Here is a 60,948-nt window from a genome sequence, read left to right on the forward strand (position 1 = left end):
AAGCTGTTTACCATCTGAATAAGTGGACTTGAAATTACAGGTGGAACCCACGTCCCCCGTCTCTTTCCTCCACCCCAGGCCACACTTTTTGGGAGTATAGGGTAACAATGGAGTTACGTTTATAGTAATAAATCATATTTCTCTACATCTCTTCCACTCTCCTGTCCCATCTCATTTCCTCCAACTATTCTTGGAAAGCCTAGGGCAGAAAGTTCATGTGTTCACCAATACAGAATTCTGGGCTTGCTCCTGCCAGCCACCACTTCAGCCCCCATCATTGAGGTCTCTGGCCAGGTCTCAACCACACTCAGCAGGGCCAGGGTGGTACTCCCTCTGGTTCCCACTAGGGGGCACTGCTTCCCATTGCTCCACTGCCTGCCTTGGCTCTTGGAGGTAATGGGGCCCACAAGAGCCGCGCCCAAGCCCCTCCCTGTCGCTACCACAGCTGCCACCATCCTTCATGCTCCCTGCATTGACCCCTCAAGTCTCACTGCGATGCCCACAGCTGCTCTGCTAGAAGGAAATGCTCTTTCTGTACCTTTTGGGCTGTCCCCCAAGCATGGCCTAAAGCAGTGCTAACTTGTGTACCAGACACACAGAGATGTGTGAGAGAAGCTCTTCAGCATTGACTTGTAGCTTCTTCTCTCGGACTCTGACGAGAGCCCCTGGGAGGTGGACTGTGCTATATTCAAACCACTCCTGCCTGAGACCATTAGGACATGGTTGTTGGGCTGGATTTGTGTGCCTGGATCTCTGTCCTTAGGACCAGTTCTCTCCCAGGAGGATCTAATGGCCCCTCAAGCAAACAGGCTCTGGCCAGGCCCACCCACCTGTCCCTCCCCTGTGCAAGTGAATCCAAGTAGTGAAAAGAGATTACTCTTCACTCAGGACCCTTGCTCAGATCACCCGCTTCCAGCCCCGGGTTTACCATCGCTCAGTCCCGAAACATACAGGAGGTTTTGGGAAACCGGGTTGGTTGACTTCCGCAAAGCAAGCCCAGCAGGTTGTCCCCACTTGAGGCAGATTTCCCAGAATGAGAGGTCACGGCTGCACCCTGCTCCCCACTCCAAACACACCACAGACGGGGCGGGAAGTCCAGGCCAGCCACACCCTCACGCCCGGGGACAGCCTGCTCCAGCCAGCATCTCTCTGTGCCCGCCGCTGATCTTCCAGGCCCAAAGTAAGCCAGGACATCTGTTTGCTCCAGCCTGGGGTGGCCCCTTCTTAATAATTGCTAAGGTACTCAGAGCAGGAGTCAAGAAAAATGCAGCGGTTGTGAGTCTTTGCAATTCTGGAGTCCCTGTGATATGCCTGAGTTGTGAAGGTATTTACATAAAACTCATGATTTCTTCTCGGGCAGTTTTGCTTTTCTGAAAGACTAGTTGCCACTGGCCCCTTTGACAGCAGCAAACACGAGGATATTGTGGGCTCTGACAAAACAGATTTCCTCCCAGAAACAGTTGCAGAAGGCGGACAGTGAGGCCAAAACAAATACAAATGGTAGCAAAAAAAAAAAAAAAACCCACCAATTCCAATGTTCCCTTTCCCCCGACCCCTGAGCTTCAACCTCAGCTCCTACTGGGAACGCCTGCTGCCAAAAATGTCAGCGCAATGAAGTTCTGCTTAGCCTCACCCCTGGCTTCTCTCTCACCTGGGAAAATAGTAATAACCTGACAAATGCCGAATACCCTCAAGATACATTTAATGCTCTGTTCATGTCGCTGCACTTCTAGGACAAATGGAGAGAATATAACCGAGATGTTGACAGTGAGCAATGAATACTACTGACCAAGCAAGCGCTGTTCTCAGCAAAACCTGATTTCGTCTGGGCAGAGTGAAGGAAAATTCAAGGGCACAGAGGAAATGGCAGAAGCCTGGCAAGGCCCTAGACTTTGTACACGTTTCTAGTGTTCATCAGAGCCCTAATATGAGGCAGGCCCTGTGAAGGTCTTACTTAGTTCCCTCCTTAATCCACACAACAGGTGCCCCTGAAGTGTGTATCGTCATCTCTGCTTACAGCCCGGGAACCTGAGGCTCCTCAGTGACTTGCCACAGCTTCCACAATGGCAACGAGAAACTCCCTAAGAGATTCTAACCAAGTCTTTCAATTGTGACTGCATTAGTCAAAACTCAGTTGCAAGAGACGGAAACCCAATTCAAACTAACTGAAGGGGGGGAAAAAAAGGAATTTACAGACGATCTAACTAACTTCAGGCATGGCTAGATCCATCGACTAAAAAATGTCACAAAGACTGACTCTGTCTCTCTTCACTGATCTTTCTATCTCAGCTTGCCACTGTTTCATTTTGTGTATGTCAACTCTATTCTCTTCTCCTACAGGGTTTCCCCCATAAAATCAGGAAGATTATCTTAAATGGTTCCAGCCAGCAATATCATTTATCTCAGGATCCCAGAGGAAGAGAGAGCTTTCCCTTTCAGAATCCATGTGTAATCTCTCGGGATGACGCTGGCTCTGTTCAGGTCACATCCACCCTGCTTTATCCTTTAACCAATCAACAAGTAGAGAGGTTAAGTCCCATGATTGACAGCCAACCGAGGCCACATACGGAGGGAAGTGGCTCTTTGAAAGGAAGGTTGCTGGATGAAAGACCCAGGTGTCCATCAGAAACAGAATTTAATAGAAATAGTTGGAACTAATTGAGATGTAATCCCTTATGAACTTGAGTCTACCAGTTTTCATGGTGCTAATTTCCTTTTGTTTTACATGCTTTCCGTTATCCGTGATAAGACTTGTGAAAATGGGATCAGAATGGCAAATGAGGAAGCAGCAACAAGGTTTGTATGCGTTTTTAAATTAATTTAAGAGCCAGTGATTAGCGGTTTTCTTTCTAGAACAAAAAAGTATGTTGTTAAAATACAGTTGCTGGAATCTTTTAAAAATTGTTTTTAAAAGAATGCAACGTCACCTTGTGGTGTTCTTGCCAAAAATTTTAACTCAAATTTAATCATGAAAAAAGAATCAGACAAATGCAAAAAACTGGCCTGGACTCTCCAAAAATGTCAATTTCATAAAAGACCAAGAAAAAGGCCAAGGAACCACTCCAGATTAGGGAGACTCAATAGTTATCACAACTAAATATAGTGTGTGATCTTTGATTAGATCCCAGATTTTAAAAAAATTATAAGTGGCATTATCAGGAAAATTTAGGAAATTCAATACTAAGATCTATATATTAGATAGTGATATCATACCAATGTTACATTTTCTGAGTGTGATTGTGGTTATACAGAAGAATGTCCTTGTTCTTAGGAGCCATGCTGAAGTATTTAGGGATGAAGAATCAGGACGATGCAACGAATTTTCAAATAGTTGAGGAAAAAAAATGAACACATAGCTCTGGAGAGACAGAGAAAGAAAATGCGGCCAAACGTTAAGAAGTGGTGAAACTAGGTGAAAGGTATATAGTTGTTCATTATATATTGTACTGTTTTTGTAACTTTTCTCTAGGTTTCAAATTTTTCCAAATAAAATATTGATGGGAAGGGAAAAAATTAAGATACAGACTCACAACAATCTAAAATTTAACTCCACCACCCATGATACAGAATGAGAAGCCCAGAAAAACTCAGTCGTGGAAATACCGCTTCATTATTGCCAGGTACATTAAAGGAGGAGAGTTTTAACAGCCAGAGTTGCAAGATCCAATTGTTCAAGTCTGGGCGCTGCGGTTGGCGCCACCTGGCGGCAGTTGTCTGCTTCAGCTTAACTAACGATGGTGGTTGTTCTGGGTCCCATCAGAAGTGATTCCGGGAATCTCCGGGTAGTAGCGCCCATTTCTTTGACTTGTTCCAGGAGTTTGGCCAGGAGTATTCTGGGAACCGTGAGACTCACTCTTTCTTTTCCTACTTCCTAAGCAGGGTTGCATGTCGTGGGCAAGGATCGAGATGAGGGCCATCTGGGTCCAGTCCACATGGGAAGTGCTGGCATCCAGAGGCTGCCTGGCTGTGACAGTGGGCAGCAGGCTTAGCTGCTCTCTGCCTGCAACGAAGTCCCTGGCTACGCGGAACCTAGTGTCCATTGGTTCAGTGGGGAAGTATCTGCAAGAGTTTGATGCAGTTCCGAGTGTCAAATCATGGCTCACAAGGGGACGTCATACAGCCAGTCACATGAAAGGTAACACCAGCAATTTCTAAAAATCAACAAACAATTTAGACATTATTTGATGTATCATTTTCACTACAACTTATATCATTCAAAGCAGTTTTATTAGAAAGTAAAAGGGAGTGTATTTTTAAAATTTTATTTACAAATGAATTTAGATGACAATATTGTTTTAAAATATTTTTAATATCACCTGTGCACACATGTATGTTTTGAATACCAACCTATACATGTAGATATACATGGATATATATACAAATACACACACATACATATACATACATAGATGCATAGCAGATATTCTAGCTTGTTTTCTGAATGGAAAATTGGTCATGTAGTAACACTTTTATATGCCCTATCCCCACTGCTTCATGCTCTTTTTTTTAATGCTATTAAAATATTATACATGGTATGATTTATTTAATGGTACTGTTTTCTAATGATTTACATATTACCTATTTTAAGAAAAGATTTCATGTGGTTTATGATGCTTAATCATATATAAAACAAGACAATGAAAAAATATATGTAAGATTGAAAACCCATTAAGAGAATAGATGAGCATGAGGTTAGCTAAATAGTCAGTCACGAGTTTAGTTTTGAATTTCTTGGGGAATAAAAAGGAAACAAGATGGGCTATTGTTTCTGGATCCTCACCAGGGTCTGGTCTGGCTGGAAGGACTCCCAGGTGAACAGGACAAATGGAGACAAAGAGTGGCTCAGTGGCAGCAGCTGGTGACACCAAAACAAGAGGAGTGGCATCGTGAAGACATGGGTGAGAGGCCACAGTCTATAAGCAACAAGAGTACTCTGAATGGGCTGACCAGGCCAAGGGGCCCAAAGCAGGAACTAGACCACCAAGGAGACAAGGAAAGAGCACCCCTGAGCAACAGCTGTTGACCACAGCTGGAACTGCAGGGCTGGCCATGGAGAGACAGGGAGAGCAGTATTTCGACCAGAGATGCAGAGCACATAGATATATCTCTTTGCCTCCTAAAAGAAACCTATGTTCATCTTTCATATAACGGGCATTGAGTCACATGGTGACTCTCGATTTTGTAAATGATACAGAAAGTTCTTCTCATGAATGCTTCTCCTAACACTCCTTTACAAAAGATAGTACCCATGACTTTAAAAAGGCCAGATAGGAGCTAAGTACATTTTGTGAAAATAGCATTTCTACGTACCACTGAGAAGCTATTAGAAAATATAATGAGAAAGAAATTCCAGTTGCAGTAGCAAGAAAAAGATAAAGTACTTGGGAGTAATTTTTATAAGAAATTTGTATGAGCTCTATAAAGAAAATCCAAAATTTTACTGAGAGAGTTAAAATACTTGACTATGGAAAGGCATACTGTACCAGAAAACTGAATAGCATAAGATGTCAATTCTTCACAAACTCATTTATAGATTAAGGACATCCAAACAAAACACCAACAGGATAGTTTTTATGGGGAAAAAAAGGAAAATATTTTAAAGTTCATGTGAAGCAATAAACAGAGGCACTTATGGAACGTTGAAAAAGCAGTAGCAATGTTGTTGGTGGGTAGACCAACGGTGGTGAAGAATCCTACGTGGGAGAAGATTCTAAAGCAACATTTGAAATAGTGTGGCAATCTTTCAAGACCAGACAGATCACTGGACTACAATAAACATAAAATATGTAGATCCCATTATATATAAGAATTTAATATACAATTTTTCACAAAGGCATCACTGAACAATGTAGAAGAGAAGAATAATTCAATTAATGGTGTTAGGACACTTGGTTAGCAATTTGGCAGAAAAATAGTTATTTAGATTATGTATCTATCTACCTGTCTATATCTATATATCCAAACAAAAGACAAATAGACTAAAAATATATATATACAACAAGGACAAAGGCAGGGGTTAATATTTTTTACCTTTATGTAATACCATGTATGCAAATTAGCAAGAAGCCCACTAAGACTGCTGGGGATAAAAATAGCAAAAGAACATGAATAGAAGAAATCGTTCAGCCTCAGTTGTAATCAAAGAAACGAGAATGGAAACAACAATGAACCAGCATGTTCCATTTATTAAGTTAAAAAAAATTACTACCCAGAGTTGAGGAAGGAGGAGAAGTGCTGTAAAAGGTATGTTTTCATCCCTCACTGGCCTTGGAAACCAAGAAAACATGTTTGAAAAGGAGTTGGCCATATTTATCAAGAATTACAAAAACATTCATTAACATTGACCTGTAATCCTAATAAAGTAAGGTATTCTGACAAGTAAAAATATTTTTAGACTAGTTGCACTAAAGGATTCTTATTTTGTTTGCAGCCTCTAGCACATTCTTTAAAGTTGATGTGCAAACTTTTTAGATATCTAGAAAAAAATTCTTGCTGCCAGAACTGCTGTTCCATACAATGCGACATCTCTGTTCTCCATATGAATGCATTTGCGGGTATCGTAAGCCTGGGGGTAAGTTAGAGTAACTAGTAAATCTCAGGGTGGCTTGGAGTTCTTTCTTCCCTCAGTAATGTGACCAGTCTTTCATCTAGCAAGTAGTTATTGATCACAATCTGTATGCACACCATGGGGAGAGGTACATAGATTAATGAGATCCAACTTGTGCTCCCAGGAAGTTTAGAGCCTGGTAGAAGGGCTTATACGTCATGTTTAAGGAGCATCCAAAGTAGAAAAGCAAAAATCACGATTAGAAGTACCAAATGCTTTGTAACACTTCTATTTTGAAATATCTACTGTATACACACACATCGTCTTCAATGCAAATTTCTAGAATGATATGCAGTGCTAGTCTTGTGTTACCTCATTAGTAAATGAAAAAGCACCAGAAACTCAGTAGAGATCCTTTGTAAATAGGCATTCTGAGGTGAACATCCTCATCAGAGGCTCAGACGTAGCGAGCAAAAGATGATCCATTGACCACGCATGCTGACAGTTCCAGGACAGAAGCAGGAGAGGTGGGAAGATCCAGGGAGATACCAAGCGGCTCCTTTCCCTCTGAAATTCACTATGTGGTATCTCTCCTGACCTGAGATGCATTTGGTGTTCTAACATTTGAACTAACAATCTACAAGAACCAGGATCTGCAAATGCACATTCACAGGCTCGCCAGCCCTAGTCCAAAGTGGACAGTCTTCTTTCTCATCGTAAATTCATCTTTATTCCCAATTCAAAGTTTGCTAAACTTCTTTCTCCAGTAAGGAATCACATTCTGCTTTTACCCATGTACTTATGTATGTTTTTATGTTTAAGAAGGAGTCTAGCATATAGTAAGCACCAAGAAAAAAAAAAACGTTGAGTAAGATTAATCTGGGTAGGCTGCATTGAGGAGGTGAATCTTAAGATGCTTTTTAAGGAAAGAAGCTCGTGTATGAGGCTATTTTATAAAAATTGGTTTTCCCCAAAATTTTCATTTCTGATGCTATTTCTTAGAGCCACTGCATATTTGGTATACATTGATTTTATTTTTGCTCCTAGAGACTTTAGCAGTGAACAGAGGTTAATTTGTTACCTGGTCCATTGATTTTTCTCCTAAGAGAATGGGTTTCATTTTCAGCATTTCCATAAATGGGTTCTTTAAGCTAACTTCTGTTGATTTCTAAAATTATTTTCTCAGTCACACAATATTCCTGTGGTTATTGTAGTATTTTGCCATGATTGTTTGATCTCACACTTCATTCTTATTTCCAAACTCCCTAGAGTGTTGCGGATATGTAGGCAGTCTCCAAGGGACCTCCAGTGAATAGTCACCCTACTCTTTGTCAGTGCTCAGAGTAAGTTCCAAAATAAAATAATGAGTAAAGATAGACACCAAAATATCAACACTTTTCATAAGAGAGGTTAGGTGGGAGGACAAAGTCTAGGGTGTTAACCAAATGGGACTGCTGATAGGATTAGGCAAATTGAAGCACCAAACTCCAAGCAGAAATGAACTAGAAATGTTCCCTCACTCTCACCCACCCCCCTGCACACCTCTTACCTCCTGGAACTGCAGAGCAGAGTAGAAGTTTGCTCTGAGCAGGCAGGCTCCCTCCCAAAAGGAATAACGGGATAATTCTTCCTAAATTCACTGATCAGGTAAGTTACTACCTTCCAGGGGTGGAGTGAGCAAAGGGAGAGAGGCCAGGTGTTAAACCGGCTGAGCGCCCTTCATCAGGAGATGAGAAAAAGGGTTCCCCACTAATAAAGTACATATTGAGAAGCAATAACACGAAATGGAAAGAGCAAGGAAATGGAAATCAAAATATTTGGCATTAGTGCTGATTGTGCCGTATCTTCTAGCCATGAGGACTTAAGAAAATAATAACATCTCCCTGAGCTTCAGTTTTCTCATCTGTAAAATGGAGATAATATCTGTTCTTATCCTCCAAAGTTTTTCCAAGATGACAAAAAATAATGCAACATAAGAAACTGTTAAGCGTGAGGGTATGATATGAGCAGATTAAAACTTGCACAAAATCCTAATGAAAATCATAGGAACAAAAGTCTGATGATCTCTTAGTGAATGGTTTCTTTCTCTCAGCTTTTGAGCAGAGTGTGGCTGTTTTTAGACCTGTTTCTTAAAATGCTCCTGAGTTCCTTCACCTTCCTTTTGTGCATTTCTTATTGTGACTCTAAGGTGGCAAGAGATTCCCCAGGGACCTCCTTGACATTTCTGACCCAGGCCCCACGTTTCACTCCCTGTGCGGTGTTAGCACTCTGCTCTCCTACAGCAACAGGACAGATAGAAGCTCTGAACGGGTTTGACTAACGAAGCAAACGGGTAGCTCCTAGGAGGCCTGTTATACCTGATCCCTCACAGTAGCTTGATTCTTCCTAATTGGTGAGCTGGAAATCTGAGGCAAAGCTGTTCCTCCTCCAAGGTCCCTGTCTCCATGAGTAGGAGCAGCAGCTTCTCAGTTGCTAGGCCAGAAATCTGGGCTTCCTTGCTGGTTCCTCCAGCACCCTCCACGTCCCACATGAAAATAAGAATTGTCATTTATTGATACTTTCTGTGCATTGACCTTAGACGCTCTTCCAAATGCTTTATGTGTCTTGTCTCTTTTAATCCTCAATACAATCTCATGAGATAGGCCCTATTTTTATCCCCAATTTACAGGTGGGAAGTTAAGGCCCAGAGAGGTCAAATAACTTATGCAAGTCCCACAACTGGTGAGTGGTTTTACTGGCATTTGAACTTCCACATTCTATACATTGCCAAGTCTTGTATAATTATCTCCTGCTTTTCAAATCTTTTCTCATCTCTTCACTCCTACCCTCTTTGTCTGGTTGAGGCCTTCATCATCTCTCCTCCAGATTGTTGCAGCTTATAACTGAAATGCCCTTCCCTCTTTCCTTACCTTCTGCCTACCTCTTCAAATACATCTTCTCTAGCTCTGCTCTCCCCACATCTTCCACTCATCTCGAGTTCCCAGAATGTAATTTGTTGTTTCGAGTCTACGCATATTTGAGCATGATTTTCCACACAAACTCCTACTCAATCTGCAAGACCCAGTTCAAGTGTCTTCTCTACAAAGGCTTCCCAGCCATCCCAGGCACGGTTGATCAGTCCCTTCTTTAAGTTTTATAAGAGTTTGTATGTTCAAGTGTTTACCTGTTTGTCTTCCCAAATTGACACAATCTCCATGATGACACAGTCGATTGACAATATTAATAGTAATAATGGAAGCTCCCATTTATTAGACACCCACCATGAACCAGATTCTCTGCTAGGCACTTTATAATCTTCATCTCTACTCTTTACAACTACCTAGCATGGTATATACTATGATCCCCATTTTACAGATGAGAAAACTAAGACTTACTGGTCTTTGTACAACTACACTTAGTACACTTCTGGGGAGAGGCATTCACTAATTGTTTGTTAGATTCAAAAAATAAATGAATGACTTCATAATCCCCAATTATTTATCTTTGGAAAAACATTGCACTTAAATATGGATAATCCTAACAGAGCTAGAACCTCGGGTTCACATAGAAATGTCCTAGAGCTGTAATCTATCTGTGAATTTTTTTTCAAAGTGTCCTATTTAACTCTATCCAAACACATTTGATATGTTTTCCTGCTTTATCTTTTCTCTCAGTCTTTGATTTTTAAAAATCAAATAAATTGATTTCCAATCACAATAAAGAATTAGAGCACATAGAACTTTTTATTTCCAGCCCAGATACATCAAAATGATAGCTTATATATTTTTAAATTTAAAAATTGATAGTCACAATTTAAAAAAAAGTCTCTATGGAAAAAGGAAGAGTCGTCAATAGTAAAGAGTGACGGCTGGGTCCACAAGCTTACCAACACCTGAGGTAATCCAAACTCATGAAAGATATCCAACAGACCAAACAAATAGGAACATTTACACTCAAAGAAATAGAAACTCCCAGAGGGAAGGGTGTGGGAGGGTACTGCCAGGCTCTAGTTCTGACACCTGCTGTGCTTCTTGGACCTTAGTTCCTCCAAATATAAAATGGGGGAGGATCTCCAAGGGCCCTTCTGTGAAGACCTTGTAGGGACTGTAGGCTGAGGCCCTTCCAAAGGTCCAGAGGATCCTATTTTGATAGCCAGTGGGGATTTTGGAGGACTGCCTCAGGAGAACAAAGAGAATGATAATGGTGATGTCCCTCTTTACAACAGATGTTTCTGATACATATGAAAGTCTCCTGTAAAGTAAACCCTATTGAAAATGTTCTGGGGACCCCAAATGGATTGTCCACATTGCTTTCAGGATAAAGTCCAATGTCTTGGTCTGGCTTTCAAGGCCCTTCATAACCTTGCCCCAACTCACTTTTTCCATCATGATCTTCCACCTCTCCTCTCAGACTCTGGCAAGTAGATGGCTCCAATATGCCATGTGATGTTACTCCTGTGCTCAGGCCATTCCCTCGGCCTGGAGTGCCCTTCTGCATGAATGCTTGTGGAACCTGGCTGCTCCTTTGCAAGGCTTGGCTCCCCTGGTTGGAAGGAATCTCTCCTGCCTTGGTGTCCCTGTTATCCTTGTGCATCACAGTCAGCCTCCTACTTCTAGATGGTTAGCCGCTCGAGGTCAGGGGTATGTGTGAATCTATTTGATCTCTTGCACACGGTTTGGCAAATATTTCCCAAATTGATGTTTCAAGGATTTGAAAAACTAAAGGTTTCTCTACAGCCCATAGTTACTTTCTAATTGATGGAATTGGCAAAATCCAACTTTTTTTTCCTTGAACTTTCTTAAAGTGGGACTAATTCCAAAGGAGATTTTTCTTTCTGTCTGTAGCCTTCATTGGGTCATTTTCTATGCTGACTATGAATTGAAAACTGTTTCTTGGTGGCCTTCCTTTGCTTCAGTGTCACAATTAACTATAGGAATGGGAGGGGAGAGGGACAAAACACCAGCTCTCTCTGCCAGGTACTGTCTTAGATTCTTAACATTATTTTACTGTACAACTCAATGTTCTCCTCATTTTGCAGGTGAAAAGTGAGATTTGAGAGCATAAGACACTTAAAATAAGTGGCAGAGCTAGGCTCTGAACCCAAGTGGGATTCTAAACCAGCTGTTCTTACTGACTCTTTCAAAGAGGTTGGATATCTCCCTTTGTAGGCCAAAGACCCAGAGAGCCTGCCGTAGACAACTCTAAAGGAAGAGTTATTAGTTCTTAAAACATCTATGTGGTAAGTTGGTCTGGCACTTAAAAATTTATTGCATTGTTTACTTCTTGCCACAGATCTGGAGGTTGGTGATAGTATCTTCATTCTACAGATGAGGGGACAGATTTAGAGGAGTTCAATGATGTTTAGGGTCTGCAAGGCTCCAATTTACATGGTTTGGCCACTGGACCTCATTATGCTCCCAGAATGATACTGTGGGAGCTGGGGCTAGGACCTAGACCAGTGTTTCCATGTGGGAATTCCTTCCCAGCATTTCTCAGGAAATGTATGTTTTTTGAATCCCGAATCCCCAGAAAAATCAGTTGAAGAAATGAGAAAAAGTATTATAATTATCCATGAATACGAAAGCTTAACCGCATAGAGATGTCACTGGTTTGAAGGGCTCCACCTTAATCAAATAAAAAACAAGAGCAAGAAACACTAACATGCAGAGTTGAAGGTTAAGAGAACCAGGACAGAAGCATGCAGGAAAGAAATGGTTATCATCTACTCAGTCTTGCTTGTGATCACTGCCATGTCATGTGTGTGTGTCGGTAGCCCTGTCTGCTGCAAACCGTGAGTTATTCTTGCAAATAAAGTAAGTTTATAACATAGTATACTTTATACAGATCTTATGAGTGGTATTGCAAGAAATAAGCTTTGGAAGGAAAATAAATTCTTAGTTTGGAAAAAAAAAACAAGAAATAAAAATATAGCAGTTCCCAAAAGGACTTTTAATTATGTTTAAAATATTGAAAGAGATAAAGAATGGAAGTTTTATTTTTTTTATTTTTTATTTTTTTTGTGAGGAAGATCAGCCCTGAGCTAACATCCATGCCAATCCTCCTCTTTTTCCTGAAGAAGACTGGCCCTGGGCTAACATCTGTGCCTATCTTCCTCCACTTTATATGGGATGCCGCTACAGTGTGGCTCGACAAGCAGTGCCTCGGTGTGCACCCAGGGTCTGAACCTGGGCCACCAGCAGTGGAGCGCACACACTTAACCGCTACACCATGGGGCCATCCCCAAGAATGGAAGTTTTATAATCAAGAACAAAGAATTATGAAAAACTACTAATAAAAAAATTCTGGAAAATAAAAAAGTAGTCATTGACATAAAAAAAGTATAAATAGTTGACTGGATTTGGTTAAAGAATAAGTGATTAAAAGTAAGGACATTATCCAAAATATAGCACAGAGAGATGAAGTGACAGAAAATATGAAAATGAAGTTAAGAGACGTGAAAGACAGGTTGTAATGCTCTGACATAAGTCTTCAGAATAGAAAGGTATATCAAAGGTATATAAAAAGATGTATCAAGCAGGACAACTTTTTAAAAAATTTCCACTCTTAAATATAGTCATGCACCATATAATGACATTTCAGTCAATGACGGGCCACATATATGATGGTGGTCCCATAAGATTAGCATCATATAGCCTAGGTGTATAGTAGGCTATACCATCTAGGTTTGTGTAAGTACACTCTATGTTGTTTACACAACAACAAAATTGCCTATAAACACATTTCTCAGAATGAATTCTCATCATTAAGTGACACATTACTGTACTTTGTAGAGGGAGAACTGCCGAACATCAAGAAAGAGAAAATTCTTAAAAGCCACCAGAGAGAAACTACAAAGAATGACTATCAGAGTGATGAGAAATGTCTAATCAGCAAAAATAGATGCCAGAATAAATGGAGTTATATCTCCAAAGTGCCAGGAAAAGCAATTCTCAAACTAGAATTCTATACCCAACTAAAATAACACTTAACTTACTTGAATTTTGTATTGCTTATTCCCAAAGATAAGAATAATAAAAAAAAAAAAAAAAAGGAGGCAGAATGAAACAGATATTTTCAGGCAAAGACTAACTAGTTTATTATCCAAAGATCTTCCCTGACAAAATTACTAAAGGAAGAAGAAAAATAAATCCGTGAGGAAGGTGATGGGGCAATTATTGATTGTAAAATAGAAATAACTACTTGCTGCAAAAATAAAAATAATAATATATTTTTTCTTATTTAGAAATAAGATGGATCTAAAATTCTAATTAATAACATGAAAGATGGTGATGGGTACATTAAGAGGGAAGATAAACATGCTAAGTTCCTTGTTTTCTTTGAGTGTAGTATTTTGTATGTGTGTTAAAATTTTTAACATAACCATTAAAAGAATAGAAATAGAATGTTTGCAAACTGGTAAGAAGAAGAAAGGGGAAAGAGAACAGAAGGCAGAGAAGGAGAACAAAGAAACAAAGGAGAGAGTATGAAAATAGAAACTCAGAGTAAAATAGCAGAGATAGTCCAAATGCATCAGTCCAGTCATGCGTCACTTAATGACAGGGATACATTCTGAGAAATTCGTCATCAGGCAATTTCATCGTTGTGTGACATCATAGAGTGTACTTACACAAACCTACATGGTATAGCCTACTACACACCTAGGCTACATGGTACTCATCTTATGGGACCACCATTGTATATGCGATCTGTCATTGACTGAAACATCATTACGCAGTGCATGACTGTAATCACAATAAATGTTGATGGATTAAATTCACATAATAAAGAGACATCTAGATTGAATGAAACAGGCAAAATAATATATTTGCATGTGACACACCTAAGTAGAATCATTCCATTTCCTCTGAGATGAGCATGTATATGAGTGCATGTGTTTTGCAGTGGGAAGGGGATGATAATTCAATCTAAATGCTCTTTGGAAAAGATTTTGGTGGTACTTGAAAGTTTTGTGGGCCCAGTAGCACAATTTTAACTTTTGCATACATTCTTTTACAAGGTATAGTTCAATTAGTGAAGATTTTTTCATTGAAAGTTCTTCATCTGAGCAGTGCAGAATACTGAATATAATGCAGGTCATAGTGAATATTCAAAAGGGTGATATCTATGAGAGTGATTAAGAGACACCCCAAAATATCAGCTGGTTTATTCACTGTATGAGAAAGAGGTGAACATTATCATTTTATTCTAAACACAGCCATTAAAATCCCAAAGAGGGAAAATTTCACATATCACTGATTATTCATTTGACAATTTTAACCAGATCTTCATTCTTTCCTGGGGCCTGTATAAATCAATTGTAACAAACTGTGCAATTATCATTCTTGCTTGTGGCAGATTTAAATTCCATTTTGGAAAAGAGCCAAAAACTCTCCTTTGCCTCCTAAGCTCCAAAGCCAGAAAGCAGCTGAAAGATGGTCACTGCTTTGTTCTTGAATGGAGCTAATTACAGAGTTGTCTGCAGCAGGATGGGCGGTCCACAGGCAGTGTGTAAATAGGGACAATTAGAGCTCATTTCAAGCAGACATTACTTCTAAAAAAAGAAACGGAACTTCAGATTTTAATTACTCTCATAGGAATTGTTACATTAAACAGAACCTGACCATTTTTTCTCACAATTCAGTTCAACGACCATGACAATTCTCTGTCATAAGAATGTTCTAATTTTAACATTTCTACAGATGGTTTGGTAAGACTGTGAAGTTTATTCCTCCCTTCTTTCCTCACTAGATTTATTTTAATCCTACATCACAGTCAGTTTAAAATAATTGGCACAGTATTGAAATATGTATGTATTTTGTTCCTATATCTTCTTAGAATCATTATTTTTCAACTAGTCAACCATTTATTAAACCCTACATATATTTTCCAAGCATGCACTTAACGCTTTGGAAACATTTTCTTGCTTGATCTTCATAGCTACCTTGTGAGTGTTATTCTCATTTTATGGTTGAGGAAATTGAGGTGTGGTTACGTGCAAAAGGTCACACAGCTGGTAAGTGGTGGGACTCTGATTTAAATCTAGCTACTTCTGGAGCCCTTTCCTGCCAGCAGAATTGAGAAAGCAGTACAAACAATGCCTGTCCACCGGGAACTTGGCTAGGGGGACATGAGACACTATCAGGTAGTTTAGGAACCACCATAGGAATTTTGAGCATGCATGCGTGTGTGTGTGTGTGTGTGTGTGTGTGTGTGTGTCTTTCTGGGAGAGGGAGCCCTACAGTCTTTATGTTTCCAGTTATCCATGTGCAAGGGTATGGGGGCCAGGACTGGGAGGGGATGGTGGTGACAGTGGATGGAGAACAGACCCAAAGAAACGTCTCAGATGAGGCAGCCTGTGCACCTGGCAGTTTTTAGGGTATGGTCCAAGATCAAATGATTGACCTTTCTCTGAGATCTGTTAAGCTTATGGGGAGATGACTGCTTTGAGATGCTCTTTCTTGCTCTGATTTATTTTTATTCTGTGTCCATGTTCTGGAACTGACTACGTTGCATTATCTCATTGATTTTCTTCTCTCTAAGAGTATTATCCACATTACACAAGTCAGTGACTCATTATATATTGTTTTAGACTCTTTTTTTCCTGAGTGACACACCTCTGCTCAGATGAAATCACCTGTCCTCCTTGAATGACTCATTTGGCGGGAACAACAAAACCATGTGCCAAAATGTTCTCCAACCCACAAAACCCTCTATGGAAAAGAAAAATTGTATCATTTCATTGTTGTTCATTGCAAATTAATCAGTATTTCTTTTTTCTCTTTCATAACCAGACCCTGTTTAGCCACACCTAGAATTCTGTGTAGCGTATAAGCTTGAGGTTTTAAAATAAAATGGGATACAAGAAGGGATGTGCAGGTGCTAAAGAAAAATTAGATGCAGGGGAGTTGTTTTTACAATTTAATTGTAATCTCAGTCTCTCACTCTCTTTCGTTTTTTCCTAGACGGACAGTATCACAGGTCAGGTGCCTGGAGAAACAGACTGGGAGATGGATATTTGCCTGCATCATGTTTACTGGGGACTGCTCTCAGGTGCACACCTATCAGGGAAGGGAAGGGTGCAGGATTGGGCAGAAGTAGTAGTTGAGCTGTCATGCTATCACAACAGACATCTCAGCTGATCCCACAGGGAGCTCTAGAGCCTGGATGGCCCTTCAGAAGGGTCCCAAACTGAGGAAAAAGGGATGTGCCTTTATACCCATGTATCAACCAGGTGTTGACTGCAGGCTTCCCCCATAGACGAAGTGGATTTCTTCAAGGGCAACTAGGAATTGGGGACGTTCAGAACTCAATCGAGAGTAAGGTGACAAACCCACTGACACTCTAGGCAGCTGGAGGAGTGAGTGCTTCAGTCCTGAAAGCTAGGGGTGAATCTGGGTGGCACACCACACCATACACTATAGGAGGTTTTTTTTTTTTTTGGTTTTGTTTCTTAATCATGAAATACTTCAGACATACAAATGGAGAATAATAAAACAAACACCCACATACCCACAATCCAGTTAATAAATAGAACGGTACAAATTCAGCTGAATTATACCCAGTATACATTTACCCAATCCCATTTCCTTCCCTCCCTCGAGAGGTAACCACCATCCTAAGCTTGATGTTTCTCTTTTTCGGGTAAGGTGGTTTGCCTGGAACTGGGGGCTTTCCCAGGATGTGGAACCTCCAGTGGTGAAATAGTGAAAGGTCTAGGCAAACAGGATGGTTGGTCACCCTATCAGGCATATTTTATACTTTTACTACATGTATATCAATTCACAAATAGTATTTTGTATTATATTCTACGTTTAAATTTTATGTAAATGGAATCATGCTGCATTATCATTCTACAACTTGCTTTTTTTAATCTCAATATAATATTTGTGAGATTGAGTCATGTGGATAATTATAGCTCAAGTTCATTCATTTTCACAGCTCCAGAAGATTCCACTGTTAGGATACAATCACAATTTATTTATCCATTCTGCTGTTGATGGATCATTTTGGTTGTTTCTACCTGTTCATTTCAAACTGTGCTACAATTAGCATTTTTGTGTCTGTCTCCATGCACATGTCTGAGAGTTTTTCTGTGTAGAAGTAGAATTGCTGGACTGTCATATACACACATCTTCACTTTTATTAGATAACTGGAAAATTGCCCTCCAATGTGATTGTACTAATTTTTCTCCCCACTAGACATGTTTGAGGGTTGCTGTTGCTCCACAACTTTACCAAAGTTTGGGGTTATCAGAGTTTGAAAATATTGAAATCTAAGGGATGTGAAATTCTTGTTTTCTTTTTAACGAGAATCTATTGTTTGTACTGTTCCCTGCTGATTTGGGGGTGTGTTAAAATGAAAATATTCACGAGATTTTGATTCTGTAGGATAATGATTTTGTTCTCACTGTGAACTCCTTGAGGATGGACTCCAGGTCTAATTATTTTTGAATACCCAGAAGCCACACAATGATTGTCACATAGCAATCACTCAGTACATGCTTGTTGACATAATGAATGATCAAATTTATTGTGTTCTATTTATTGCTAATGTTTTCTTTCTTAAATATTTATGGAGGACTGAATAGTCATTCATTCATCCAACAAATGTTTATCACATCCCCACCATGTTCCAAGCACTGTTCTGAGTGTGGGAATGTAGCAGTGAACAAATAGACAAAACTCCCTGCCCTCATGAAGCTTATATTCTGGTGTCATGTGCTTAGCTCCAAGCTAAGCAGATGAAGATATAGCAGATCAGTTAGGCGTGAAGTGGTCAGAGAAGGCTGCATGAAGAAGATGAAGCTTAAGGTAACCTTGGAGGATGGTAACCTTGAGATAACTAGAGGGAAGATGCAAGGGCACTGAAATGGAAGCGAATGGAAGTTTTGTACAACAGTGAAAAGAGGAGTGTCGAGGTGAGTAGAGGAGTTTAAAGTTGGAACCATGGAGTAGACCCAACAAAGGGCCTTGGAAGGAAGTTCAAAAACTCATATTTGTGGAGTCAAAAACACTGACTCAGGGGCCTGCCCGGTGGTGCAAGCAGGTAAGTGCACGCACTCCACTTCAGTGGCCTGGGGATCGCCGGTTTGGATCCCAGGCGCGCACCGACGCACAGCTTGGCAAGCCATGCTGTGGCGGCGTCCCATATACAGCAGAGGAAGATGGGCACAGATGTTAGCCCAGGGCCAGTCTTCCTCAGCAAAAAAAGAGGAGGATTGGCAGATGTTAGCACAGGGCTGATCTTCCTCACACACAAAAAAAAACAACACTGACTCAAAGTTTTGAAGCAAGAAGCAACATGGCAAAAGAGCTGTTTAAGGAAGATAGGTCTGGTTGTCCCCTACAGAATGTGTTTAGTGTGAAAAGTCTGGAGTCTGGGGGTTGAATAGAGGCTGCTGCAAAAAGCCAGAAGCCTGGGGGCCTCCGAGACTCTTCTCTCTTGCCCTCAGTCTCTCTCCCTCTCTCTCTCATAACCACACATACATACACACACACACACATGCACGCACACACACCCCTACATCCGGGGAGTGGCCAAGTTGCATCAATCCTGTCTCTTTAGTAGCTCCTGGAGTCGCAATGCTGGTAGATGGTTTTCCTAAAAGGCAAACCCAATCATGTCATTCCTCTGTTTCACATCCATCAACAGCTTCCATAGCCTCAGAATAAAATCTGAGCTCCAAAGCGTGGTTCACAAGGCCCCACATGACCTAGCTCTGTCCACCCTGTGCCCTCAGAACCTAGCATTCCAAACTGTCAATGATATTTCACATTTCCGTACCTCAGTATTCTGCCACTCCTTCTACTCAAAACATGTTTCCCTAGACATCTGGAACCTCTTGTTCTTTCAAGTCCCAGCTATCACATTAGCTTCTTAGAGAAGCCTTCCCTGGACGCTTGGAAAGATCACCACTCATTCCCAATGAACACCTTCATATACTCATCACATAACTGTGGTTGCAGTTATGCTTATAAGTTTATGTTCCCTGTGAAAGAGTGAGGTTTTTGACAGCACAATCTGTGTCAAACTATGGGCATAGACATTACTTCCATTAGACTGCAAGCTCCATGAGGAGTCGACCCATATCTATTTTGCTCACCATTACCCAAAGCTGAGTACATGTAGGCAATAAATCTTTGTTGAATTCATGGACGATAGCAAGTACTTAATAAGCATTGAATGAATGAATGAATGAATGAATGAAAGAGCTACAAGTGTTGAGTCATGGTAGGGAAGTTGAACTAAATTTTCCAACCACCTAGGGATTCATATTTCTTGACTCACTGCCTGTTGATTAAAAATTGTAAAGCTAGCCATCGGTGGGAACCGTTTATATAATATAGAGTGTCCCCTTGTGACATGCCTAGTGGTGTATGGCTCACAGTCAGACATTTAGTTGGTGCATCTGTGTTGCTGAAGATGGTGATGGTATCACTTATTATTAAATGGCAAGTATCTTCAGTTTGTGATTAAACAAATAGAAGTATCATGGGGCTTTATAAGTAAGCCCCATGAAAGATGCAGAATCTCTCAGTTTAGGGCCCTCATCCAGAGGCATTTTCCTTCTTAGCTGACACTTCTTATTTTGTGCACATTCCATCAATAACATTTGCAAGTGAAGTCAAGCCGTTTAACTTCAAATAAAGCCAGCCAGAGCATATGACCTTGAGATTTAAAACCATAAAGTGAGTACAAAGTGAACACCCATTTTATGTACTTTCTGGACACCACAGATCTCTTTTCAGACCAAAAGTCATTACATGAGGTGCTCTCCTGCACCTTCAAAAGAAAAGGGAAACATCAGAATAGCCCAACAGATGATTCGTGTTGGCATACTCTAAAACCCCAGCACAGTGCCCAGTTCATAGTAGCGCCTCACTTGAATGGATGAATGAATGAATGTTCATTTCTAATTTCTGTTATCAGTATCAAAAATGGCTATGATAAAAAAATTAGGAAAAAGCAACTCTTTACTATATTTATAATTTTTATCCTTGAGAATTATTTCACTTTGTATCTTGATTTTGTTTGAAGAGAATCAAGGCATTTCCTTCCTGTTTCTGACATTTTTATAGCTATAAATAAATTACTTTTTTCCTTCGGTAACTTCCCTTTTGCTTCCTGAACAAAGGCCAAATTCTTGAGCCAGGCCTTCAGGCTTTACCCAGCGTGAATCCTATTCCCCTCTATTCCTCTGCCAGCCCCTTACACTGCAGCTCTATTTCCATACATGTCCCAGAATTTCCCCCCTGTGCCTTTGCTCACACAGATGCTCCACCTAGTGTGCTCTTTTGTGTCAGTGCTGCTTGGGGTAACAGGATTCAGAGCTTCAGCTATGGTTCAAGATAGGTTCCACCGCTTACTGTTGTATGACTTTGAGTGAGTTACTTGTGCTGGTGATTTGCCTGTTTGCTCACAGACCCACCCCTTTCTCTTCCCCTGCTCTGCTCTGAGCCCTACAGGCTGCATTTCTCAGACTCCAGTGTCAGCCAATGGAAGGCACTAGTGAGCCACTGGAGGACAGGAAAAGGGAGAAGCTGGAGTATTTCTTCTCCTCTCTCGCTGCCTTGGGCAGCATCTCTGGCAGCAGCTGCGTCCCCTTCTTGGCTCCAGCTCCTGCCAGACAGGCCTGCTGTGGTTTCAGCTTCCTGGGATGGAAAGAGAGGGAAGGAGTCCCAAGGATCTCAGTGTGAGCCCTGCATTCAGCTATGCCTCAAGCAGTAGGATGTACCCTCTGCAATTCCCATTTATGTGAGCCAGTACATTCTCTTTTAAAATCTAAGCCATTTTGGCCTTGGGTTTTCCACCATTAACAGCAAATAATCTTTATTGATTTAATCCCTCAAGTAAGAAGTAACTTTGCATTGATCAAGTAGGTAAGAGAAAAACTGTTCTTAAATCACTATAATGCAGGGTAGAAAATGCTACTTGCTGTAGGAGAGATGTGGAAGTTCAGAAGAGGGAGGATGACTTCCACCATGACCTGTGGGAGGATAAATCAAGGGATTTGGCCTTTATCTGGGTTGGAATGGGAAGACAAGGAAGGTTTTTGAGCAGTGATGTGTCAGGGTTCAAGTTGAGCTATAGGCAGATTACTATGGACACAATGTGGGCCTCTAAGGCCACTGCACAACTCCAGGGGGCGCCAGTCACCTAGAATACAGCGTGAATGGTGCTCCCTGGAGTTGTACAATGTGCAGCCTTGAGCCATGGAGAGAAACTGAAAGTGTGGTCAAAGAGCTATTGAGAGGCTGTTGTCTTCCAGGAGAGAGGTGAGAAGGCCATGAACTTGGGCAGTAACAGAGGGAGGGGTTGGATTTGAGACACATTCTAAAATAATTTGAAAGTTTCAGTGTGGGGAGAGGAAAGGATGTCAACAGAAATAGGGGAGTCAGGAGGAAAAGTAGATTTGGTGGAGATGGAAATCTCCAAATAAGAGATTTTGAGATAATAATGGGAGAAGGCTGATGGCTGCTGACAATGGAACTGGGGCTCAGGGAAATAGGGCTGAAAATAAAGATCTGGAAATCACTCACACAGAAATGGTACTGGAAACCACAGTTTAGAAGAAATTGCCAAGAGACAAAGTATTTGTTAGAAGAGTGCCAAGGAATGGTCCTTAGGGAGTAGCTACATGGAAAGGGCAGAGAAAGAACACAAGTCAGAAAACAGGAGTGAAGAGTGAGAGATCAGAGACTCATGTGAAAAATCAGAATCATGTCAGGAGGACCAAGGGAAGAGTTTCAAAAAGGAGGCGCTGGCCATTCCCACACCCTTCCCCCGCCACAGTAATCACTGAAGCATTTGTCAAGATGGAGCCTCCAACAGCCCAGGTCCCTGAGCAACTGCGATGAGCAGAGCCCCAGATGACCCTGATGGACATCTAGCATGAGCGAGCAGTAACCTTCATTGCCATAAGCCACGAGAGCTAAAGCACTTGTTTCTGCAGCAAAGCCCTGCCCATCCTGACCAACACATGGTGGCCACTTGGGAATGAGGGAGTGGGGAGAAAAAGAAGAGAGAAAGCATAATCAGAGACTTGAGCATGTTTGTAGGATTAAGGGGAAAAGAGAGAAGTTGAAGATGTAAGAGAGGGTGTATTTGGTTAGTCTTGGCTCCGGGGGAGGCCAATGGCTGTGTTACTCCTGTGCACACCAGCATACCACAGACCAGGTACACTGCACATGTGGCCAACACACCTATGAGACATTTCTGACAGGCAACACCAGCACATTTTTCTGCCCAGTGAATCACTTCTGGAGAAAGCTAAAGAGCTCGTGATCAAGTATTTGAGATGATTTAGTGTCAGACCTTCTTTAACAAGCAGAGGGATGGAAGAAACATCTTCTCAGTGCCTGAGTTGTCTCATCTATAAAATGGGGATAATAATAGAATCTACTTCATAGAGTTGCAAAAAATAAATGAGTTACTATATGTAAAGCACTTAGAACAGACTCTGGCACAAAGTGAGTGCTATTTAAGGGTGATCTCAGAACCCTTTCAGGTTTTAGGAAGAAGCTCTAAATATGGTGGCGAAATCTGCTAATAGCACTTTTTTTTTCTGAAATCATTTCAACAACAAAGAAGAATTGTAAGGAATAGCAAAGTTCTGCCATCCCAGGAGGCAAACAGGCATGGCAAGCAATGAATATATTTAACATCTCTACTAGCTTTGAAGCTACTGTTATTAAATAAAAATCAATCTTAATTTATCTTATACAGTTGTGACATTTCATCTAATAGAAATGTCTTAGGAGGAAAAAACAATCAAAGACTCAGGACAGGTAAAAGCCCTTGAACACTTTCAAGAAGTTGTTGAAAGTCATATTGGGACAGAATTTCAGAGTAGGAATGATTGTGGCTGATAAAATTAACTCTGGGCATCTCAGACTGTGTCTACAAAATACCAAAACCACCAACAGGAAAAGTCAACCAATCCGTTGTTTTATTTACATGATTCCCAAGCACTGGTTTGACTGATAGTTTTAATGAATTGATTAAATCAATAGCTTTGTTTTGACACTGTAGTGTAAGGGTTGGATTGGCTTCTCTAGAAATTGGGAAGTGAGGGGCTAGAACATTTTATCTCCCACTCAGAAAAGGGCTTTGGAAGATCCCAGAGTGGGCCAATTCAGGGAAGGCTGGTGGGTCTCTAGGATCCAGGGATGAAACAAACCTTGCTAATTTGGGCATAATTGATACTCATCCTCAGTAGCATCCGTGTATTTGAGCATTTTCAGCCATCAAAAGTGTATATTTGGATTTGGGAGGATCCAGGGGACACATCTCTGTCATGTTGGCCTCAATGACCTTGAAAGAAAAGGTCAACGCTGGAAATTGATGTTCCTTGATGCAAGAGACCTCCCTAGGTAGCTCAGACCAAATTCAACCAAATTCTAGACTTGTTTTCTAAGAGTACTAAACAAATGAGTCATGCTCAGCCTTTTAAGGAGAACTGCTTGGCTGCAGCTTCTGCTAAGACAAATGAACCAAGCTACTCCTACATCAAGGTAGCCATGCTCTAAACCATTCGACCTATATGTTCACCACGCTAATTGATCAAGGAGGATGGGTATATGATCTAAAGGCAGCCACTTCATTGGTATATGACCCAAGGGCAGCCATTCAATCCATAGTGACCTAGGCAATGGCCTGGAACAAAAAACTCTGCCCAAAAAAGAACAGTGGTAATTAAGCCAATCAGATTCTCTCTTGAGGCTTTGAACTGGTAGTTCAAATTGTACCAGGTAGTTTTTGTTTTTTTTGTTTTTTTTTCCAGAAAAGATGCAAGAAAACACACAAAGAGGAGCAGAAACTTGGAGGCTGGCAAGATTCTGTTCACGGCAGAGTACAGAATGAAGGGGTGGGAGCTTGGGCTGCAGAAGGGATATGAGATTACTTATCTCTAGAGCTCCCCAGGCTTCTCAATGAGTCTGGTTCCAATTTCTGTGAGGCTCACTGGCAGATATTTCTGGGTTGCTGCCAGATCCTATTGTCCTTTTGGTTCTCTGTATCCATGAAACAACCCAGTACTAGAGAACCAAAGTGAATCTGTTTCCTTCAAGCAAAAGAGCTGACCTAACACACCAGGTCTTCCCAGGATGCCTACGAGTCCCTCGGGGCCACAGGCCAGCCAGGAAAATGCTACAAAGGCCCAGAAGGTGTTGTTCTATGATTTGTAGCAATGCATTTTACAGGACAAGTTTCCTGTCTCATCTGCTGGGGCAGCAGGACAAGGAAGTGAGATGTGAAATCACAGGGAGCATCTGCCCTAAGCTGTGCTCCTCTGACATAACTGAGGTGGCTGGAGGGAGACCAGCCTTCCGACAGGCAGCTGGTTTGAGAGCCCATCTCTGTTCTGTGACACACTTGTTAAGACCGAGATGGAGTTTAGTGGAGGGGCCAGGGGAATCAATTCCCAGTGTCACAGGAAATATTCTAGAGTTAGAGAATCATCCTTGTATTCGGGATGTGTGTTTCTTGATTTTAAGTAATGGCTTAGAGAAAGCTCAGATTCCTTTCCGTTTCCAATCTCTCACTTAGGACTCGATTCTCACTACTCTATACTCTCAGTAACAACTGGTGGTAAATGACTCTTGTTCTTGAGATACAAATTCCAGTTTTTCATTTTCTTTTATGGGCTCCTGATCTGAAGCAATATGAGAAAAGACAAGCTGTTCTCATCAAGGTATTTTATCCCATGGGTAAATCACAAAGAAAGAACTGAGTGGGCTACAGTCAAAAAGAACATCACACTTTTTTAAAAACCACTTGAATGAAGATTGTATTGTCCTAGAGAGCAGTGACCGGTCTTATCACCATATGGGTAGCACACAGCTTCGTGTCTGGCACAGAGCAGGCACCCAGAAAAACTGTGTGCTAGGTGAGCAAATGAATGAATTGGTGTTGCACTGCATTGTGGTCGATTGCTTTAGAACCAGTCACGAATACAGGTAATACAAGAAACCTGCTAGGCTGGACCCAAAACATTTAGGACCCACTGAAGGGGCCAGCAACTGGGATGATTCACATAGCTCCTGGGACAACTACCTCTACCATTCTGATGTCACTCTGCTGCTCAAAGGTTGGTTTTAATTCTGCAGCTAAAAGGCTTTATCAACAAATTCCCGTGACTGAGTTTCCTCATCTGTTCAGTATTCATTAGGACCACTGCTAATCTAAGTCTGTATGTTATGCTCTGAGTATCCTCTCACAACCCTGAAAATAAATATTTTAAAACAAAAACTTGGATAGTAAGTCGGGAAGTTTCTAACATTTTTTTTTCTGTAAAAGTACAGTATTCTCTGTTGTGTTAATGTAACGAAAGAAACCCATAACTTCAAGGCCTCTCTTATTACTGCCCTCCTCTCCTCTCCTCTCCATTCCTCTCCAAAAATAAGTGGATCATGTACGCAGGCTTTTTCAAACTCTACCATGACATTTTCTCAGGAAAAAATCCTTTCACAGTAGGTGGATCAACAATATTATACTAGAGGTTCACTTTACACATCCTGGTGCTTATTTCCATCAGTAAAAGGATATTTCTTCCCTCCTTCCTTTCTTCCACACACATTTAGGTATTAAGTGCAGGAGATGTAATTGTGAACAAGTGAGACACAGAGTTCCCACCCTAGGTTTGGTGAAGGATTTAGATAAGTAGGTGGGAAATTAGCGTTAGGTGCCATGCAATGACAGGAGAAAGGTAAGTCGGGAAGAAAGTACACTGGAGGCATCCAACCTGAGTTTGGAGGGTCTGGAAGTTTCTGAGTAGGTGATGTTTAATCGTGCGCCGGGTGAAGGTTGGGATGGAGAAAGGAGTGGGTAAGTCAAAAGAATAGCGCCTCGCATCTCTTGCTAGAATATCCTCTGAAGACTCCGAATTATTCTCCCTTCTTAGCTTGCCCTTTGAGTGCCACTGATTTCAAAGGCTGAAATTCTCAGCAATGTTGTTTTTTCTTTTTAACCTGTAAGAAGACCTGGGACTTCATGAACCTCAAAAACTATTTTTGCTGATACTTAAGGTAAATGGAACTTACTGCAAATTGCTGTTTAAAGGTGCTTGCCTTCATTTTACCTCAGTGCTTGGAATTAAAATTTAAAATGTTACGTTCCACTCCTCTTCCAGTATACACCGCAGTTTGGCGTCTTCTTCCACAGCTATTTATTGGGTTCCTGAGCACCTGGCATGGTGCAAAAAATTATTGGAGAGATCTACATGACACAACTTTGTATCATATTTTCAGGGCTGTGAGAGAAATTTAAATCTATTTATTCCTTTTGGAAGAAGCACATGAAACCTTCTACTCAGAGGACAATCACCTATTTTTAAATGTTTTCTAAAACAGAGGTTCTAGGGCCACCTACAGTAGTATCTTTTACCAGTATCTATTTCCATTGCACCATCAGGAAATTAATTTTAATTGCTAATATAAGTATTTTGTGCTAGATTTAGCTGATTTTTCTCTCATCCATTTATCCAGCAAATATTTGCAGAGTACTCCTACTTCCTCACCGTGTCCTGAGGATTGAATGCAATAACTCATTACTCCAAGAATAACTTGAACATAGTTAATTGCTTTATAAATATTAAACTAAAAACATAAGAATACAGTAATCTCTAAATATATTCAAGCTTAGAATATTTAAAATAAAGGGTAATTCAAAAACAATTAAATCAGGAAAATTTTCCTCAGAATAAACAGCAGGATATTCCAGTGGATTTTTTAAAAGATGGGACTTAAGTCCTATTTTCTTTATTACATTAAGAACAGATCGAGTTTGTGGAAAACTATGAAGAGGTAAAAATATTTATCCTTTAAATAAAATTCAATTAATCAATACTAGTAGGTATTTTTATATTTACTGTCAATTTTCTTGAGCCTGAGTTTCCTCATCTACAAGGAGAGTTCATGTATTTATTTATTAACAAATATTTACTGAACGTCTACTGTATGCCAGGCATTGGTTTAGGCTTTGGGAACAGTGGTAAACAAAACAGATGCAATTCCTGTCCTTATGGCGGTTACTTCTAATGAAGATAACAACACTGTCTCATGGAATTGTTCAGAAAATTGGATGTTAATCTAATTGTTTCGTGAGTTGCAAAGCGCTATATAAACCCAAGGTTCTTGAATGTGATGACTGTCTTATTCCTCTATCTCCCATAACTCAGGTTTTAGTAAATGGTGATAGGAGTAGATACAAAAGTGTTTCAACACTGCTACATTTGACCACCAGGGGTCTTCAACTGTCATACCCACCATTAATCCACTCTATTTATTATATTTGTTCATTCCAATATGATAATTTGTGAAATAATTTACCAAAAGTAATTTAAGAAAATTGGTCATATTAAATAAAATTTATTGTATGAAACCCTAAAAGACTAGCCACAAGGGGTTAATTATAATAGGTAACACATACCATGTGCCCATGTAACATGTAATAAGTATTGTGCTGTGCCTGGTTGAATGCAGAAAATTAAGAAATATTATATATTAATGTCTTATCACTGCAGTCTCTCAAAACAAACCACTTCATCACCATACACACTTCTTTTAAGATAATCATCTACATCATTTTTAATAGCTGTATGGTATTGTTTTATGGTTATATCAATGTTAATGATGTGCTTTGATCAACATCCTTATAGCTCAATCTTTGCATGTATTATTTCTTCAAGATCAAATCTTGTATTTTTCTACAAGATCAAAATAGTATATTTATATGAAAACAGCTTAAATTTAATAAAATACGTCTTTGTATTTTCAGATTTACTGGCAAATGTTTCACTAGTATTTTCCTAATATTCCCCAAAATTTCATAAAATGAATTAAAAGGGTGAAAATTTTACATTCAAAAATAGGAAAATATGAGAACTTTGTCTAAATGGTGTTTTTCTGTTTCCGTTTTGGAAACATCACAGGAAATATATATTGAATTAACTGCTTTTTATAATTGCTCTGATCATGAATATAGGAAAAAAATGAGTACTTCAAGAATATTCTCACTGTGTCAAAGTGTGAAATTAAAACAGAATTACAGGAATTGGAAATTCCTGCTATCAGCAGCCTTCTGTGAACACAATACTTGTGTGATCTATAGAATTCTGTTTTAATAACTGATAAATTATTTCTATTATCTCAGAGATTATTAAATATGAGTCTAGCCTTACTCAGACAAACTTCTAGCAGATACAGCAACTTGGGGAAATACTGTTACTTAATGGCAAAACTTTATCTCCAGGGAGCAGTGAAATAAATTTCACAAGTATAAAAAGGGCATTTTTCATAGCAATAAAATTAAAACTACTCAAATTATGAATGCTTCATATATGCAATGTCTCACATGAACCAAGTGATCAGAATGTATTTAGAACACACAAAAAAGCAAATTGAGAGCTTGGTATACACATTTAAATTTTAATACTTGAGAAAACATAAGTTAAAAACTGATACAAACGCTGCCGGCACAAGAAAAGAATATACACAAATTTGGATTCAAATGGAGCCAGTATTCAAACCTGGATGTAAGAATGTATCTAATAACCTGTTATTGAAGGCTTTTAAAGAAGGAATAATTTTTTTTATTTATTTTATTTTATTTTTTGCTAAGGAAGAGTTGCCCCGAGCTGACATCTGTTGCCAATCTTCCTCTGTTTTTGCTTGAGGAAGATTAGCCCTGAGCTAACATCTGTGCCAATCTTCCTCTATTTTGTATGTGGGTACTGCCACAGCATGGCTGACAAGTGGTGTAGGTCCATGCCCGGGATCCGAACCTGGGCCGCTGAAGCGGAGCACGCCAAACTTAACAGTTATGCCACGGGGTCGGCCCAGGAATAGATGTTTAAATCAGATAGACTGCAGAATAAACAGTATTTTTTTCTCAAAAAAATTTCCCTCATCCATTAAGAACTGTAAACTCAGTGTGGAGAGGAAAGTTAGAGGTCATCTAATTTATCAAGGCATTTTGAAGACATAAGCCTTAAACACCTACTGTAAGCCCAAACAATGTAAAAATAAGCATTTCATTTTCCACTGAAGATTAATTTGATATATTAGGCACATTAACAAATTATAGCAAAGAAAAATAAAAGCTCATGACATTCTTTTTGAAAGTACATGTTATTTCTTCTTCCCGGTACTTCAGTAACTTAAGCTTAATATTCATTTTATTAAATATTAAACAGAAAAAAATCTTTAAAAATCTTGCACTGTTAAGAAAAAATGGAAAACTTCTTTCCAATTTCAACAATGTATTTTAAAAATTGTGAACACAATTGGAAACACTAGCCCTTTAAGAGTATTTCAAAATATATTTGAAGAAAGTGTCTCCCAGCCATGGTTATTTTTAAAAACCTTTATTTTGGAAGGGTAAGCCATACGTAAATAAAAATTCATTCAACATGAATACAATTGGAGAAATTCCCTACTAATGAAGAATGGGGCAATTTATAATTTAACTTCCAATTTTTTAAAAAAATAATTCTTGGAATATGTGCCACATCCCCATGGGATACTTTTTTTCCTGATTACTTACTCTCAACACAAAAGTTACTGTTTACATATTGTAAAATCTACTTGGACTCATAGGTTGGCTATAATATCATTTACTTTTTTTTTTTAAGCTCTAGAAGTTACTGATACAGAAGTATTGTTTGGTCATACAAGGGAATAAATTCCTTCTTGAAGGTAAAATTCTTCCTCTTTGAAAATATTTCTGATCACTAAATACATAAAGCTTCTAGAACTTCTAGAACATTGACTTCATTTTCCAGAGATGTAAATATTCTCTCTTTCAATGCCCAGATCAACACTAGAGCTACACCAAATACTTGGTGTCTCTCTCTCTTTTTTTTTTTTTCTTGGTGAGGAAGATCGGCCCTGAGCTAACATCTGCCAATCCTCCTCTTTTTTTTTTTTTGGCTGAGGAAGACAGGCCCTGGGCTAACATCCATGTCCATCTTCTGCTACTTTATATGGGACGCCGCCACAGCATGGCTTGACAAGCGGTGCGTCGGTGTGCGCCCGGGATCCGAACCAGCGAACTCCGGACCACTGCAGCGGAGCGCGTGCACTTAACCACTTGTGCCACCAGGCCGGCCCCAGTGACTGTCTCTTTTAAGAAGAGAAGCATCAAGTATTCCAAAAACTAGCCTGCATATATCTTTGATTTTAACTGTATTCCTCAGACAAAGTATCACTCAGTTTTATACAAAGTTTTCTGGCTTTATAATCTATAGAACATTAGTAGTCAGCTTAAGACGCTTATCCTGTGATTGCACATTTGTAAAAACCACTCTGTATTTTTCTTTAGAAAACACATTTTAGTTTAAAATAGGGAAACATGAACCTCAGTATTGAATATAATAACCTGTGATAACTAATAATACTGTAAAGTTATTAAACACATCCCTAAAACTTCTGAAAGCACATTAATGTTTTTTTAAATAGTCACAATCCCCTAAAAAACAAATTATTTACAAATATCATCTTAGGTCAATGGAGTCTATGCAGTCATTACACGATCTGGATATGTTCCTTGGAGAATTGTCTACAGAACAGAAAACGCTGCATATATACTGCCCACTTGCCACTGGAAAACTGAAGGCAGCATGAATTTATTAAAGAAAATTAACATAATTGGAAGAATCTAATTAAAACTGGTATTGTGCTATCTAAAAAAAAATAATCACATGATAGAACTTTTAGGGCCAGCCCTGTGGCTTAGCGGTTAAGTGCGCGCCCTCCGATGCTGGTGCCCCGGGTTCGGATCCCGGGCGCGGACCGCTTCTCCGGCCATGCTGAGGCCGCGTCCCACATACAGCAACTAGAAGGATGTGCAACTATGACATACAACTATCTGCTGGGGCTTTGGGGGGGAAAAATAAATAAATAAAATCTTTAAAAAAAAAAAGTCTCATAAAAAAAAGAACTTTTATATAGCATCACTCTGAGATTCTTTAACATAATCTTAAGATTGTTAAAACATAATTCTGATGTCAAAACATTATTTTAATGTAAAAGTTCATATCTGCACTCATAGGAAATTACTTTATTAAAAAATACTTTTAATATGCTAAACGCTACTAAATCAGTTTCCCCTTTCACATTGCACAACATCCATCTAAAATATAAGGTGTACATTCTTATAAATAAATAAAAAATCTTGTTTCTTACCAAATTTCAGTTTATATTTCAATACTTTAATTTGTTTTACCAAAAATTTTGGTAACAAAATATTACCAATGTTAATGTAAGCCAGTTAAAACATCAGTTTCTTCTGATTTGGAAAGCTTAAAAAAGAATTTAAGTCATAGGAATTCTACCAGGCCCAGAGCAACAGCAAGCTGATCAGCAGCAGCCACTGGTACTTAGTACTGTCCCATCAGGCAATCCTGATCAGGAAATTAAATTAGGTGCCTTTTGTAGGAGAAGCGCCAAACCGTTCCTTTTTCGTTAAAATTAAGAGCACCGCTGTTGCTATCAGCAAGTATATAACCTCCACATTTAATACATATTCAAAAATATAGCAACTCTAGCTATAACTCTAGTAGTGTTATTTGACCCTACATTTCCCTTTAAGGGCAGACATTAACAAATATGTTACGGATTGAAAATCATATAAATGTCTATTATTAATAAGAAACTTGTGGTGATTTTACAAATGTCTGCCTCAAAAGGGTACCTTCTGATGAATTCAGATATGTGAATTCCGAGCCCTCGCCTCACCCCAACCTCTACCCCCATCCCCAACCTCTACCCCCATCTTATTGTACTTAATGTCTGAATCTATTTGGACAAACACGAAGAGAAGAAACTTTGAAGATGTGAAGCTAACACATTCATTCTCTTCCTTCCCTCTGTTTTCTTAAAATGACACATCTGTATTTATTTTCTAGGTTTCTTACTTCCAGTCATAACAAAATAATGGTCATCATCTTCCTTTTTCTTTGCAGTAGGTTTTTTATCTCCACTAACTGCTTCCTTACCAGATGAGGGTGGTTTCCTGGTTGAAGCTGGGGCTTTGCCACTTTTCGGAGGCCCTTTAGCTGAATGCTGGCTCTTAGTGGCAGTCTGTGCTGACTTTGGTACAGTCTGTGTTTTGGGAGAAGACTGGGGAAGACTTACAATAGACAGTGGGGTACGGCCAGGGGACTTTGAGGGGCTGGGTCCTGTCTTCTGGAATATACTTTTATTCTGAGGCTGTTTTTTGGCAACTGAAACCATATTTTTATCTTTCGATGCCTGTGCTGCTTTTGAAGGAGCAACTGAGGACACAGAAAGTGGCTGGTTGAAATTTAAGGCTGACTTAAGTTTCTGTGCTGGCATTGCCCCTGCTTGCGGGGTTCCATCAGATGGCTGAGACTGTGTTCCTAGACCTGTGGTTATGGTTTTAGAACTGGATTTTGTCATTTTTGCAGGGGACTGGAAAGAAGGTGAAGGTTTAGGCCTTACATGTATATTTGCTTTAGGTAGCTTCTTTGATGATGAGTTTAAATGTGTAGCTGGGTGAGATACTGCATTATCTCTGGAAGACATATGATTGTGTTTCAAATGCTTTGGTTCAGTTTTTTCAGAACATTTATTTGGCAAAAGTCTAGACTCAGGGACATCTCTTGACTTCTGGGCTGGAATAAACTTGGCCTTAGGAGTATTTGGTGATGAGATACATTTTCTCAATGACTCAGATACACAAGGTGCAGTTCTTGATAAAGCTGGTGAAGAAGTGCCTTTATCTACTGGATTTAAAGAAGATGATGCATTGTTTGAAGGAGTCTGTGGTTTCTTTGTTACGCCTTTTGAAGATTTGAGTTTGAGGTGAGAAGACGCTGCTGGAGAATTTGGCAATTTAGAACAGACTGATGCGGAGCCCAGATTACCTCCTTTTAGGGAAGATGCTGGCAGCAACACACCTGGTAGACATACCTGCTTTTCTTTGCTCCTTGGAATACCAACTGGTGTGCCAGGTTTTGATTTTTGTTTCTGTATCATGCTAACTGCTGACAAAGGATTCATTTCAGGAGGCTGAGGTGTTCTGGCAGACGAATTAGGTACATTTTCATTAGAAACTCCTTTTTGAAATGCTAGAATTTTTTGTTCTAGTGTAGCAAACTGTAATATTCGACAGGGGTCATATTTAAGCAAAAATCCTTGAAGAGTATCCCAGCCTCCACCAACACGGACCATGACATGTTTTCCATGAAGCATCTTTTCCCCAAAAGAAAGTAAAAAATAAAGCTTTAAAACTGTAAGACTCACAGTTACAATTCATTAGCAGTCACAATTTGTGATGTCTATGATTTATTAAATTCAACACATTTTTAATTGGCCAACAGCTTCATTATAAATTGACAGTCTCTTTCTTATATTATTAAAATAATAAATTTAATTCATATTGAATCATGCAACAATACAGAGTCCTCCAATTTGTAAGGAAGATAGTTACACATATCTTGCATCCTAAAAATCCAAATTACTAATATACAAAATTGCAAGGGCAATATTGTTCAATAAAGAATTGAATATTGCTATTGTAGTAACTTTGTATGGTGACAGATGATAACTAGACTTATTGTGGTGACCATTTCATAATATATATAAATATTGAATCACTATAATGTACACCTGAAAATAATAGGATATTGTATGTCAATTATACTTCAACAACAACAACAACAAAAGATGAGCATCATCTCACTTATATGTGGAATCTAAAAAAGTCATACTCATAGTAACGGAAAATAGAATGGTGGTTACCAGAGGCTGGAGGGTGGGTGAAAGAGGGAGAGATATGGATCAAAGTATACAAACTTTCAGTTAAAAGATGAATACATTTTGTATGGTCTGGAGATCTAATGTACAGCATGGTGATTATAGTTAATAATAATGTACTGTATGCTTCAAATTTGCTAAGAGAAGAGATCTCAAGTGTTCTTAGCACACACACACACAAAAATGGTAATTATGTGAGGTGATGGATATGTTAACTAGCTTGATTATGCTAATCATTTCATGATGTATAAACATGTCAAAACACCAAGTACACCTTAGATATATACAATTTTTATTTGTAAATTATAACTCTGTAAAGCTGGAATAAAATTTTTAAAAACTTGTCAAACTTTACACATTAAAAAAAACTTTTTTTAAAGAATTGAATATTGAAGGAAGAAAAGAGAGAGGTGAGAGGGAAGGAGAGGAAAAGAAGGAGAAACGAAGACTTTCAGAAAAAGAAAGCATAATAATAAAGAAAAAAATAATTACAGAAGAAAGACAAAAACAACTAAAACTTGTACTTTACAATTTAATACATTACTTTTGTATGTATTATATCAATTTAATCTTTCAAAAGGTTTGACATAATTTATTACTAGTTCTTCTTTGCAGATGGGAAAATCGTGGCTCTGAGAGATTAAGGAAATTGTCCCAGATCACACAGCTTGGCCTGGCATCAAATGCAGTAGGTTGCCCCAAACCAAATGGTGCTTTTGTGTGGATAAGATACATCCTGGGTCTGCCAGCGCAGCCCAAGCTGGATTTCAGGCCCCTATCCATTCAACAGACAAATCTACACAATTATATGAGATTGCCCGTAAATTTTACCTCTAAATCCCATGCTCTGTGCACTATCACTATATCATATTGCCTTAAAAAAGAAAGCTAATTAAAAGATAGAAAGTGCACATAGGTGTTTCTGGGTGAGTTGGGTGAGGTGTGGGGAGATAATGATAATATAGGAAATAAAAGAAAATGTGGATGTTGAAATTCTATTTTTAAATACTTTTATATTATAGTCCTGAATTGGGAATAAAACAGCTCTTGTATCACAAGTGGACAAAATGCTAAGCAGGTGAAACTTTAATCTCCTTACCAGCAAAGGGGACAATCAATTGCAGATTGCAGACAGGACAAAGTAAGGAAATGGACATGTATATCAGCATATGGAATATATACTGATGCTGTGTTAAGTCACAAAAGGTTTTACAATTAAGACCCAAAGTATATATTATTATAAACTGCATTGTTTCTATTTCCTTTTCTTATTACTGATATTTAATCTTATTAGATGTATTGTTTTGGTATTTTATTCTTATTATGATGGAAAATTATTCTTTTTTAGAAAATTTGAAAAATGGTATAAGTTACCTGAGGTATATAAAGACATTTTTTCCCCAATTACGTTCAATGTCTAAATAGTCTTAACTATCCTGTAGTTTAGTCGTTTGCTATAATTAAAGCAACAACTAAAACCATTATATATTCATGAAAGCAAATATTCCATATCTTTCCTGTACAGTGAAATTCTCCCATTAATAACACCCCCATCCCAATTTTTTTAAAAGCAGAAGGGGAGTAAAAGGAGGTTGGTAAAGCAATAAATCCAATTTCAAAACAAGATCTGTACGTAAATAGGATGGAAATGGTGGACTTACCCTTATAAAGAGTATTTTATCTCCTAGTCGGTACCGTCCTTCAGATAAGTACTCAATAGAAAATCGATGAGAACAACTACAAGGAGGGTCTTCAGCAATATGTTTAACCTAAGATTAAAAATAAATAAAAAAATTTAGTGCTTGTGACAAAAAGTATTTTGTTTAACATTAAAATGCAAGGTTATTTGATAGCTGGGAAAATTTAACTCAAAGATACAAATTTAAAGATAGTTCAACTATTTATCTCTCTCCTTTACTTGTTGACAAATACTGAGATGAGACATTAATCTAAAAAAACTTAGCAGTGATGAAGTCTTGAGTCAGTCTCTCTCTCTCTGCCCCAGCACAATCAGGCTCGTAGTGCACTCACCGACCACTATAGAAGGTCTGTTAATGTGTACGACAGTGAAGTCAATTCACAATACATTAAGTCACAGGAAACATATGAGTTCATTACTATGTTTCATTTGTTTTAAGGCCTGGAATAATATATCTGTGTCAAATCAAACATAGGCCAGTCAGGTAAAGCTTAAGTAGGAATTCTCACTTGTCCCTTAACACTACGCTAAACTAATATCATAGGGGAGTATCTAGATTTGTTCCAAAGATACTGCTAAAATAGGCAGAGACATATTTATATCTATTCACCCAAGATTAGGTAAAACTCTAAAACAATTCAATTCAAAAGGCACTTTTCTAAAAGTGCTCACTTTGTTTCAATAGTCTGCTAAGGAGATGAGAGTCAGGCAGAAAACCCTACTTCTATCCCTCAAGGAGTTTACAAAATTTTTAATTGCAGTAAATACCTAAAAAATGGCAAAAATTGGAGTAAATGTAAAGAGAGATTCAGGAATCCTATATTTAAAACATGGAAATTAAAATAAATTGATTAAATTAAGATATCTGTTGAGGGCCGGCCCCATGGCTTAGCGGGTAAGTGCGCACGCTCCGCTACTGGCGGCCCGGGTTCGGATCCCGGACACGCACCGACGCACCGCTTCTCCGGCCATGCTGAGGCCACGTCCCACATACAGCAACTAGAAGGATGTGCAACTATGACATACAACTATCTACTTGAGCTTTGGGGAAAAAAAAAAGGAGGAGGATTGGCAATAGATGTTAGCTCAGAGCCGGTCTTCCTCAGCAAAAAGAGGAGGATTAGCATGGATGTTAGCTCAGGGCTGATCTTCCTCACAAAAAAAAAAAAAAGAAAAAAAGAAGCTATCTGTTGAGATATGCTTGATTGAAAAAAAGAGTCACATATCAATCACTATGGAAAATTTTTATTTTCCTAAAATTACATTTTTGAAAAAGCAAGGCCATGAATATTTTTCTCAATTACTTGTTACACAGAGTATATCTAAACAAATTCATTTCATTGAACTTGGGCATAATGTTAAAGAAAGTCTCTTCAGATATGCCCAATTTAGGTGAGCACTAACAGAAATTTATGATTGCCTTCATTATCTATCCAAAAATGAATGGACACATGTGGATTCACCAGGGCCTGAAGGATCCAGAATTTATCTCCCTACATCATTCATTTAACAAAATAACATGATCACAAATAGAACTGCTTTTCATAAGCCAAATAATCAAGTTTTTCTTGTTCACAGACAAGTATATGTGAACGTGTGCACACATATTCATACACATACACATACATACATACACATACCACATGCATATAAATTACAGTGCAATAAATACTTTGAAGCACGCTTTTTTTTCCTCTTCAATTACATCATTTTCCATTGCCAATGGCAATCCCTAAGTATAGTTTTACCAGAACTTGCCAGCACTAGGTTTCATAATTTTAAAAAATTTTGCTAATGGGGCAAATTGTATATCTGATTTCCTTAATTATCAATGAGTTTCAACATCGTACTTTCTTCTTGTGTGAATAGTCCTTGCCCATTTACCTACTGGAAATGTTTTTCTTATCTCACTGTATACGGTCTTTATATAATAGGGAAATTAACACATTGTATTTCCTATTTAATAAAAAAATATTTTCCCAATATCTTCCTTTTTATTTAATTATCATTATTTTAGGTTATATGAGATTTAAAATAAGTTTTACTTTTTACCTACTACATTATCTCTGTGTCACATATTAATATTCACAGTCATCATATATATCAATAATATAATGTAGGTAAATACACTTTGGCCTGATAAAGAGTTGTTCAGACTGACATTTTCTTAATCTGTCTTACAAGGCTATCCAAATGTTTTACTACAGACTTTTATTACATTAAACAAAACAAAGCAACACTTTCTAAATGTTTACTATTAATGACTTCATTATTTCTTAAATAATTTTGTACATTAAGCACTTTCATAAAATACTATAATCCAAAAAAGACCACGAATTCTAAGCACAGTCTAAGCAGAAAAGTTTGATACTCAGTTCACCTCTATCACTTAATATACTGTTGTAGTCACTGTACAGGACACACAGCCTAAGCAACTGCAATTCTATTCACTTCTAGATAAGGATGAATAGGTCGAGTTAAGAAGACTTTCCAGTTGAGACCCGTCATCTAACAAGTCCGCATATATCCATCAGGGAGAATGTCCAGAAAAACCTCATCAACTTGCCCTCACGACTTTTCCTCCTCCTATAATCTCCAAGAATCAGTGTACTACCTACTTAGAAATCTTAGGAATCATTCTAGATTTTCTCCCTCCTTATCAGAATTAGTATTCCTGTCGATTCTACTTCCTAAATATGTCTTATATTTGTTCCTTTTGCTTCATTCCCACTACTGTTGCTCGAGTCTGGGTTCTCATCATCTTATGTCTGGATTTCTACAATAAAACCAATATAACCTCTACATGACCATGAAAGTAATTCTTATAATTTGCAAATCAGATTATAACACTACCACGTTAAAAAAAAAAAAATCAATGAACTCCTGTGGCCAACAGTACTCTTCATGATGGGTACCAGCCTATTTGCCCCACTGCTCCTCAACTACACATCCATTCCTCATCATACACAAGCAACAACAAATCACCTTTAACATATAGTACCCTGAACTCACAAGGGAGTGGAAATGAGTACTTGTGTATATTCTGAATAGGAAACATCTTCTTTTAAACAGAGTATCACCTGTGGCCAACTATGAGCCTTTGATGCATCATAGTCGAAAGAAAGTGTGGCAATTACTTACAGCTTCGTGCAGCTCTTCATGCTCACAGCATGATTTCGGAATGCTGATAGACTCTTCAGGCCCAGAAGCATTGAGTAAGGTCTCTTCTAGCTCAATTTCTTTCTCAAGTTTTACTAATACTGGTGGTTCAACCCCATATCTGAAAACCAATTAGGAGATCTCATCATTCAAGCTAAGTCTGACCCAAGCACTTCCTCACATATCACAATAGGTTATATTTTATCTTTAAATGAAGTCTGTATGACTCTCTTCTACCAATTGTTTCACTGGGACATCTGGAAATCCTTTTTAATATCCCATAGATTGCCAAAAATTCAGATTATAATCTTCATATCATAGCATATATTTGGGTTACTGGATGCTCCCAATATTTAACCAGAGATCCTGAAAGGCACCTTTAAAATCAGCTCATGAGTAAAGATGGAGCTGAGCTAGGTATGGAGGACAGCAAGCCTCGGCCTTCTTATCAGATCCTCTTTGTGTGCAGAGGACTTGCCTCACCTTGAACTGCTAAAAGACTACCTGCTCTTACTCTATTCTTAATCTAAAAAATTTAAGTAACCAATTTAAAGTTTAATATTAAATAAAGGCAAGCTACATGAGCAAGCAGATGTTGACACATGACATAGCTCACACAAACAGAACAAAGTTAATGAAACAAAAAGAAAAATAGGAAATTAAGTTACTTTATTTCAATCAAAAATTTTCTTTTATTTATAGAAAATAGTGTTCTAGCTAAAATAAAGTAGCTTAAAAAATGTTTATGACATTGAAATTCTGAAATATCATGGAATACATACCTTGACACAATTCGACCAATTTCAAGAAGACAAAGATACACCTGTCTTGGATCTTTATGTAAAACTGAAAAAATAAGATCACATATTGTAAGGATAAAAATTAAATAAGGAAATATATTTCTGGTATGGAAGAAGTAAAAGAAAAGAATGATGAAGACTAAGTTTTACTTGTTTGGAAACTTTAGAAAAGACATTCTTATTTTCTCTGCATATAATCATCTTCCATAAATTAAAAAAAAAAAAAAGCATAAGTTTTTCTAGGAAAATGGGATAGGGCATTTGAGTCCTTATTTGGAAAGAAAAATTACAAGTGAGGCATAGAAAAATATCCTTTATTAAACATAACAATGATGACAACAAACTTACCTAAACCTTCAGATTCAAAGAGATAAGTCTCATCAACCCCAACGCGTCTACACCAGTGAAGGAAGTTCGCAGTATTGTCTCTAGCAAAGAATGAACCTGAGGCAGCATCTTTCTTACAGGGCACTTTTCTCATTGGAAAATTCTGGAAAAAACAAAAGAAAAATTTCAAAAATGCATCAAGGATATTTTCATTAGATATACATTTTAATATTACTAAATAAATGTTCAGTGCATTGAATGTAACTAAAAAGTACCCAGCTTTAGGGGGAAAAGATATCTTCAAAAATGATCTTATTTTACTTTCCTTTAAGTACATTTCAGAAAATAATTCCTAGAAAAACACTTTGGTCAAAATTAGCAGTATGACCAAGCATCTCTAACCTCCTTTTTCAAATGACATAAGAATCTTAATTAAAATAAAAAATGACAGTCTAATAATTCCAAAGCACATCTCTATCGTATGTCCCCCCATACATAGTTCAATACAAACACAAAATTATTGCTAGGTTAAGGGTTAACAGACATATTCATTTTTGCTTACTTCCTTATTTGCAGATTCATAAATATGGTTCTAAGTTTCTTGAAGAAACTATCAAATAAGGAAGTAGTAGCCCATTCTTAATTCAAGTTCTTTGAAAACTGATGGTCTAAGTTTTACAGAATCATAATTTTTTGACTATCTGGACCAAGAGTATTTAGATAATCCTGCTGAGGCTGAGGTGTTTTTAGGTTTGTTTTAAATTTTTACTGGAATAAGCAATTCATGCATATGATTTTTTAAAACGCAATAGGCACCGTAGGATATGTCTGTCTCCCACCTCTGCCTCTCAGTTCCTCTCTCTCCCTAGAGATAACCACTATTACCAGTTCCTTATATATCCTTCCTCTTGCTATTATTTTCCAGAATTAAAATAGCCTTGTAAGTTTTTCTAACTGTATACAGAATATATGACTATTGGGGGAAAAAAAAAAGCCAAATACAAAGACAGTATCAACTGAAATCTTCACATCCACATTTTAGTAAGACATCTCTGTGCACAAGTACATACATATCTGTACCTAGAGAATGTTACATAAACATGCTATTCTACAATGTGATTTGTGTGCGTGTGCGCATGCACACAATGATAGGTTGTAGGCATCTTTTGGGGTAAAAAATGACAGATTAAAATAGTCATTTCTAATGAATGGATAATATCCTACTCTGTTTAGGTACCATAATTAATTTTTAACAACTTCTCTATTGATGAGCATTTAGGTTGTTCTCGATTTTTTTTGCACAATCATTTTTGTGAACTTGTGGTGATTTTCTTAGAATAAATTCCTGGAAATAGAATTATGTTATGTATCAAAGAATGTGCTTTATTTTCAATGTGGTATACATCACCCACTCTCTCCCAGAAAGATATCACTTTATATTTCCACCAACACTATGTGAGTGTCCAGACCCCACACTCACAGACCCAAGATCCCATGAGTGAAAATATTCATGTTGGATGAAAAAAGAGGAAACCTTATCTACCTTAAATCACGACTTCAGGGTCAGTGGAGGAAAAGTGTCTAAAAAATACTATTCATTCAATCAATGTTTATAGAATTTACCACCAAGACAATATATGGAGAATATCAAGATTGATTGACTGATGATGATGATGATGATGATGATAGCTCCTAATTGTGTGCCAGGAACCATCACAAGCTCTTTTCTCATTTAACTCTCACAACAATCCTATAAGGAATGTACTAATACCGTTCTCAAGAAGAGCTAGCTACTGGATATTTACTATGCACCAGGCATTAAGCTAAACAGCATCTATATATTATCTCATTTAATTTTGCTGAATCCTTGCAAAATAAATTCTACAAAGTAAATGTTAATATCTCCATTTTACAAGTGAGAATATTTTTCCAGATGTTCAAAAAAATTAAGTCAATTATCCAAGGTCTTATAGATAGTTGGGGTGGAAGTTTACAATCTTGTAGAGATGATAAGAAATGTACATAAACAAATTAATATGTACCAATGTATAAAAGCACAACTGCCAAACATTTTCTTACCCCTGGTTCTTCCGAGTTGCATGTTTTCACCATATTTTGAAGAACATTAATCAGCTGGCATAACAGTACTCCATTATCAAGTTCTTCCAATAATTTTTCTGCCTTAACTTCAATACCTAAAAACGTATTTCAAACTTAATATTCTTCTAGAAACAGCAAATTCAAACAATATGGTTAAAATTTAATTAAATGTAATGAGATTATCGCTTAAATACTAGATCAGACTCCAGTATTCACTCTTAGAAGGTACAGTTAAAACAGCAGATAATGCCAAATTAAATGAAAGACAACTGAAACAAAAATATCTGTGATGTAGAAGTACAGAAAAAATAAAAATGACATGTATTTTATTTCATTTAAAATAGACCAAAGTGTTTTATATTTCAATATTCACTGTTAAGTTTTAATTCACTGTACATTACTACTGCTTGCACAAGAAAAAGATTCTCTATAAATAAGATGGACTTTTGTCATAACATAAAAATTAAAGATAATAACATAACACCCACCCAGGCAATACCAACTTTTCACCCCTAAAATCCCTTCTTTAGAAGCATTATTATTACATAATAAACTTTAAAAAAATTATCCAAATCATCAAACTGATATGAGATAATTAGAGCAAATGCTTAGTGCATTTTTAATTATTGTGGGAAGGCCAGAGATGAGCTTTATATATTCCTTTTCACAAAAATCTTGGAATGCTACATGAAATTCTGTATTTAAAAGAGAATTTTTTCTGGGGAGAAAGTTCAAAGCACTCATATTATCTGAGTAAAGAAATGTGATGCCAGACATTCTCCAACCTGACACTTCCTCCTAGCTTTCATATGCCTCTGCCCCTCAATGCCTCAGAGAGAGTAATCATTTCAACTACAGTATATATTCCACTCAGAATCTCATGCCTTATCCAAAGTTAAGGGGAAAAAAAATCAGTAAAATACAGACCCCAAAATTAGACTTATTTACTTTTTAAAAAAAGATTTTAACATTAACAATGAAAATGCTGATTATTCAAAGCTTACTATTAACCTCTTCCATTAAGCCTCAAACTTCCTTACTATTCAAGCCCTAAGGGTTAGAGTGAATTGGAATATCTCCCTAACTAGAATGTAAGCTTGGTGAGAATAAGGACATTGACTATTTCCTTCACTACAGCATCTCCAGCCTCTGGAACAATCAAACAAAGAGTAAGATCCTCAATAAATATTTAATGAAGAAGAGAATACAATTTGGGGTATCTTTTCAAGCCTTACCTAATAAACCTGATAACCATATTGACAGATCTTCTTGCATGGGCAACAGGGTGGCTTCATGCCTCACTGCTATCCACTCATCGTACTGACAAACATCAGCCAAACCTGGCCCATGTCTGGGGGTTAGAGGACTCCGCGGACTTAGAGGTAGGTCTTCTCCAAACCACACCTAAAGAAAACACCAACCAACTGAATGGATGCGACCTTGTGAAAAGTAAGCATAACACACATCTATATTTAAATGATGAATTACAGACCGTATATAACATACACATATACACAACTACAGCAGCTCACAGAAAGTTTACAAACTAGAAGCAAACTATTAGTCTAGATACTTGAGACATTTGCAATATTCAGTACTGTGGAAATGTAAGTGAATCCCTAATTAATGGACAGATTCTACAATCAAATCAAGAGGATAAAAGTCAACAAATAATATTTTTCTCTCACTTGCTAGCTGAGTAAGTTTAACAAGTTACTTGATCAGAGAGTCTCATCATCTTGGCTGTGAAATGGTTAATGATACTTGCCTTACAAGATACATCTTTTAGCATCCAGCACCGGGCCTAGCATCATTTGTTGAATAATGGATAAATGAATGAATGCATAAATGGCACTTTGTAAATGTAAAATCATAGTAACAGTGTTACCTAAAAAAAATTCTAAATACTCTGGTCTGTCACCTGATTTTGCAAAGCCCACAAACTAAGAATGGTTTTTACATTTTAAAATGGTTGTTATAGAGGCCGGCCCCGTGGCGTAGCAGTTAAGTGTGCGCGCTCTGCTGCTGGCGGTCTGGGTTCGGATCCCGAGCACGCACCGACGCACCACTTGTCAGGTCATGCTGTGGCGGCCTCCCATATAAAGTGGAGGAAGATAGGCACAGATGTTAGCCCAGGGCCAGTTTTCCTCAGCAAAAAGAGGAGGATTGGTATGGATGTTAGCTCAGGGCCAATATTCTTCACAAAAATAAAATAAAATAAAATAAAATGGTTGTTATGGTACCTACATAATAGCCTCAATTTTGCCTGTTGACTCACAAAGCCAAAAATATTTACTACCTGGCCAATCCTTGGTTTAAAATAAAAATTGAAAATAAAAATCAGACCCTAAGTAGGATAAGGAGGGTGTCCCCTGGGGACAATGGTGGAATGTCCCAGCACAGGGTGTCAGAGCCCAAGTGAGCTGAGTAGGGCATCAAGTCGGGGAGGGGGGCAGCAACAATGGGGATTTATGAAATGGGAGCCAGGTTTCTCACTGCCAAAGAAGAGAGGTACAACTACGAAACAGGAGAAAACTAGAATGAATTCTATGGTGTTGGACTGGAATATCTTTTACCAGAAAGCAAAGAAGTGCTCAAAGAATGATGGGGACGTGCCAAAAGGACACAGAAGTCAGCCTGAAGGGACTTCTACTGGCTAAATCAAGAGCAATTTGAGCAGCAAAATAATGATATACATGGATTATAACACACTGAATAAAACAGACAACTATGAGTCCATATAGACATAAATAAACGAATAAACTGCATTTTTGATAAGGAATGAGATTTTTACGTATAGTTTCAAAGTACTTCCCCAAAAAATACTTATTACAAAGAGAAAAAAGAGTAATTTTATAGTACAGAAACCTGACAGACAGCAACTTAACCAGGTGAGGAAGGTGAACACCATTGATAATGGGACAAATCAAAATCACATGCCACCTGATAGGATGCAATGAGAAAACACAGCATCCCTCTGTGATATTCCTGCCAAGATGCATAACCTGAATCTAATCATGAGAAAACAGGCAAATCCAAACTGAGGGACATTCTACAAAATAATTGGTCTGTAATATTCAAAAGTATCAAGATCAACACACTGAAGTATTTGGAAGTAATGGGGCATTAGATTGGCAACTTACTCTCAAATGGTTCAACAAGCAAATATCTCTGTTCCACACTTAACAACTACTTTGCAGGTCTGTGATTGCTTTAAAATAAAATTTTAAAAATTTGGGGAAAAAAAGAGGTATAAGTATAGGTAATGCCAAGTGAATCCAGTTCTTTCTTGATTTTTAAAAACAGATAATTTCCCCCTAAAATATATTAAACTTATCGAGGCTTAACTGAGGCAAGTCTTACTACACCAAAAAAAAGCCATAACACCAGCGTTAATCCAGACAAACTGGAGGAAAAAAAAAAAGAGCTGCTTCAAATTGCCTATGATGAGAAACAAACATGTTTTTTAAAAAAAAATATCCCAAAGGCAAAGAAAGAAAATGAATATATACCACAAGGGGCAAGCAGGAGTAGCAAAACTCAATGACGATACTCAGAGGCAAAGAGAAATCTAAGTTATTTGAGTGACATTATTTCAGGAACTGAGGGTAGAGATTGGGGAATCAACTCCTAAATATACGAGGATCCTATCAAGTTTTAGGAAAAAGACAAGCTGTTATTTATTTCTCTGAATTCTCTTCCAATTATTTCAAAGGGAGTATAGCAAAGATTTACTATCTAAATCTTCCTTTCATAAGCATTACTTATTTCTTTTTTTTTTTTTTTTTTTGGTAAGGGAGATCAGCCCTGAGCTAACATTCATGCTAATCCTCCTCTTTTTGCTGAGGAAGACCGGCTCTGAGCTAACATCTATTGCCAATCCTCCTCTTTTTTTCTTCCCCAAAGCCCCAGTAGATAGTTGTATGTCATAGTTGCACATCCTTCTAGTCGCTGTATGTGGGACGCGGCCTCAGCATGGCCGGAGAAGCAGTGCGTGGGTGCGCGCCCGGGACCGAACCCGGGCCGCCAGCAGCGGAGCGCGCGCACTCAACCGCTAAGCCACGGGGCCGGCCCCAGCATTACTTATTTCTGTTTGTAATTCTAGGACTTAGTATGAGATCTAGCACATGGTATTCTGTCAAAAATATTTGTTGAATAATTGAGGAAGAGATATTAGCGAATGACTCTTTCTATCATCAAAATCAAGATGCATCTTACAATTAATGGTATTTTACAGTCAATAAAATGTTATTTGTCCTTTAACCACTGGGCTGAGATGAAAAAAGGCAGAGCAGATGCAAATGTTTGTCAAGGAAAGATATGCATTAGTTACGAGGGTGGTTTTGAAAAAATCATGTGTGAAAATGGAGAAGCTAACATTAACAAAAGTCATTCTAATTTCTTGCCGCATTAGAAGAGTACTTGGATTTTCCCGTTATTGCAAGCAGAAGACTATAATAACCTGGGCTAGTCGGTGGCATATTAATGTTGTTAAAAGTTAGATGTTAACAACAAAAACTGCATGTATAAGGGCTGTTCTCCAACATGCCTAAAGCTGTCATATTGTAAAGACTCTTAATACATAGGCAGTCTATAGATGAACTTGAGTAGGCACATAAACTTAACTTATATTCAGGCAAATTTTACGCCTATGTACGAATGGGCTTTTTCTCAGAGAGTTCATAGCTTTTGGCAGATTCTCAAAGGGCACTATGACCCAAAAGAGATTAGGAACTATTGTTCAGTGATTTTTAGACTGTATGTTTATTTACTATTAAAGGACATTAAAAAAAGGGCAAGGAAGATCTTAATGTATTAAATTAATAAGAAACCAATTGATAAAAGCTATCTACTGGATGTCTCCTCTCTGCAAGGCACTTGTGAATAACTAAGTAACTGTCTAACACAGCAGAGAAAGGGGTTCAAATCTTAGAAAGTTCCCACATTCATTAGGGAGAGAAGCAAAAACTTCCATGAAAGATGTCAAGCATGCTCTTGGAGAAGAATCAATAAAGATGGATCTGTGGAATCTAGACCAGGGAAGGTTTCATGGAACTATAAGACAAAACTATGAAAAAAATCACCAAGTTAAGAAAATATTAATGGCCATTAGGGTAGAAACGAGAAAAGCATGGTCATTGCAGCAATGATAAAAAGCACTCCATAAGGAATCAAGAAAATATTATCAACATGAAACTGATGACATTTCTGACTTGGATAAAAAGAGGACGAATAGAAGTAATCAGATAAAACATGGTTTTCAGTAATACCATTTTTGGAGTTCTGAGCACACTCAATGTAGACTTAAGAAGACCCAAAGGGGAAGAATAAGATCTTTTGGGAGACTGCCATGGACTCCCGAGTCTTAAAAGGAAAACAGTATAATATAACTCTTTATCAGTAGAGTAGAAGGATACAGCTGCATAGCATAGTAGGGAGTACAAGCTGGACCACAGTCAGAGTTGTTCTTAACCATTTGATAAATTATCTTCTCTAGGCTATCACCCACTGTTATCTTGATAAGCCTTTCTTCTTAATTAAAAAGAAAGAAAGAAAAAAAGACTTTCATGGCACAGGTATAATCTCCAGTTTTACATTTGAATAATTTTGTTGTACCAGTGATACAACCAAACTTCTGAAGTGCCTGCCATGCAACATACATTCTAGTAGGCACTTTGCTCATGTTATCTCTGATTCCTCACAACTACCCTGAAAAACAAGCGTTATTATCATCACCTTAGAAATAAGGAAGCAGAGACTCAGAGAGGTAAAATAACTTGCCAGAATCTCACAATCAGAGTGGCAGAACAAGAATCAGAAATAAAATCTGATTTTCTCTCAAGTTCTCACTTTTCAAGGCAAATTTTAATGGCTGCTTGCATCTTTCTAGGGAGACCTTCAATGTGATTTTTATCTTTAAATTAAAATTCAATCATGTTCTATTTACATCAAAGAAAGAAAACTTAAAAAGAGAGAGGAAGAATATAGCAAATACCAACTCTGGAAATCATTCAAAGGTAAGATTGTTCTGGTTTGTCTCATTATCTCCATCTTGCCTCCCCTCACGAAAAAAAACTAACAAAAAAACCAGTCTTTAAATTTTAAGTTGTAATGCCTGGTTATTTACAGATATTACAGGGCACATGAACAATTATCTAAAATAAAAAATTATATTCGTTTTCATTGAGAGCTCTTTTAACTACAAATGCACAGTAAATTGTAATGAGAGAAAAACTACAAGATATTGCAATTCTTTTCCCAGAGTAACAGAAATAAAACAGACCCATCAATCCTAAGGTATTTTTGATTCTTACAAATATTGAGTATAAATGAAAGCTTAAAATTAAAATCTTTTCAGAACTAGAAAGTTAAAATATGGTATTCCTGTTATTAAAATCTGATGCTTAAAAAAACTAGTACAATAAAAACATTTTGTGATAATTTTAGTATTTCAAATTTTTATAATTTTAGTATTTTAAATTATTATAATTTTAGTATAAAAATCTCATAATTTAATTACATATTTTTCCAAGAAAAACACTTACTTGAATTGCAGGCTGCATGGTCATCTATATTGAAACGAAATTGCTTTTCTGAAAATAGAACAAAACATTAACATGCAGACAATGGTAGCTTTCCAAGTCTCCCAAACCCTCAAAGGAATCTGCTTCACTCTCCTATTTGACTGAAAACCTAAAACTTTTTCTTCTAGTTGGACTAGTTTGACTACAGGGGAATTCAATAATCACTCCTAGCTTCTCACTTCAAAAAAGTAAAAGTACTCCTCATTTGAAAGAGGAAAACCTATTTTCCTCTTTCAACATATTTTAATATGCAGTTTCTGGCACTAATATCAAAGTAATTCTTGAAGCATCTGGCTAGTAAAATAAAATTAACAATAAAACTTAGCTCATATAAAAGTCTCCAAGAATTTTCTCCTGTAAATATAATGCAAATACAAATACCACAACAACTGATTCTGAAAGTCAAGTATCTCTCATCTAATCTTTACAAAGAGATCATATAAATTCATCTGAACTCCATAAATTCACAAGCTTAACCATAAGCTTCTTCTGCCAGATGACAAGGTAATAAAGATAAACATCAATTTTAACTATGAAACAGTACTCAATGCCTTTCTATAATAATTTTTCATAAGTTATTTTCTCCATGAGATGTTAAAGACAAAAAAACAAAAAGAAAAGCAATTTTAACTCCAAAGTACTATTCTTGACATCTACAAGAAAAAAATACAACTTTAATTAAGTTAGGTTAATACAATTCCTTAATATATTTTCAGAGGAAAAAAGAGTGAAGAGTTTAAAAACATTCAGAATAATATAGACTATATAAAACCTAGGATTTTTGATTGCTTATAGCAGCATAATATATGAGTCTATTTTTTATTGTAAACTACCATTAAAACATTCTAAGAAAAAATATAAAACAGTTTATAAAGCTATAATGCTATCGATTTCCAAGGAAAAGTTATTTCCTGCTCTAAGTTATCCCAAACATACCTCACGCACAGTGCCAACTACACACACTACTATCCTTTCAGGAACATTTCTTCTGGTACCAAAGTCGAACTTGAGCTAAACCTAACCGAAAAGGGTCTAATATCACACCATATTTTCTTTGCGGGAAGGCAAAAGACAGCAGAATGTCCTTTTTGATGTCATTTTTCCTTCTCTCTACCACAGCAAAAGGCCAAAGTACAATTGAGCATTACTAACGAGCTTGTTATGCTTCCCACGAGCTAATTCAGTGGGGAATACATTTTCCTTTAGCATAAATAATCCTTTGTCCCCAACAAAGATCCACAGTAAGAAGCTTCCGAGACCATTTTTAAAAAATGCAGCAAAGAAGCTGCTCCCATTAAAATAAGGAGTCCCACATAATCAGACAAGAGCTTGAACAGTTGGAACTGCCAACCCAAAACAAAAGAAGGCCTAAATTATAAGGCGTGTGCAAATCAAGAACAGTGACACTTTCACAAAGAAGCTATCACAAGAATGTTTAGCAGTTGCACTTTTTATGGAAGATTCAACAAAATTCGTTTTATGAAAGAAAAGAAGAATTTGTGCACAACCTTCGGTCATTGAACTTTAGCAGAAGAGTCTTTTATATATTTTTTTTTTCACATCATTCTTCGTGTATAATGGAAAGCACTACTTGTAAGATGACAAAAATATAACCACATGGATTACCTTTAAAAAGAAATTATTTAATAAATGGTACTCAGATAAGTTAAAATGTATCTTCACATATGAAAAACTATCATGTACACAAATACATGTTTTTATTGGAAAAATTTTATAAGCTGATGAGATTGTATCAGTGAATCATTAATTAATTCCTGGGTACTCATTATGTCCCAGATACTAAGAGCCAGTTATTGATATTTTCTAGTCATTTGCTATTCTCTTTCTAAACCATTTTTGTGTCTCAGGCATTTAATCTGGAGTAGCTTCTTTTCTACAGTTAGCCCCATTCCCAATCTGCATCACAATCACAATTCTTGCTTCTCACTCATTTTATTACCTACTTTTGTCTTTTCTATCTTTCCCTAAAAGTCTGTCTCCATTTTTTTCACATAAACCAATTGTACTGAATCAGGAACTCTTCATTTTTGAAGCTGCATCTTAATTCACAAGTTATTGGCTTTATTTTGTTTTTGTTTTTGTCTTTCTGTCTTTTTGGAGAAGACTACTTCAATTCTTTGCCAACTTGAGAAAATCTTTTCCCTTAGATTTGGGGGGAAAAAAAGGCTTTTCATGTGACCAAGGCCAAACTATACTCTAACCCTTATGGGAATCTTTCACAAGACAAGGAGCTTATGCAGAGATCATGGTGAAGAACACTACACTAAATCTGGGAAAAAGTTAGAAACACAAAATGTGCTCATCCACCTGAAACTTGAACAGAATTCGGGCCTAATGCACTTTCCGTCATGAGGTCCTCAAGATGATTTATGGTAAGGCTATTCACGCCAATTTGACTTCAGATCATAACAGAAAAAAAGTCAACCTGTTGAACTGATCCTTTCTCCCACAGTTGTAGGCTCTGAGGCTGAGTACACTTTTATTCCTCACCCACATCACAAGATATGGTGGGGAGGGCACAAGGCAGCATGGCTCGGTCCTGGTACAAATCGGGGGCCAATTTGGAAAAGAATGGCAAAAAAGCAAAAAAATAGGGTAGGTTCTTCAGAAAAGTAATAACATTAACCGCCACTGCACCACAAGCACATTCAGCACTCAGCCACTAGATTATTGCCAAGATACATAAACTGCAGGTATATGATAAATGCCAAAGTTAGGGCAGCAGTTACTGCTGAGGAGAGAGAGGAAGATAAGATTGGGAGGAATGCACAGGGGCTTTTCAACTGTACCGGGAAGACTTGATTTCAAGATAAGCGGTGAGAACACAGGTGTTATTATACTACTCTGCATGCCTTTCCATATGTCAAAAAACATTCCATCATTTTTTAATGCTTCATTTAGAAAAACAGTTGAAGATATCCTCTCTAATCTGTTCAGAAAAACTTTCTCAGTTTTAAATTTTTGAGTTAAATATTTCCTAATTACTGAATAGAGAAAATAGAAATGCTATACCCATACCAAACGCATTTCATATTTTTTATGTGTACTAAAATAACTCACCATAAAGACACCACTATGGTAGCAGAAAGTTGCAGACACAACTGGTTTGAATTCCAGCTCCAGTGTATATTAGCTATTTGACCTTGGGATGGTTAACTTCTCTGAGTCTCTGTGTTCTCATTTGTAAAATGGGAGACCACTACCTCCCTTATACGGTTGTTGTAAAGAGTAAATGAGATGATACAAATAAAGCACCTGACACATAGCCAGCGCTTAATAAATGAGTTATGATTAATACTATGATGAGACATAATTATGGTTCATTTAATCTAATTTATCAAATTAAAAAGAGATAAGAAAATAAGGTTAATAATACTCAGAAATCATTAAATGTAATTTGGAAAGCTTCTTCTACTAACATAAAAATAAATATGGTTATAAGTGAAAGTAAAACCTTTAAAATACCTACATCATAATTGGTAGGATACTTGGATACAAATTTGTGACTTACAATTCTCTTGTTAGAATACAAGTCTTTAGGAATTTAGCTAACATAGGCTCTTTGCTCCATTCAGTCTGTCTCCTCACTGCCCTCCCTATCAGTTTTGCTCATTTCTGTGGCTATATCACTGTTCAGGCTCTATGTTTTTTCACATGGTGTACACTCATTCATTTATTCAACAAGTATTTACTCACACCCTTTATTTATTTATTTATTTTTTTAATGAGGAAGATCAGCCCTGAACTAACATGCATGCTAATCCTCCTCTTTTTGCTGAGGAAGACCGGCCCTGAGCTAACATCTATTGCCAATCCTCCTCCTTTTTTTTTCCCCCCCAAAGCCCCAGTAGACAGTTGTATGTCATAGTTGCACATCCTTCTAGTTGCTGTATGTGGGACGCGGCCTCAGCATGGCTGGAGAAGCGGTGCGTCGGTGCGCGCCCGGGATCCGAACCCGGGCCGCCAGTAGCGGAGCCCACACACTTAACCGCTAAGCCACGGGGCCGGCCCTCACACCCTTTATTGAACTAGGCACCACAGGCAGAGAGACAGTGATGAACACAACAGACCTGTGACTGCCCTTATGGAGCACACACCTTCATTTGTGTATGTAGCAAATACGTGATGAATACACAATGTTAAGTCATGACAATTGCTTTGAAGGAAAGAAAAGAGAGAGAAACAGCAGGGGCCTACTTTAGACTTAGACTGGGTGATTAGAAATCGTTTTGTTGAAGGAAAAACATGAATTTGAAGAATGGTAGGAATTAGCCAGGGAGAGAGAGAGAAGAGGAAGAGTTTTTTGCACAGAGAATGATTTTTGCAAAGACTCTAAACAGAGAAAGAATCTGGTGCATTCCAAGAACTGAAGGAAGCCAGCAGGGCTGAAGCATGGAGAATGTGTGGCTTGGGATAGGGTTGAAAAGTCAGACAGTAGCCCCATCACACAGGGCCATGTTGAGGAAATTAGATTTTATTCTAAGCACAGTGGGAAGAGTTTTAACCAAGGGAGAGATATAATCTAATTCATAGTTTTAAAAGAGCTCTCTGAGGGGGAGAGAGAAATATGGGAGTGAAATAGTGACGGGTTTAACAGAGAAAGGTGGGAAGAAACAAAAGAAGGGGTGGATAGAGATGTGGGAAAGAGAACTAGAAACAACGAGAGACAGAGAAACAGAGAGGGGCAGAAACTGAGAGCGAAGGAAATAGAGCACACAGGAAATGAGACGGAGAGTAGTCTGGAAGGGGAAGAGTTAGGAATCCACTGCAGGAGTTCAGTGACAAATGATGGTGACTGAGCAAGAAAGCTGACAATGTTTCCACTGGAGAAAACAGGATGGATTCAATATCTTTTTGGAGCTAGAATCAAGACTTGATAATGGCTAGAGATGGAAGGGTGAAAGAGAGGGATGTAAGGGCAGAGTGAAGTGTCAAGAATGACTCCTAGCTTTCTGGCTTGAGCATCTGAGCAAACAGATAGTGGTTGCATTTACTGAGATGAGGATGATGGGAATCTGAACAGACTGAAGCAGGGAACACAGCACAGACAGGTCAAAAGTGCTGTGTTTTGGTCATGTTTAATTTAAGAAGCCTTTAAAGACATTTAAGTGGAAATATCAGGTTGGCAGTTGGAAATATTAATCTACAGCTAAGAAGAGAGTTCAGGAGGAGACAGAAATTGTCAGCAAATACTTGGGAGGTAAAGCCACTGGAAAGAATGAGATCATCTGAGAAAGAAATGGAGAAAACAGTGATAAGCGTCTAAGAACAAGTCCTGTGAGAATCCAACATTTAGACATGAGAGGAGTCAGCAAAGCAGCTAGAGAAGTAATAGTTGGAGAGATTCCTCACCATCTCAACTATTCCAGGGTGATAAATCTTTTGATTTACCTCCTCCCAGTAGCCCTTCCTCACTGGCCTGAATTAATTCTGATTATATCTGAAGCTTTTGAATTCACATAGCATTTCTCTCAATCGCTTGCCTTTACAGTGCTTTACACTATTTTGAGTTATTTCTGTAGTACACTGTTTGGCCAAGTATATTATAACTTCCTGGACTGCTGTTGGAAATAGTGTTGACAGAAGTCTCAAGCCTAAAGTTTAGGAAACACTTTTGGCACGAGAAATGTGAAAATCCCTAGGAAAAACCGGGTTTTCTCCCTTCTGCATAGTGTTTCTGCTGTAGGAGAAATGCGACAGCAAAGCGGAGAAGCAGACACATAACAGACAAGCGTCTGACAGGAGGCCTTTTCTGGTATTATTTACTATTATTTTTATTTATTATATGACCTGAATTGATACACGGTTTTGCCTCTCACCCAACATGTCCAAGATGAAATACTTAGAGTGGTTACTAGTCAAGGCACCAGCAGGGCAAGTGAGCTGCCTGATATACCAGAAGACTCACTGTGAAAAAAATGACTAAGACTGGTGTGTAGGCAGAGGGTCCAAAGGAACAGGATAGAATAGCTGTGGCAAGGGGCAAGGATTCTGGGGGCAATGTGCAACTCAGGAATTCAGATGACTGCCCCAGTGGACAAGCACATTTTTATTACATCTTAAATAAACTTCATTTGTGGTAGACAAAATAATGGTCCCCAAAGATGTCTACATCCCAATCTCCAGAACCTGTAAATATACTACCTTTATGGGTAAAGTGGATCTTGCTAATTGAATAAATTAAGGACCCTGAAATGGGAGATTATCCTGGTGGGCCCAATGTAATCACAAGAGTCCTTATAAGAGGGATGCAGAAAGGTCAGAGTCAGAGGAGAAGGAGATGTCATGACTGATCCCCTCCAGCCTCATCTCTTGACCCTTACGCTCCAGCCATATTGAACTTCTTTTAGACCCTTCGAGCACCATGCTCTCTCATCTCCGGGTCTTTGCACAAGCTGGTTCATCTACATGCAAGTCTTCTTCCTCCTCTCTCCCAGACTCACTCCTACCTATCCTTCAGGTTCAATTCCTCTAAAACGCCTCTCTGAACTTCCTCCCCAATTTAGGTTATATATATGCTCCTATTTTACTGTACTCTATACTTTGTAAAATAAGATCCTTAAGGGGGTAACATTCTCCATTTCTTCTACTTCTATGTAGAAATCAGGGCTAAAATTAGTATCAGAATTACTCTTAAATTCAATAAATATTATATTTATTACTAAAGGGAACATGAAACAATAATGAAATAAGTCTGTGGTATATTCATTTAAGGAAAAAGCAGCTTCCAAAGCAGATGAAGACTTTTAAGAGAAAGAAATAAGACCCTTACAGTTTAATAAAACATCACACGTTATTTGCAAAATATAGAGACTGTTCATTTGTTGGGAGTCTTCGCTTTTTAATTTGAAATTTTCTTCTTGCAATGTTTGGCAGAGATTCAACCTGAATAACTTCATTTTATATTAGATAGAATTATTAGTTTGTCATAAAATATTGTGAGATACAAAAAATTTTTAAAAGAACTTAAGATCAGTTTCCTTTATATATGATAGACTAAAAGACTCTATGGAAACATACACATACACAAACACTAACATAAAGAAATGTAGAAACAACCTTAAGTGTCTATTACCAGGAAACTGCTCAAATAACTTATGGGACATTCACACAGTGGATTCATTCAGCCACTTGAAAGAATAAGATAGGTGCCGGACTGGTGGCATGGTGGTTAAATTCACATGCTCCACGTCAGCAGCCCAGGGTTTGCGGGTTTGGATTCCAGACACGGACCTACACCACTAACTAAGCCAAGCTGTGGCAGCACCCCACATACAAAATAAAGGAAGATTGGCACAGATGTTAGCCCAGCAATACTCTTCCTCAAGCAGAAAGAAGAAGATGGTCAATGGATGTTAGCTCAAGGCCAATCTTCATCACCAAAAAAAAAAAAGAAAGAAAGAAAGAAAGAAAGAATAAGATAGAGTTATACCTACTGATATAAAAAGATGTCTATTATGTTATGCAACCAAAAGCAATTTGCAGGACAGAATATATAATTATGTTACTGGGATCACAATGTTTTCTAAATTGTATGTGCTAAAAAAAAAAACTTTTGAACATAGTTACACAATTTTTTCAACAGCCAATTTTATTTTTGGAATCAAAAATATTAACAAGTCATCCATTAAGGTAAAACAGAAGTCATTATGTTTTAAACTATATATAAAGTGAGCCCTTCACCATAGCTAACATTATACTTTCTTACAGACAAGTTTTATGTTGTGTGACAGTAGGCAGAAGTCTCTATCAGTCAGCAAATCAGCAATATCCAGCATATGACTAATGGTCATAATGCTGTAAATTCCCATGACACTTTCAGCAACAGTGATGAAATTACAGTTAGTGTATCGGCTACATTTTATTACACTCTAGTTCTTTGGAAATTAGTAATTCATTTATGAAATACATGGTAACTTTCTGTTAAAACAACCTACTCTGTACAATGTAATAACTTGAGAATACTTTTTGAGTTTTTAAAGAAGAAACACTAAAGAAATACAATTATAATTATTGCCTGTATCTTGTAAATGTTACTTCTAAGGTATTTTTCTATGGCAGTTCCATTTCAACTAAAAATAGGGAAATTCAAAGTGAGACAACTAACTGACAGACTCAAGTTTCCTATTCTCTCAAATTCTGTGTATACCACATGGTTCATTAGGTATGTAAATGTATATCTGATATCAAAGTATAGAGAGAAACAAGTAATACAAAGAAAGTAAAACACACACAGACATACATCCACAGACATGTTACTGTAAGGAAGTAAAATGTAACAATACATATTAACTTTAATCCCTTATTTTCCACATCTACAGTTGGCTTAAAAAAAATTTACCAAAATACTGAATTTTCTTATCTCCAAATTTAAATTAAGATGTACTCTCTATTAAAAAAATAGAGAGTGCTGCTTGGTAAAAATATAGTGAATTAGCAAAAACTAAATGGGAAAATATAAATTAGGAAACATTACTTCTGAACTGACCAATGCTCCAAACATCACTGGACTCACTCAGTTTTTTAGTAATACCATGTATATTGTTGACATTATTCTCTTATCACACACTTTGACTTACCATCACAAGTTATTTCTCATTATTTTTTAATTAATGAAGTATTCAAAATAAACCCCTATCCATGGCAGAAATGAACCTGGGCCATACAAACTCTGAGCAGAGAAGTTGCTTGATGCTGGGAATATAAATGCAAGGGTAGTGTGATACAAAAAAGAGGCTGGATGACGGAGTGAGACAGTCAACTGAATTCCGTGTGGACCTCAGCAGGTTATTTCCTTTCTCTGAGCTTCAGTTTCCACATCTATCACATCTTTCCACATCTATCACATTACTAAGAGGTTTAACAATAATTAAGTAAAGCACCTAGAACACGGTACCTGGCACATTCTAGGTAATAATGTGTTTGATAAATAGTAATAAGTGTTTAGTATGTGCCAGATACTATTTTAAGTGCTTTGTGTGCATTAACTTAATCAATTTATGATAACTATCGCTACCTCTGGCACGGCCTCACCTTCTGCTCCTCTCCATCCTTTGAGGGTAGCTTGACACTTTTAATCCAAATTAAACAGCATAGAGATAACAATAGCTGTGTGTCAGGCACTGTGCTAAACTAGTTATATGGATTATTTTATTTAATCTTCACAACCACCCTCGAATCAATAAGGTAGGAATCACTATTAATCTTCTTTTACAGATTAGAAAATTTAGACTTAGAAAGATTAAATAACTTGCGTAAGGTCACACACATAGTAAAGTCTGATTTCAGAGCCTACATGCTTAGCAACTCGGCTACGCTAAAAAGAAATACTACTTTAATTCAATAATGTCAAAATAGCAGAGACACCTACTATTCAAAGTCTCTTGGTTTTTAATGAGTTTTTGAAACAGATGAGTCAGACAGACATGTATCAGGATTTACACGGGAAGATGCTCTCTCGAGTTCCCACTTTTTCATTCAAATCCATTCCAATTTCCTCCTAAACGGAATCTGAGGTGATGAGAATTCCAATTCCTAGTCATTTAAGTGCCAAGAGAGGTGACCAGATAGCAGTTCACAAACTGCTTCTTTTCTGAGCGAGTGGTTATTTGCGCTCTTCACACAAGCGAAGCAAACCCAGACTATGTCCTAGACTGGCCTGGAAAAACCATCTCTTCACCTAAGACTGGATCAGCTACTCCGCCATGCGGACCACAAAACACTCTAAATCCATAAAATTCAATTCCTGGGTTTGAAAAACTTAGGAACCAGGGGTGACTGTATGGGGAAGCACGCCCTCCAAAACATTCCTCGATTTCCAGGGCAATCTACAATCTTCCTTTCCTCTTTTATTTTTTTGCGCAAGCCTCCCCCAACGCAGCCCTCCAAACTAAGGAGAGAACAAATAGGGAAGAGATTGAAACTCTGCCAGAGTACAAAATGACGTTCTCTTTCTAAGGTCAGTGACTTCGATTCTTCCCGAGGGTGATGTTGAGGAATCAAGTGACCCTACACGTGCTAGGCGCTTGGGGATGAGGGTGCCCCTGGAAACTCTCAACTAGCTTCAGGCTCTGATTCCTCTTTGGATCCTAAAGCAGAGCGGCAGCGGCTCGATACCTCTTCCCCAGGCTAACACGCCCGCACCTGCCGCCCCCGCCCCTGCACACCTGTTGCCCCCCGCACCGCACCGGGGTGGGCAGGTGAAGGCAGGCATAACTTCACCTTGACGGCCGCAGGGGCCAATCAGAGCACGCGACTCCCGCAGCGGGCCAATCGCAGAGCGTCTTGGATCCCGCAGCTCGGGGGCCCAACAAAACCCCCGCTTCGACTCCGAGGAGCGCGGGGGGCTCCTCGAGCCCGCAGGCTGAAGCCCGGCAGCCCCGAGAAGGCGAGCGAAAGTTCGCAAGGAAAAGAGAAGGCAAACGGGGAAGTACTCACCCGCCCTGGCGCAAGAGGGTCACTTCTCTCCACGGGGCGACATCTCGGCTCAATCAGTGCCGTGCCGACACGCCCCTGACCAACCGCCGCCGCCGCCTCGGCCTCACGGTGCACCGCGGTTCGCCGCCGCCTGTTTCGAAGGGACCAATCAGAAGGCGGAGAGAGGGCGTGGCTGGAGGCCCCGCCCCCGGGCCGCCCGGAGAGCACGAGACCTCCGGCCGCGGCTCAGTCAGCCCCGGGTACCCGCCTCCCACCGCCGGCGTCTCGCAACTCTGGTGGCCCAGCCCGTTATTTCACTGAAGGATAAAGAGGCTTGGTCACAGAGCAAATCCTCCCATCTGGCCCCTCAGCGACAGCAACAGCCCTTCCTGTTTGTCCCTATAGGCAGGAGAGGCGAAGCAACCTCGCCTCCAAGCATCCTGGAATGTTGCGGGGTCGAGTTCAAGGGCCTTGCCCGGAGCTTGAACCTGATCTGTTGAGAACCCCTCCCAACCTTAAATCCAGTCGAGATCTGCCTGCATTGAGAGCGTCACGGTGTCTGGAGGCAGACTGTCACCCAGCAGCAATGGGAGTTCTAAGCTAAAACCTTAGAGAGAGAGCCCCCTCCTCCCGGGCGGGTTGAGGGTGAGAGATGGAGAGGAATCCTGTAGCGCCAGGCCTCAACTGAAAGCAAAAAGAGGATTTGGCTCTTCCTTCGGGAAACACAAGAAGGGGAGGGGATGGTGGGGAGTTAACCTCAACACAGTGAGGGATGCTTACTAGCTCAAAGAGTTGAGATAAAACAGAGACTGGACTTGAATGTAACAATACCAAGATGTGATGACTGTAAATGTGGCTTGTTAGTGGCGGGGGTGGGGGGGAATCAATGGCTAAAAGCCAAGAGGCCCAGACCCTTCCCCTCCTGTTACTTCCGTTAGTTTTGTCAAATCCTATCACCTCTCTGGGCCTCAGTTCCCCATCTGTGTGGCGACTGAACGAGAAAAGTGGTCTCTCTGTAGCATTTATTCCTTCAGTCACTCCTAAAAAACAATGAGGAGGTACTTTTGCTTGCTGCAGAGACTAAAATGAATTAGACAGTCCCTGCCTTCAAAGTGCCCGGCAGCATGGTAAAGGCTCAAGGGAAGTCTGTGGACGTCTGTAAAAGAGGAACACCTAATGGTCTTGGAGGGTGATGGTCAGAGGTTTAAAAGGAGCTGAATTTTGAAGGATAAGTAGGAACCTGCCAAGAGGGAGGATAATTGGGGAGTAAGGAGTGCTTTCCAGGCAGAGAGAACAACAAGGTTCCAGAGATGTGAGAGCACCTGGAATGTTCTAGGAATAGTAGGTCTTATGACTAAAGTATGGAGATCCAGAGAGAGATCCGGCTGGATGAGTAGGCACAGATGAGAGGCCTGGTAGGTGCTAAGGAATTTAGATTCTTTCTTGCAGGCAATTGAGATTGATTATAAGGAAGGGAATGGTTAGTACCCCACTCCCTAAGCGCACTCATCATCTTACCTACCTTGATTTTAACACAGA

The 60,948-nt window shown here is 38.4% G+C and overlaps 1 protein-coding gene across 3 annotated transcripts; it reads right to left on the reverse strand.

Annotated features, from left to right (window-relative positions):
• Positions 1-3,144: 3,144 nt before the first annotated feature.
• GAS2L3 (growth arrest specific 2 like 3) lies at positions 3,145-59,510 on the reverse strand. Of its 3 annotated transcripts, XM_058568576.1 has the most exons (10): positions 59,431-59,510; positions 56,430-56,532; positions 48,934-48,981; positions 43,624-43,792; positions 42,368-42,483; positions 40,310-40,451; positions 39,944-40,007; positions 39,144-39,282; positions 35,965-36,072; positions 32,278-33,739 (listed from the first exon to the last, which is right to left on the reverse strand). In XM_058568576.1, exons 3-10 carry the CDS (start codon positions 48,955-48,957, stop codon positions 32,420-32,422), a joined length of 2,082 nt encoding a protein of 693 aa, XP_058424559.1. In that variant the 5' UTR covers positions 48,958-48,981; positions 56,430-56,532; positions 59,431-59,510; the 3' UTR covers positions 32,278-32,419. The 3 variants fall into 3 exon arrangements, with proteins under 3 accessions (XP_058424560.1, XP_058424559.1, XP_058424558.1); XM_058568577.1 differs by lacking the exons at positions 32,278-33,739; positions 56,430-56,532 and adding an exon at positions 3,145-4,151; XM_058568575.1 differs by lacking the exon at positions 56,430-56,532.
• Positions 59,511-60,948: the final 1,438 nt, after the last annotated feature.

This window comes from Diceros bicornis, chromosome 25 (assembly GCF_020826845.1).
Source record: "Diceros bicornis minor isolate mBicDic1 chromosome 25, mDicBic1.mat.cur, whole genome shotgun sequence".
Classification (NCBI taxonomy): Eukaryota; Metazoa; Chordata; class Mammalia; order Perissodactyla; family Rhinocerotidae; genus Diceros; species Diceros bicornis.

Coding starts and splice junctions, on each gene's coding strand:
- GAS2L3 (XM_058568575.1), bottom strand. CDS start 48,957: ATGACCATGCAGCCTGCAATTCAA. Junction 39,283..39,943: donor ATTGGTCGAATTGTGTCAAG/GTATGTATTCCA, acceptor ATTGGTTTTCAG/ATATGGGGTTGAACCACCAG. Junction 33,740..35,964: donor ATAAAATACTCTTTATAAGG/GTAAGTCCACCA, acceptor TTTGGGGAAAAG/ATGCTTCATGGAAAACATGT.